The sequence below is a fragment of the Vipera ursinii genome (assembly GCF_947247035.1).
Source record: "Vipera ursinii genome assembly, chromosome: Z".
Classification (NCBI taxonomy): Eukaryota; Metazoa; Chordata; class Lepidosauria; order Squamata; family Viperidae; genus Vipera; species Vipera ursinii.
The window spans coordinates 21,671,045-21,743,133 of record NC_139517.1 but is presented as its reverse complement, the minus strand read 5'-3'; the positions used below and the strand labels follow the sequence as shown (position 1 = coordinate 21,743,133).

The following is a 72,089-nucleotide window of genomic DNA, read 5'->3' as shown; positions in this document are numbered from 1 at the left end:
GTGTCCAGTCATTTTCATTTCAAAGAAAGTCCCGGGAAGACTCTCTAACTTTTCTTCTCCTGTGCAAATTTTCTTGGGCTCTTCCTCTGAAATTACACTGTAATTTTTCATTGAACAACTAAAAACATTTTCCCAAAAGTCCTGAATAAAACCATCTTCCGTTTCCCATGCAGGATTTACATTTTCAAGGAATACTTTAAATCCCAATATTTCATTTGAATGAACTGAGAATGATAAAGCACCCTGGAAGAATTGAATATCCCAGTTCTTTTGATAGACACTTAATCGGAAATCCCACTGTTCTGTCACAATCCACACTTTGCCTAGGTTTGAATCAAAGACTGCCATGTGAAGATACCAGCTCAAATTTAGCATGGAAGGAGGTGCACCATGGACAATAAAAACATTTGCTTTGCTTCGCATGAGAGAAGGAAATTTGTCCAAGTCATCTAAAAACAAATCTAATATATCAGCAACATATGTCCATTTGGGTGTTCTTTTGATAAAGGCAGAACAGATGCTATTTGAAGAAAGTATTGGAACCAATGTTTGGAAAAATCTTTCCCCATTGTCATCATCCACTGCAAAAAGTCCAACCCAAGTCCATCGGAAATGTGTCAGCAATTGGACAATCCCAGAGTACTGTTGAATTTCATTTGGAACCATTTGGTACAAGGAAGCAAACAGTGTTTTGTCATTCATTCCTGAGACAAAAGATCCATAAGTAATCTAAAAACAATTATTCAGTATTTTGTTTAATGTAATAGTTATTGTACAACCGTTGCATTTTAAAAGCACTTCTGGACGTGCATTGTTTTTGCTAGACATTTCTAAGAGTGAAGTTATATTTTAACTTTAAATCCTGAAAAAACTTCAAAATGGTATAAAACTTGAATTTTAAGATGATTTTTTTTAGCTTGAAGTCATTTGGTCCCAGGAGTCATTTGGTCCCAGGAGTTCTCTGCTCCTATTTAGGTATATCACCCCTTCCTCAATTAAGGATCTACAATCCTGGGCTGAATTACAGCAACTTTAGTAATCCATTGTCTGCCTAAATATTCAATGGAAGAAGATGCCTTAACTTTCTGAGGAAGTCTGCTTTAGTGTCAGATGTCATTGGGGACAAGCTAACAAAAACCACTTTCTTGTTATTTCTACTCATTCTTTGGAATTGCAGGGAACAAATCTCCACTACATGTACTTGAAAACATCAACAAGAATGGCTTTTTTCCCTTTAATCTCTCTCACACAAAGAGAGACATGCTTTCATACATATTACAAACAGCCACATAAAGATGCATTTTCTGTGCCTTTTTCAACTGCACTATTCAGAGACAGATTTACCACTTCATATGCTGTTTCTGAGAACTAACCTTAAAATATGTATAGTTTGGGGGTAACCTCTTTAAATGCCATGCTATTTTCCTCCTTAATTGTATTTCTGTATATTTTGTTAATATTATTTTTTCATCCATCATTATTTGTCATCTATGCCCATGACATTTTTAATAAGAAGCTTTTATTGTAGAGGTTGCACATTCCCTCTGTTCCCATCCAACTCTACCTGTGGAATTTTGTAAATAGATAAAACTGTAGCCAGATAGGAAGAGGTTTCAGAATCAAGTCCACCGATGACAGCTACCAACTGGTCTTCAACATCACACGTGTAGTTAGGGACAAATCTCTTTTTTGCAGAAAGTAGGCGGAAGACAGTGTTATATGTGAGCTGTCCATTGTAGTAATTGTCAAAGATGTTAAAACCCAATGTGACATTAGGAAGAAGCATGGAATTCTCATTGATCTCTTTTATGGCAAATACAAGAGCCAGGATATGCTGGTAGTTTTTTGGCATCACACTGAAAAGTTACATTAGGTATTTTTTCCCCAAAAAAAGAAACATATTTTGATGTTTTACCCAAATTCGAATAAAGCATCTTATGTCAGCGCAATGACTAACAATTTTAGAAAATCTTGATTAAATTTTAGTGCATGAAAGAAAACATACTCTGAAGAAAGTAAAGCCTATTTTGTGTTTATTTTACATAAACTTATTTTACATAAGTAAGGCCTAAGAGATTTCCTCATGTACAACATTTCATATAATCTGACATAACATTTCATATACTGGATTTCAAGTGGTGAAGCAGAGAACCTGCACTACATATTTTGATATAGTTCCAATTCAGGTAGAATATATTCACATAGGATATAAATTCTGCTTAATTGCTACATGCAAAGGATAGATTTCTCATTTGAAAAACCATGCTGAATGGATTGAGAATGTATGAAATGGAGGAAGCCAGAGAAGCAAGCTTATCTCTGATTCCTTTCCTGAAACTATCAGATACAGGAAAAGCAATTAAATCTAGAATAAACACACTGCTCTCTTTACCCTCTTTTCAGCATTAAATTTCCCATCTGTTCCTTGGATATTGTAATGAAATATATTCTATTTATGGAATGGTGGAAAAGAAGAGGGCAGAGTTTGACCAAATACAGTCCATGAGTTCTTTGCTAAGATGAAAACTAGAAAGTGACTTTTTCTAAATCAAACCCTAAATACAGCTGTTCAGTGATTCAGATATTAGTTCCATTAGGAAAACTGAACTGTGGAAATGAGAATGTTGTAACTTCAAAGTATAACCAATTGCTATCAGTTAAGAAATGGAACCCCTCATTTAATTGGTGACCCACTGATAGAATCTAACTCCTTGAATGTGTTCTGACGTTAAAAAAAATAAAATCAGGGATGCATAAATCTGATGAATCAGGCAACATACAAATAATTGTAATAAATAAGTAAAAAAATGATTATGAATCTGGTGGTGCTAGTAAAATTGTTTAAAGGACATGGTTTTAATGATGGAAGCACAACCACTTATTAATTACAGAAAAATTAAAGAAAGTAAGAAGCTATGGAAGTAATCAGCAGAATTTCAGATGAGACATCACAATAAAGCCGCTATGAGATACTGAAATTTAAACAGATAAAATTAAAATGCAGAGTTTCAAAATGAATGAATGAATGAAAAGCTTGAGAATCAAGAAAATGATGATGAAAAAAAATATATGATAAGCAAACATCAATGTATGAAAATTAACAAAAGTACTATGTGGAATGTTGGATATATTATAAATCATTATTAAGTGCAAATATTACAAATGGTGTCTTCACTAAATATTGAAAGTAAAACAGGTTCAATAATAAGGAAAAAATTAACTCAGAAGGCAGATATCTAGATTCTGTACAACTTCATCTACTTTTCTTCTGCTCAGGGTAGGATAGAAACGGCTTACATGGCTTCTTTCATACTAATCTCTGAGGGTTTTTCTCTGAAATCAATTGACAAGTGGAGGAAAAAGACCTGGGAAACAATCTCTCCAACAGCAAGGTTTCCTGGCCGGTAGAACTCATGTAAAATTATGACTGGATCACTTAAGGTGCATAGAATAGAAGGAGCTCTGCTGGAAAAGGAATTTATCTTGAGCACAACTGGACTTAGTGATAAGAATGAAAAAATGATGATGAGACACAAGGATCCTTTGCAGATGAGCATTTTGTTGATTACTTCATCTGTATGTAATATCTTATAATCAGACTAAGCTAGCAGATTAATAAGGGGGAAGCATACAGATAACGATAATGAAAGATAATAGGACCGCAGGTGCTGATGTTGTTGACATCTGGAGAAATATTGTCTTCTTTTAACATAGACTTTATGGGGAGCTCTCTAAAATATTATTTCTCAAAATTTGAAGCAGAAAATGGTAATTGTCACATACATTAGCTTCAATCAGAGTAATTAATTTATGATTGTATTAGGAGACAGTCACATGTGTCCTTGGTGCTTTCTGAGCTTGCTTGTTTTCTTGCAGACATTTCATTACCCTAACTAGGTATCATCATTAGCGCTAGTAAGGAGTGCTGTTTGCTGTCAGTTTATGTTCTGGTGCCTTGCCTGTCTGGGTGGGTGGGGACAGTCTTCAGGATTATTTGGTTGGGCTGTTTACTAATGGCTCTGTGGCCATTTCTTGATTGGGGTATTGCTTACTTGATTGTAGGTCTGAAGTTGACTTGGGAGTTAATCTCTGCTGATCTGAGTGCTGATTATTGGTGGAGAAGTGCTGGTGTCTTTTTCTCTTTTGGGCTGGTTGATTGTCTCTTTTGCATAGTCTATAGATGTTGTTAATGTCTATATGTCTATTTGACAAGGTTTGTGCAGAGTATCTCCTGAGCCACTTCTGTGCATTCTCCTTGTTGGATAGTATGCACTACCTTCACCAGAGGCTTTCATTCTCCAGCTATTTGCTAAAGACACATACTGTTTACTCTTAGCCATATGGGCAAATCTCTCTTTAGTCTTGGTTATACACTGAGAAGCCCCACTGTCAACCACCCACAAATCATGGTTTAAGGATGTTGGAGAACCAGAAACAGCTAAACCAACATCTTTTCTTATTCTCCTATTGCTATCTGCATTCTGTTTCTTGCCCTTCTTACAAAATCTAGCAATATGCCCTTTAGCCCCACAAGAATAACATTTCTTAACAGTATAAGCAGTAGTAGATTGTTGTTCCTCTTGTGGTTGTGTCTCTCTCAGCTGGTCTCTGTCTTGCCTTCTTCTGGACTCTTCCAGCAATCTCCCAGTTATGTTTGTTAATGTTAGTTCCTCTCTGGTCAGGACTTCTAAAGATGAGACATACGAATCATAGCTCTCATCCAAAGATGAAAGAATGATATATACCTGATGCAGCTCCGAGGAAATCAGCTCCTTTTCATGTAGCTCTTGCAAAATTTTCTTCATGAATGCCAGATGAGCTAACATGTCCCCATCCTTCTGAAGATGAGCCCTAATCAGTTTGCGTGTAAGGTGTATATGTGCTCCCACACTATCATGAACATAAATTATTCGCAAAATGTCCCAACGCCTAGCAGCAGACTCCTCACCACGGATATGGACAAGCTGCTGCTCATCCAGTGTTAGTCCAATTAGGCAAAGAGGTCTTTCGTTGTCTCGGTTAAATTTCTCTATTTTCTTTGCATTGTCCTCATCTTCTGGATCCCAAGTGGTCACATCTGGTGGGTCATGAACTACAGCCCATAGTCCTTCCTTGTGCAGAAGCAAGCAGCATTTCATGGATCAGGAAACATAGTTTGTCCCATCTAACCAGTTTATCCAGGAAATGCCTGTTGCTTGTTCTTGTGCCATTTCCAGTTGAAGAGGTAACACAAGACTCAGCTATATGATATGGTACTGTGTATGGTAGCTCTTAGTACGTCTCTGGGCCCATAACCAATGACAGGGTTTGTGCAGAATATCTCCTGAGCCAATAAGGAGAATGCACAGAAGAAGTGGTACTGAGAGTAGTCAGGTTTTGCACAGCAACCACACTGATACACTGATATGTGTAAAAAGGAAAAAACTTTACTTTTAGGAGTAGCACAAGTCAAGAATAAACAGTCCAGGTCATACACGGGTACAGAGAAGATATCAACAGTTCAAGAGTTATCAAATACAAAGTTGTCTTACCAGTCCAAAAGTCAAAAACACAGTTCTTCGGGTTTAGCAAACAGTAGCAAAACCACAATCAACAATAATCAGCAAGCAATATAACAGAGTAACTAACACACACAGAGAGAAGCTATGTCTCTAGCTCCCTCTTATGGCCGTTGAAAGAACACAGCATTGGCCAATCATTACACATTTAAAGGGATACAATACATTACAATCACGGCTTATATATTGCCAACCCAACCAGTTAGGCTATAATCATATGACTAACACTATTGATAGCTGATTTGTCAGAGTGCCAGTCTTCTAGAAATTCCATGGCATTTTTGGATTTGGTCAAACACAAACCAGGCCAAATCCAAAAATCCAAGGGAACATGTGCAAGAAAACAAGCAAGCTCAGACAGCACCAAGGAACCCTCATTTCAACCCTAAGCTACAATTATTCTCCTTCATTGGTACACATGTATACATCTATGTATGTCTCTTAATTCCTAGATAAATTGTTTATTAAATGACCCTGCATTATCTCCATATTAGTTGTTCTTTGTTGTTCAGTTCAGACCTGAATACAATTATGTAGCATTTAGGGAAAAAGATGCAACTCAGAAGCCCAGCACTCGATGTTAAGATAGAGAAGACTTCAACAGCCACCACAAACTTTCCTTTGGTACTCAAGTACATTGGACCAAAAGAAAACCAAACACTGCAAAAGACCAACATGCTGAAAGTGATAAATTTGGCTTCATTGAAACTGTCTGGTAATTTTCTGGCAAAGAAAGCCACACAGAAACTGACCATGGCCAGAAAACTCATATAGCTCAAGACAAGACAAAACATGGTAACTGAGCCCTCATTGCATTCCAGAATAATTTCCTCATGGAGAGAGTTTAAGTCCCAATCTGGGAATGGTGGAGAAGTATATAGCCAAAGAGAACAAATGCACACTTGGATAGCAGTACATGAAACGACGATGGTATTTCCCAACCTTCTCCCTACCCATTTCCTCATCTTGGACCCAGGCTTGGTAGCCACAAAGGCTAGAACAACAGTAATTGTTTTGGCCAAAACACTGGAAAGGGCCAAAGAGAAGACAATGCCAAAAGTTGTTTGTCGGAGAATACATGTGGTAGATGTTGGTTTTCCAATAAAGAGGAGAGAGCAAAGGAAGCAAAGAAAGAGAGAAAAGAGAAGAGTGTAGGTGAGGTTTCGATTGTTTGCTTTGACTATAGGAGTGTCCTGGTGTTTCCAAAAAGTTCTAAGCACCCAAATCGTTGTCACAGCAAATACAATTGAAAAACCCATTAAAGTGATCCCCAGTAGCTCTCTAAAGGACAGATAGTTTAAAAGCTTTGGGATGCATTGGTTCTGTTGAAAATTTGAATATTCATCTTCTTGACATTCAGTGCAGGAATCCATATCTGTAAATAGGAGGAAAAATTCAATTTTAAATGAGAAAAATATAATGTAGAACTGTCTAGGAAGGAAATGGAGATTTTAATAAGAACTGCCCATTCTCTCTTTTGTTGCATATTAACTTCAAATGATGCTTATATATTTTTTAAAAATCTTGTCTCATACCTTTCTGGTTAGAAATCTTTCTTTCTGGACATGGTACACAAATATAGCAGCAAAATGGTTCCCCTTCCTTTTTTTTCTTGTGGAGACCAGTATGACACTGGTCATTACATACAGAAATTGGCAATACCTAACATAAATATGTGGAGAGTATTTAGAACTGAGAAATATGACCAAATATTAGAAATATACAAGAATATGTATACGATCACCATAGAACTGAAGGAATTATATTTACCGTACTCTATATCAAGTGCAATTGATGGAGTTAATGTTTTCTAAAACTCAAAAATTCATTATCTATACAGAGTAAGATTTATTCAAATATTATTCTGTTCACACAAATGTAATTAATAGCAAAATGCTATCTTTTTTAAAAAAACAACAACAATCTGTAACTATAATTACGAAAGATTAAGAGTTGAAGAAATAAGCAGGTTATTCAGATCAGCATATTTAGAATTGAAAATATATCTTTTGATATTTGAAAACTGGATTGAAAGGAATATACTGGAATGTGTTTTCATTACTTTTTAGTGATATATCAAAAATTGGGTTCTGCATAGGCATTGTGTATCTGTTTATATTTGTGAGTGTGTGTGTGTGTGTGCTTGTGCACATCCATGTGAGTGTACATACTGTATGTGTTTTTGGTCTGCTGGTTAAATACTTTTATTTTCCTTTTCTTTAAATATTACTGGATTTATTACATAGGGAGATATAGCACTTTTATTCTGCCTTAGGAATCATTATTAATAAAAGATAATTTATAAACCACACACACATAAATGCAGAAAATAAATAGAGGGATTTGTTCATACTCATATTTCATATAGATACTCCTCAAATTATAACTGTAAATTGTGCCAGTTGTTAAGTGGGAGGGACTGACCCAATTATATGACATTTTTTCCAGTGGTTGTTAAACAAATCATCATGGTCATTAAGCAAATCAACCTTGTTAAGTGAACTCATTGTCCCCAATGAGCATCCTGGAAACCAGAAGTCAGTTTTATCCAAAACCAAAGGGAACATATTTTCTGTATCTTTCCATGTTCATCTTACAAGATAATTAAGCCTGTCTCATTTTCCAGACTTGACCTCTAGCTAAGTGACCACACATAATGATTATGATTCTTACTGTTCCTTAAGAGGACAGTCTGAATCATTCCTTTTTTGGAGTCAGGAATTTGAGATAAGACTACACTTTCTTAAACCAAGAACTGAGAGTTTTTTTTTCTTACCTGGTTAAACATTCTGTGCCACACAATGCTTTCATCATGAATGGATAATTCTTTGCCTTGAGGTGCCAGCGGATCCAGAGTTCCAAATTTGATTCTAACATATGATTGATTGGGGAAAGTTACCCAATTTATCACATCAAATCCAGTTACTAGTTTACCATTTTCATCAAAATGCACAATTTCTCCAGCACTGTTATTGAATGAGATACCTCTTAGAAAGGGATGAAACTAAACCAAAGCAAAAAGAACATCCATTGTTGAAATCCTAAAAAATAAACTAAGAACATTTACTGCAGTGGAATTAATACTTTGTAATCTGGTTAGAAGCAGCGGGAGGCCTGCAGGGTTAAGTAGGCATCTTCAGACCAATTGTAGAAGAGAAACTGTAAGATGGGGAAATAAATTGTGTTTTCTTATAAAATTGTACTGTATATATAGTTCTAGTCAGTTTATGATAATAAACATTTATTTGTATAAAAGAGTTTGATCCAGTGTTGATCTCCAGCCACTTAAGAGTCCAAAAAATTTGAAGACAATTTTTTTTGCTGATTTTTTTTTCTCTGCAGCCTCCTGCCCTGATGCAGTTCATTTTGGAATTCTATCTTTCTTTTGCAAGCTTCCTTCAGTGAGTGACCTACCCAATTGATAGAGAGTCCTTGTCCACTTTGCTTAATTTCCAATATATCATTGGATTGAAAAAAAATACAAGTGAAACTCAAAAAATTAGAATATCGTGCAAAAGTTCATTTATTTCAGTAATGCAACTTAAAAGGGGAAACTAATATATGAGATACTCATTACATGCAAAGCAAGATAGTTCAAGCCATGATTTGTCATAATTGTGATGATTATGGCTCATGAAAACCTCAAATCCACAATCTCAGAAAATTAGAATATTACATGCAATCAATAAAACAAGGAGTGTACATAGAACAATATCGGACCTCTGAAAAGTATAAGCATGCATATGTACTCAGTACTTGGTTTGGGCCCATTTTGCAGCAATTACTGCCTCACTGCAGCGTGGCATGGAAGCTATCAGCCTATGGCACTGCTGAGGTGTTATGGAAGACCAGGATGCTTCAATAGCGGCATTCAGCTCTTCTGCATTGTTTGGTCTCATGTCTCTCATCTTTCTCTTGGCAATGCCCCATAGATTCTCTATGGGGTTCAGGTCAGGCGAGTTTACTGGCCAATCAAGCACAGTAATCCCACGGTCATTGAACCAGGTTTTGGTGCTTTTGGCAGTGTGGGCAGGTGCCAAGTCCTGCTGGAAAATGAAGTCAGCATCCCCATAAAGCTCGTCTGCGGAAGGAAGCATGAAGTGCTCCAAAATCTCCTGGTAGACGACTGTGTTAACCCTGGACTTAATAAAGCACAGTGGACCAACACCAGCAGATGACATGGCTCCCCAAATCAACACAGACTGTGGAAACTTCACACTGGATTTCAAGCATCTTGCAGTGTGTGCCTCTCCATTCTTCCTCCAGAATCTGGGTCTTTGGTTTCCGAATGAGATGCAAAAGTTGCTCTCATCAGAAAAGAGGACTTTGGACCACTGAGCAACAGACCAGGTCTGTTTTTCTTCAGCCCAAGTAAGATGCTTCTGACGTTGTTTGTTGTTCAGGAGCAGCTTGACAAGAGGAATACGACATTTGAAGCCCATGTCCAGGATCCGTCTGTGTGTGGTGGCTCTTGATGCACTGACTCCAGCCTCCGTGCACTCCTTGTGAAAGTCCCCAACACTTTTGAATGGCCTTTTCCTGACAATCCTCTCCAGGCTGTGGTCATCCCTGCTGCTTGTGCACCTTTTTCTTCCACACTTTTCCCTTCCTCATAACTTTCTATTAATGTGCTTTGATACAGCACTTTGGGAACATCCAACGTCTTTTGCAATTACCTTTTGAGGCTTTCTCTCCTTATGGAGGGTGTGAATGATGGTTTTCTGCAAAACTGTCAGATCAGCAGTCTTCCCCATGATTGTGATTCCTACTGAACCAGACTGAGAGACCATTTAAAGGCTCAGGAACCCTTTGCAGGTGTTATGGCTTAATTAGCTGATTAGAGTGGGACACTTTGAGCCTAGAATTCTAATTTTCTGAGATTGTGGATTTGGGGTTTTCATGAGCTGTACGCCATAATCATCACAATTATGACAAATCATGGCTTGAACTATCTTGCTTTGCATGTAATGAGTCTATCTCATATATTAGTTTCCCCTTTTAAGTTGCATTACTGAAATAAATGAACTTTTGCACGATATTCTAATTTTTTGAGTTTCACCTGTACGTGAATACAGATGGCAATATTTCAAGTGTCACAACAGACTTTGTGGTGACAGACTAAGAAACTTTATATGATTACATTGTTCAATGTGATCATAGCAAATAGTTTTATATAGTTCAAAGTCTAAAAAAAAGGACATTAGAAGACCATATACTGCCATCCTAGATTTCTATTTCTAATAGACTCCAGAACAATGAAAATTCTTCCAGGATGATTCCAATTTTTTTTTCTTGTCTACTATGCAATTGATTCTTAAAATCTCCTTTAAATAACAGTTATTCACAATAAGGCCTCCATCTTTAATTTTAAAGCAAATGACTTGGCCAGTGCTAGATATGGTAATATTAAATCCTATAATTTAGGTAATATAAATGTTATGAATCTATAGCCCATATGCCCTTGTTATGTGAAATGAAAACAGAGGGAAAAATATTTCAAAACCTTTTCTTTCAGCTCTTCAATAATTTACTTTCAAAGATAATGAAAACCATGCAGAGTATATCAAAGACACTTCCAATATTAGAACACCAGGCATTTTATTAACATAACATTTTAATAATGCCTTCTTAAGACCACACTTAGAATACTGCATCCAGTTTTGGTTGCCATGATGTAAAAAATGATGTTGAGACTCTAGAAAGAGCACAGAGAAGAGCAACAAAGAAGATTAAGGGACTGGAGGCTAAGACATGTAAAGAACTATTGCTGGTATTGGATATGTCTAATTTAATGAAGAGAAAGACTAGGGGTGACACAATAGCAGTGTTCTAATATCTAAGGGGTTGCTACAAAGGAGAGGGAGTCAACCCATTCTCAAAGCACCTGAAGGCAGGGCAAGAAGCAATGGATGGAAACTAATCAAGGAGAGAAGCAATCTAGAACTAAAAAGAAATTTCCTGACAGTTAGAACACTTAACCAGTGGTACAATTTGCCTCCAAAAGTTGTGGATGCTCCAACACTGGAAAATTTTTAAGAAGATATTGGACAACCATTTGTCTGAAATGGAACAGGATTTCCTGCCTGAGCAGGAGGTTAGACTAGAAGACCTCCAAGATCCCTCCCAATTCTGTTATTCTATTCTATTCTATTCTATTCTATTCTATTCTATTCTATTCTATTCTATTCTATTCTATTCTATTCTATTCTATTCTATTCTATTCTATTCTATTCTATTCTATTCTATTCTAGTCTAGTCTAGTCTAGTCTAGTCTAGTCTAGTCTAGTCTAGTCTAGTCTAGTCTAGTCTAGTCTGTTCTGTTCGGTTTTATTCCATTCCATTCCATTCCATTCCATTCCATTCCATTCTCACTTGAGGTATAAATGACCAGGTTCAGGCTCAAATTATGCGGTTTCAGACATTTTATTCCAAGGCCTAGTTCACTAGAAAAGGTTCTAATGCTGGGAGAGAATGCTGGAAGAAAGGAGAGGAAGAGGATGACCAGCAATAAGGTGGATGAACTCAAGTACAATGGTGATGAGTGCACTGTTAGAACACCTGAAAGATCAGAGTAGGAATAGATTATCACAGAGAAAATTTATGTGGTCACTAGAATTAATGTTAATGGTTTGGTGACACATAATCAGTCAGTATGTATGTGTATATGTATGTGTGCTTGTGATATATATTCTATCATTCTGACACATTATTTGAATGATGTAATTTCTTTGCAGTGGAAATTAAATCAATCCCTTGATTTGAACTAGGATTATAGCCAGAGGATGAAAGTTTAAAATGGTTTACCATATTTTCCGACATATAAGACGACTGGGCGTATAAGACGACCCCCTACATTTCCTGTTAAATTATAGGGTTTGGGCTATACTCGCCGTATAAGACTACCCCTCTTCCAACGCACACCAAATAAAAATTAAAAAACATCAGATTTGATTTTAATATGGTAATTTTAATTCAAATGCTTATGACATGCAGGTGCTTAGTAGGAAAACTGTCACTTATAAACATAAGGCTGTTTGTCATCAAACATGTAAACATAAAACAGTGCAAGTGGATTAAACAACAACAACAACAACAACAACAACAACAACAACAACAACAACAATAATAATAATAATAATAATAATAATAATAATAATAATAATAATTTGGAGGGGACCTTGGAGGTCATCTAGTCTAACCCCCTGCTCAGGCAGGAAACCCTATACCATTTCAGACAAATGGCTGTCCAGTCTCTTCTTAAAAACTTCCAGTGTTGGAGCATTCACCACTTCTGGAGGCAGGTTGTTCCACTGGTTAATTGTTCTAACTGTCAGGAAGTTTCTCCTTAGTTCTAGGTTGCTTCTCTCTTTGATTAGTTTCCATCCATTACTTCTTGTCCTGCTTTCAGGTGCTTTGGAGAATAGCTTGACTCCCTCTTCTTTGTGGCAGCCCCTGATTCCAGCAACCATTCCCTATTTTCCTAATTCACTTTTTCACTTTTCCTAATTCACTCTAAAGCTTTCCCTGCGCAGAGCCTTAAGTAACACAAGCTGCCTGCAATTAATGCAGGTTCGCATCCCACCAGGCTCAAGGTTGACTCAGCTTTCCATCCTTCCAAGGTAGGCAAAATGAGGACCCAGATTGTTGGGGGCAATAAGCTGACTTTGTAATAATGCTGCTGGGGGGGTGGGGTGAAAGCCCTAATAAACAGGCATATACACAGAATGAAGGCTATTGCTAAGCACATTGATTTGTGCTTTAAATTGTAAGCCACCCTGAGTCTTCGGAGAAGGGCAGGATATAAATGGGATTTAAAAAAAAGACCAAATGGGAGATCCGCTCCAGGTTTTCCAGCCAGCCTGCCCAGTTCCTGAGTCAAATGTGTCCTTAGAGCTAAGCCGCTGCTCTGGCTGCTGCCTTCCCCACCTGTCTTTCAAGTTGGGATATATTACAGCTGCTCTTCAACTTTAGAAGAAAAGATTCCCAGACCTCAGCCTGTAAAAAATCACAGACTGCAGCTTCTTCTCCAATTGGTCCCGCTTTCCCTGCGCAGACTAAATGGGAGATCTTCTCCAGGTTTTCCAGCCAGCCCTGTCCTTAAATTTTCAGCACCCGGCTTATAAGACGACCCCTGACTTTTGAGAAGATTTTCATGGGTTAAAAAGTAGTCTTATACGCCGGAAACTACGGTACTTGCAACCATGCCAAAGTCCTACACTAGATGGGAATTTCCTGAAAAAAAATCCAATTCTCATATGACACATATAAATAATATCAAAGTTTCCATTTTAACAATGCAATCCCTACCTGTCTCCATATTTCTATACATGGGATAGAACATTTTTTTCAAAAGCCAAGTTTCATACAATTTTTTAGAACTCCATTTCAACACAAATGGAAGACACCAAGATTGGAAATTATATCCACCCTACCCCTCAATGCTAGCTTCTTATAATCTGCACTTGAAAACTAAGCCATGCATTTTGGAAATTAATTACCTGCCATGGGTGGAGATTCCAAAACTTTAGGATTCCTACAGGCATTCTTCTTCTGTATTTTGCTTTAGCTTCATAAATAGTGTGTAGAGTATGTGCAATGGCATGGGCAGCATTGTAGATATTGTAGCTTTGGCCAGTCATTCTCATTTCAAAGAAAATTCCTGGAAGGCTGTCCAGCTTCTCTTTTCCTGTGCATTTTTTCTCGTGCTCCTCATCTTCAGTTATCTTGTAATTTTTCAATGAACAGCTAAAAGCCTTTTCCCAAAAATCTTTAATAAAACCATCTTCTCTTCTCCAGAAAGGCTTTACATTCTCAAGAAATGCCGTAAATCCTGGTACTTCATTTGAATGAACTGAAAAAGATATAGCACCTTGGAAAGGAAGAATATCTATGTTCTTTTGATAGTTAGTTAATGTGAAATCCCACTGTTCTGTCACAAGCCATACTTTACCAATATGTGAATCCCAAGCAGCCATCTGAAGATACCAGATTAAATTAAGCATGGACTCCTGGGTCCCATGGGCAATAAACACATTGGCTTTGCTTTTCATGAGACTGGGAAATTTTTCCAGATCATCTAGAAATAAGTCTAAAAGTTGAGCCAAATCAGCCCATTTATGTGTTCTTTTGATAAAAGCAAAACAGATATGATTTTCAAAAAGCATAGGCACAATGACTTGGAAAAACCTTTCTCCATTGTCATCATTCACTGCAAACAGGCCGATCCATGTCCATCTAAAATATATCAGCAACTGAACAATCCCAGAGTACTGACTGTATTCATTTGGAACCATCCGATATAAGGAAGAAAGAAGAATTTCATCACTCAGTCCTAAAACAAGTGATCCATATGTGATCTAAAAGCATTTATTACAATAAAAGTGATGTAATTTCTGTAAGACTGATATGTGTATTAAATTAAATTGTTACATATAATTGTAACCAAATTATTTTGCAATATAGGTTCAAACAGAACTTCAATCACATCTAGCTTGAAAATTCCAATTCACTCGCTACCTTTATATTTCATTCTACAGCCTAAATAAAATAAATACTATTCATGCCTTTATGAATAGTAATGAAGAAAGTGGAATCAGAATACTTTCCCCTGGCAATTTTATTACTATCTGCAGAGAATGTTTTGGATAGGGAAACCTATAGAAACTATCCCACCTACATTCTTAATTGCTGGCACAAGGTTACAGTCTGATGTGCTGCTGCTGCTGCAAATTATTTTGAAATGTCTCTCACATGAAGGATATGCTTGTTATATATTAAATTTTACTTACAACATTGATTTATTTCTCTGTGTTTAATTAATATTAATTGTCCTTCAATGTTTTCTAAATATACCATAGCATTTTAGTTGTGTAATGTTTTGCAGATATGCTCAAAAATATCACCTGTGGAATCTTGTAAATGTTTAATATTGTGGCCATATAAAGAGAGGTTTCAGAATCAAGTCCTCCAATGACAGCCATCAAATGGTTCTCAGGGTCACATTTGTAGTTAGGGATAAACCTGTTCTTTGTGGAAAGCAGGCGCAGGGTGGCATCATATGTGATTTGTCTACTACAGTAGTTATCCAAGATGTGTAAGCCCAAAGTGCCATTGGGAAGAATCATGGAATCCTCATTGATCTCCTTTATTGCAAATACAAGAGCCAGAATGTACTGGTAGTTCTTGGGCATCACACTGCCAAATTACATAAAGTCAGAAACAAGTTTAGAATGAATACATAGAGTACTTTAGCAAACCAAACTCTTTTTCTTCTACTGTAAACACTAGCAAATGTAGAATGTCATAAATTGTGTAGAGAAAAGTCTAGCATGTCTGAAAGAAATAAAGTAAAAGAATAATAGAATAACGGAGTTGGAAGGGACCTTGGAGGTCTTACTTGACTTTTCTGAACTTTGAATTACATAAGGGCCATTGTTCAAATCTGTTGAGATCCTTCTAGATCTTGAGCCTATCTTCTGGGGTGTTGGCTATTCCTGCCAAGTCAGTGTCATTGGCAAATTTGATGAATTCCCCTTCTATTCCCTCATCTAAATCATTTATGAAGATATTGATGAATACTGAACCTAAAACAGAACCTTAGGGAATCTCGCTGCTTACTTCCCTCCATGTAGATGTAGTTCCATTATGGACTACTCATTAAGTGCATTTTGTCAGCTAGCTATGAATCCATCTGGTGGTGATGCTGTCTATCCCAATGTTTCTAACTTACTAAGAAGTAAGTTGCGGTTTACTTTGCCAAATGCCTTACTGAGATCCAGGTATTGTTGGCTTCTGGTTATAACTTAGCTTGCTTCTAGGTGTTCAACAAGTTTGTTGTTGAACAAGTGAGTTGAACAAGGGTGAATGTGTTCCCCAAATTGAGGAAATACACTCACTTGTTTATTGTGATAACATTCCCTTATATGTTTAATTCATTGTAGCTTTCAATACAGGATTCACAGTCCTTAAACAGTCCTGAAACAGAGAGAACACTCAAACATATATTAGTTTGGCAGGTTTTTTAAAAAAAATACTTGCCATTACTTTATTCTGAAAAGCTACTGATGTAGGGCAGAGTTCTTGTGTCAGAAGTCCTTTGCTATGGCTGCATCATGATAAATATGCTGAGAATTTTGAAAGTACGATTAAAGATATAAGCACATTCATAAACTAGGGAAGAATTTGGTAAAGAAACAAGGAATGGGAGAAATTATTGGCAATAGATTAAAAAAACTGACAATACAGCACAGCAAAGCATTAATGAAATGTGGAACTTTGAAGAAATAAAACTAAAAAACTTCAGATAGGCTTATTCAATAAGGAAGAGCTCAGGTTAGTAAAATGAGAAAAAATTAACAGACAAGCAGTTGGTAATAAAGAACTACTGTAATATATTCTGAGATTCTGAACAAAAATGGCATGTGAAATGATATATTTCACTTTTTAGATTACCAGTAAATACTGCCATCAGAAATAAATGAAATTATAACAAAATACTGAAAATAAAATAAACATGATTCTCTAGGAGTAAACAAAGACATAAAATACGAACAAGAACAATGTCATAAAATGAAAGTATGTAATATCTTCAATCCATTGAAGCTTCTCATGTTCCAGTTGTTTCATTCTTAATGAACAGATGCTCAGGGACAAGGGAGTTGGCAGAAAAACAGAATGAAATGCTTACATGGCTTCCTTCATACTAAACATGGATGGTTGCTCATTGAAATTAGTTGAAAAGTGAAGGAAAAAGATTTGAGAAGCAATCTGACCAATGGCAAAGTTTCCCAGCTGATAAAATTCATGTGAAATTTTGACTGGATCCTTTAGGCTGCATATAATGGAAGAGATCTTAGTACTGCTAGAAAAGGAATGGGTCTTGAGCATGACTTGATATAATAACGTGAATGATATTAACATTTTGAAACCAGGATCACTTTGCATATTAGTATTCTGTTTTTATCAGTGATGTCTAAATTGTTATTACCATTGAATGAAACATCTGCTCTTAAAGGTATTCAAACTTTGCTGATTCTAGATTGATTTTCCACACTATAATTGTATTATTCAAATAATTTTCTTTTTACTCATTGTGTAGATTATGCAGATCAAGCTAATAGTTTTTACCTCTTGGGGAAATAGGTTTTCCTACTGATGTAATGAATTTGATGGAAGCAAAAGGTATACTTTTGCTGACAAATCAAAAGGATAAACAGTCAATTCCTTAGATTACATATAATGTTTCCTTACCATAATTCACAAGACACAAAAGTAAATCCTTCAGATACATTCTGGTTTCTGGACATTTAGTCAATCCCCTACAACAAAAGAGAGTCCTTATGGCTCTTGTTTAGATAGTGTTACTTTTGTTTCCTACAGCTCTCAATTCCCCTTGATGCTAATCTAGTAGATAAAGTAATTAGAGAGGAGGATACAGTAATGAATTTTAACAGGCCCTCTGGTGCTGAAGATGCAACTGACATTAGGGAAAGATTTATTCTCAACCTAAATACCATGCAGTTTATGAATATTGCTTCTCAAAATATAAAAGCAGGAGGTGGCAATAATTTAATATGCTCAAATGCTCTTTGGGTGTAGCCAAAGTGAGAGAAGCCTGTTGTAATTTATAAGAGTTGTTGTTGCTGTTGTTGTTGTGTTTGTGTTTGTGTGTGTGTATGTGTATGTATAAATGAGGCTGTGCGCACAAACATATACATGCTGGTGTGTGAAGAAGGGGAAGCAAATGATGAATGGAGGAGTGTGCTGTCCTGAGGCAAGATCAATCATTTTTGTATTATATCTCATTCACCTATGAAAGCATGATGGTGTGACACTGCTTTCATCATTTTGAACAAAGCATCAGATCCTATGGATGCCTCCCTCCAAATCACTTAAGCCAGGGCTTTTCAACCAGTGGTATGGGTACCACCTGTGGTACATTGGCACCTAGCAGGTGACATGCAACCATTCTAGAAAAGTGGTAGTGGGGGAGGGGAATGAGCTGAACCGGTGGCAGCACTGCACAAGCCTGAGCGAGAGATGGCTGGAGCTGCAGGGCTGTCAGGGCTCAGTGGAAGCGCCAGGATCAGTGCCAGGCTCCAGCTGGAGCTTAGTGCTGATCCTGGCGCTTCTGCTGAGCCCAGAAGAATGTTGCAGCATCTCCAGGGTCTTATGATTTACATTCAGATGCTTGGCAACAGATTCATATTTATGATGGTCACAGTGTCCCAGGGTCATGTGAAGTGACCAAAACCTGCTGCAACCACCCAGCAGAGGGGGCAGAAATAAAAGCCAGACACCCCCCACCCCACCCCTGCTGCCAATCCTCAATAGAAATACTCACAACAATGAAAATATCAGACAAGAGGAAGAGCACCACAAGAGGAAGAGGCAGATGTCTTGCTTGGCTGTGGCTTGGGGGGCCACAGCCATTTCAGTGCCATTGTAACTTTGAACAGTCACTAAGCTAACTGTTGTAAATTGAGGACTACCTGTACTTCACCACTTTTTTCCTTTTTTTGGATCATCAAGTTTTTGACACCTTGCTAGGCAACTGGTGGTACTTGGATGTTGCCATATCCTAAAAGTGGTACAATGGGTGAAAAAGTTGAAAAGCCCAGATTTAAGCTATCATGAGATAAACAAATCTCATTAGAATTTTTGTACCTGTCCAAATCATAAATTGAATGACTTTTTATTCTTTGCTACCTCTCCCGTCAAATGTTGCTTCTAATATTTTGTCCTTTTCAAATCCAGAAACAATGTCATGAGATATCACAGGTTTATTAATATTCACCAGGATCTGCACCTGGTGAAAAATTTCTGCTGGATTTGGTGCCTGGTATGTGGAAACTCAATGACATGCACACCTGGGTGGAGATTGACATAACTTTTATTCTGAAGAGAAGAAAGGACACAAGGGGATGTCTCCTGAAGCTTGTATGCTCCTTACCTCCTTGGTTCTTACTTGAAAGGAACAAAGCGCTTTGAGTCATATCCCTGTGTCAGTATCTCATAAGGGTGATTTGTGCCCCTCTTAGCAGTTTTTTTGTTATTAATCAGCAACTTGACATTTGACTTATGGCATCCATTATTAAAAACAGCATTCAAACAACCATTTCTCTCTTTCCCATATCTAAATTTTGTTTTTTATGTCTGCATTCACCTTGTCCTATGATGTAGTGGGGTTACATGTCAGCAAGCACAATATAGTTAGAAATCCTGAATATAGCACTTAAATCATTCATCTTAAAATTTGAATAGAGTAGAATGAACAACTTGGTATGGGTCTTAAAGCCTTTGTCTATCACCTAAAGAAAATCATGCTGGCAGATCAACTATGGAGAAGATAGTTGGAATAGTCTTCCAACCCCAAAGTCCCAATGGCTATCTGTAATTGCAGCCTGCATGGTACATGCTTAATTGCACATACTGAATGTAATGTACTGGCCTTTATTTGACTGTGTTTGCTTGTATTGTATTACTTTCTAATTGCTTGAGTTCAAGTGTATGTTGTAACGGTTGCTGGGCTGGCCTAGACTAGTTGTCTCCAGCTGCTAAGTAGGTCTTTCAGCCGGAAACCACTGCTTTGAACCTATTGGTCACCGCCTATCGGCCAACCGTATAAATAGCTGCACAGCAGCTCCTATGTTGCTTCTGTTATGTTCTAACATTCAATAAAGCCTGTTGCTGTTTGAACCTCCTGTCTCGCTCAATGCCTGCAAACAACCAACTACACAACACTGAATATATGACTTTGAGCTTTTTTCCAGATCTATGAATCTATGATGTTTTATAGCATTATTACTTAAAATATAAGATTGAATCTAAATATATCTCCCATCTATCTCCCATCCATGTGCTATCTAAGGGCTACAAAATAAACAATAGGGAAACTTGATTCTATATTCTGCAGATGGCTGAGTATGCTTTTCAGAATCTTACCAGTAAATGCATTAAATTGAATGTCCTAGTATTTATAGTCTGTGAATTTGCCTGCCCAATTGAACAGCATTTCTCCAGAAGTCTCAGTGGGTCTGGCCCTGTTTTATTTTTTTTGCAAATATTTAAAGATCTGCTTTTCCAATAGCTCCTAGAACTGGGTGGGTAATTATGATCCATTCCATGATATTAGCCTGGAGTATATTCTCTTGCTTGCTCTTGCTTTTTGTACTTTATTCTTCCTTACTATGCTGTGGGTTACTAATATTTATTAGTATTATTATGATGTTATGGCATCTGTATTTTGTTTTTGGTGTTTCATTTTTTTTAGGCCTAATCAGTGGTGGGATTCAGCTAGTTTGCACAATGGACTTCAGGAAATGGCATCCTCACAGAGAACCGGTTGTTCACATATTTGAATCCCACCACTGGTCCTAATATGTAAGCCACCTGGATATTTCTTGTGGCAGGGGTGGCATATACTGTACGTTTGTTAAATCAATAAATAAAAACTGCCAATTTGGCATTTTGCCCCTTTTATTGTATTGATTACTATGCAACAAAGGATAAAATCAACACATCCAGGACTCCGTCTTTGTTTTACTCTGATTTTGCCAGTGATAGTTTTAGTTTTTACAATCCATCTGCTTGCTACAGCAAGAAAAAAAAGACATTTCTTTTTCAAAGGATAGCAATCTGGGGCCTTAGAGACACAGCCAAATATGTTCCAAGCACCACAAACAATGGACCCTACTGTTAATACAGGTGTTTCAGCTATTTTTGCGTATTTTATAGACTAAAAACCCCAAATAACTTTACATGTGGCTTCACCCAATTCCTCTTCTCTGTCATAAAGGAAAAAATAAGGGAAGAGATAAGTAAAAGCTGATTAGAAAATGCTGATATTTAATAGGAGAATTGAGAAAGAAATTATTCCTAAAAATAGTCTAATCAAAGTGGGCAATAGGAGGGGAAATCTCAATGCATATATTTTGTTCTCCTAACCAGTTGCTCTTTTTTGTTGAGATCTGGTCTGAACAAGATGATATAGCATTTAGGGGGAAAGATGCAAACTAGTAAGCCAGCACTAGAGCTTAAAATAGAAAAGACCTCTACAGCTACCATATGTTTCCCTTTTGTGCTAAGGTAAGTTGGCACAAAGGAGACCCAGACACTACAATAGACACACATGCTAAAGGTGATAAATTTGGCTTCATTGAAACTGTCAGGTAACTTCCTGGCAAGGAAACCAACTGCCAAGGTGACAAAAGCAAGGAAGACCTTATAGCTTAAGACACAAAAAAACAAGAAAGTTGACCCTTCATTACACTGCAGTAGGATTTTACCATTCACTGAGTGCATGTCCCTATCAGGAAATGGGGGAGATATACATAGCCAAAGAGTTGAAATTCCCACTTGAAGAAAAGAAGACAGAAGGAAGATAGTAATTGCTAATTTTTTCCCCACCCACCTCTTCAGTCTAGATTCTGGTCTTGTAGCCATAAAGGCCAGAACAACTAAAATGGTTTTGGTCAAAATACTGGAAAGGCACACAGAGAAGACTATAGCAAAAACAACCTGCCGGAGAAGGCAGGTCAACTTTTTTGGCTGTCCAATGAATAGAAAGGAGCAGAAAAAGCAAAAGATGAGGGAGATGAGAAGGATGTAGGTAAAGCTTCGGGCAAGGATGAGAGCTGAAAATACAAAAGTGATCCCAAGGGGTTCTTCATAAGAGAGGTAGCTGATAACCTTTGGAATGCATTGATTCTGACCCATGTTTGGATAGTAATCTTCTAAACAATCAGTACAGGCATCCATATCTAGAAAAAAATGTTGAATCAATGTAGACCATCAAGCTGTTAGCCTAGTATGTTTTTCATCTCAGCCATTGTTATTTGCAGACTGATATATGGATTATTGCAGGACAGTCCAGCATGTTCTGTGTGGTTCCCAAAACAACCCTACATCAATGGGAACACAGCTTGTTTTCACCAGCATGGCTATTCCCATTTTGGTGGTAAAGTAAAAAGCTAAGATGAATGCCTTCAAATTTCCCCAAATATGATATGTATTTCCCCTGTGGGGAAGGAGCAAGATAAGATCTTTAATTCTTACTTCAGACCTTTAATAAGCAATATTCTGCAGTTTATTCAATATCCCTGATTTTTCATTTGGTTGATTTTGGAAGATTGACAAAAATATTTGGCTGTGAAAACAGAAATACTCTGGAAAATTCAGGGAGTTTGGCTATACTTCCTAAAATGTCTATTATTATTTATCAATAATGGTCAAATCAATGTTTTACTTTACACTCTGCTTTTTGTTGTCTATAATTAAACATATATTCAGAATTGTAAATGAAAAGTCTACTATTATCTGAAAAGTATAATGTCTATTTCTTGCTTGCCTAACTCCTACCTTTCTGGCTTGAAATCTTTCCTGCTGGACATGGCATACAATCATAACAACAAAATGGAAACCCTTCCTTCTTTTTCTTGTGATAGCCAGGAAAGCAATTGTCATTACAAACAGAAATGGGCACAACCTGTAGAAACAGCAGGAATTTCAAGTGTTATTTTCTGAAATCAGCAGTCACATTTGCTTGCAAGAAATTTAACATTACTGGTTAGAGAGATTTGTTTCGTAGGTGTATTTGCATTTTTGATGAGTGTGTCAGTGTATGCGTGTGACAGCCTGATCCTAATAAAGACTCAAATATTTCATCTCTATTAATGAGACAATTACGTAAAAAATACTTTGGTATGGTAAGGAATGTGTGTTTTTCTAGATACACTCATGTACAAATACATACTCATTTGTATAGGAAGAACCAGCATCTCTATAAAGGTACAAGGGTGGTGGATCAAATTAAAATCTTTTATCCTAAAGTCAAATTTTGTTTAGGATCAGTTAGAAAACAAAATAAAACTATACAGTACATTTTACATAATTCTGATAGAAAATTCCCATCTTCTTACCATTATTCCTTCAATAACTTTTTTTCTTTCATTCAAGGAACAATTCTCATATTATCAATCCACTATTGATGAGCAGGACCCAGTAAAGCAACTTATGGTACGGTATATTAGTTCTCAGTAACACTATTAACTTTAGACTTATAAAAAGTCCTTAATAATTTCAATCCCTGTGATGAGTATATCGTTTCCTTCGATATTCCTTTTAGAGGAATTTCCTAAAAATCAGCAATCAATTTCAGAAATGATATTAAAAAAAGATATGGGATTCTACTGAAAACCATGCAAATGTATACAATCAATTCCATGTATATGAATTTAAAGATTTGCAATCAAACATCTGTTAATTCAGTGGGTTTTTGTGAGCTGCCTCAAATATAATGCATATCTGAATAATCACTGAGCATTTCCTCATTTTTTTAAAACCTCCATAGTTTTAACAAAAATCCTACATCAGTTTAGCAACTTCATGAACTTGATGAAAGCTGCAATTCAAGAAATCTTAAGTTGTTTATTGAACATTTTACCAGTCTCCATCTTCTGTCTGGCTTCTGTAGTTTAAAATGGCTCTTCTCTTACAATCCTACCTGGTTAAATTTTCTGTGCCATACAATGCTTTCATCCTGAATCATTATGCCTCCACCTAGTGAAGTCCAAGGATCCAACCTTCCAATTTTGACTCGATGAGAAGACTGATTTTGGAAAGTTATCCAGTTTGCAACTTCAAATCCTGCAATTAATTCTTGATTGTTGTCAAATGATATGACCTCTCCAACACTGTTGTTGTATGAGATTTTCCTGAGAAAGTGATGGAGCTAACCTCAAAAGAACATGGAATAAGATTCACATTGTTTTATTTGCCCTGAATCATGTGGATTTAATAATTTATAACCAAGGATTTAGTCAGAAATCATTCTAGTGAATGTATTGGAGAAGAACAGATGAAAGAATGGATGAGGAATATGAAGAGAAGGAAAAAAAAGGAAAATGTAATTTAAATAAAGTGAACAGAAATTTATAATTACATTTGGATATGAGGGGGAACTATCATTCAGCTGTTCTGGTCTTTTTTTCTTCATAGAAAGAAGCTGTTTGTCTGATTCTCAAGGAATAGCCCTGAAATGTTCATGCCTTGTATGCATTGCCCTCATGGATAGACAGTTCTGTGTGATATTGACCGCAACCAAATAATAATAGCTAGATTATCCAGCAAAAACATATTCTCATTCTTAAACAAGCAAGCAAAAAACTTCCAGAATAGCAGAATAACAGAGTTGGAAAGAACCTTTCAAGTTTTCTAGTCCAATCCCCTGCTCAGGCAGGAAATTCTATACCATTTCAGACAAATGGTTTTCCAGTCTCTTCTTAAAAACTTCCAGTGTTGGAGCATTCACAACTTTTGGAGACAAGTCATTCCACTGATTAATTGTTCTAACTGTCAGGAAATTTCTTCTTAGTTCTAGGTTGCTTTTCTCCTTAATTAGTTTCTATCCTTTGCTTCAGGTGCTTTGGAGAATGGGTTGACTTCCTCTTTTTTTGTGGCAACTTAGATATTAGAACACTGCTATCATGTCAGCCCTACTCTTTCTTATATTTAAACTAGACATACCCAATTCCAGCAACCATTCCTTATATGTTTTAGCCTCCAGCCTCCTAATCATCTTTGTTGCTCTTTTCTGCACTCTTTCTAGAGTCTCAACATCTTTTTTACATTGTGGCGAACAAAGTTGGATGCAGTATATCAAGTGTGGTCTTACCAAGGCATTATAAAATAGTATTAACAGTTCACGTGATTTTGATTCTTTTCCTCTGTTAATGCAGCCTAGGACCGCGTTGGCTTCCTGAATTGCTTAAAATTGGTATTTTTCAATTAGTAAGTCAGTTTGAATAATCAGTTTCTCACAGTTAGATTTCTGGCAGCAAGATCTGATGAGAGGTGACCGTGTGTTTGGGATAGAACTTGAAGCTCTACTAATTGCAACACAAACTTCCATTGCTATTTCATGAAAAGGACAAGATCTTATGACATGAACTTGCCTTTCAACTAGTAGGCAGAATAGTTTTTAATAAGATTAACTTTTATTGTTAACCTAAGATAGTCAGTAAACAGATTTCCTAGAGAAGGGTGCAATATCTTCCAGTCTTATAATGTGCTTTTAGTTGATTTATTTTGACAGTCTATGTCAGTATAGTAATTTAAGCATATTTTAAACTCTATAAATTGTAGTATTGTTTAAAAACAGAAAACTATATTTGGAATCTAATAATTACCTCCCATGGTTGGATGTTTTGAGGAAATAGCTTCTTTCCAATTCCCTGTAATCTCTTTTGGGATCCAGATTGAAAAAGATCATGTAGTGCATATGCCACAGCATGGACAGCATTATAGACAGCATAACTGTGGCCAGTGATGCTCATTTCAAAGAAAGTCTCAGGAAGACTCTCCAAATTCTGTTGTCCTGTACAAACTGGCCAGAGCTTGTCTTTTCCATTAAGATTTTTCAGAGAACACTTGAAGACCTTTTCCCAGAAATCGTGGAAAAAAGGATCTTCTTTTGCCCACAAAGAATTGACACTATGAAGAAATGTCCTGAATCCTGGAGGTTCTTTTGTGTGAACGGACAGGGATAGGGCACCTTGGAAGAGTTGTATATCCCAGTCCATCTGGCTAGTGGTTCTTTTGAAAGCCCAGTATGTGGTCACAATCCATACCTTACCTAGAGATGAATCCAGGAGATTTGGGTGAAGGTATGTATAGAACGTATACATTGGTAAAGTACCGAAACTGATTACAAACACGTTGGCTTTGCTTTTGGTGAGAATGGAAATTTTCTCCAATTTATTAGAAAACAATGCTGACATTTCATTAGCATAAGTACGTGTGGGTATTTTTAAAATAAAATCTGTACATATTCCTTGGCGGTAAAGCAGAGGTGGTATTATTTCTAAAAATCTTACTCTAAGGATATGTTCCCAGGAAATTAGCCCGATCCAAGTCCAACTGAAATGAAGAAGCAATTGGACAATCCCAGAATACTCCAGGATTTCATTGGGGACCATCTGATACAAGTTAGGATATAGCCTTTTGTCATTTAGGCTTGGGCCAACAGATCCATAAGGGAACTGTGTAAAGAAATGAGGATATTACAAATAAAGTATAAAAAACAGGTGTTCTGTATCTGTATTCAGTACTTGGCTACTATGCAATTCTTTGCCTTCTTTGAACTTATGAAAAATTCATAGTGTACTAAATATACCTTTCCTCTTATGCAGAAACATTTATATTCAGTTATATTTTGCAAGACAATACATTTAAATAACTTTCAAGTGACCTTAAACCTTAGCTATCCAACTACATACCTAACCAATCCACGTTTTCGTTTGAACAAATAAAACTGAAACTTGCTTTACTGTATGTCTCAAAATATTTACCTGAGGTATTTTATAGGTATTTATAAGAGTGGCTAAGTTGTGAGATGGCATAGAAGACATTCCACCAATGACAGCAATCAAATTGTTCTGAATGATGCATTTGTAATTAGGACCATGTCTGTTTTGTGAAGAAAGAAGATTCAGTGCAATCTGATAAGTTATCTGAGAATTGCAGAAAGTATTGTTGATATGGAACCCCAACGTAATATTAGGTAAGATTTTAGGATCTCTATTAATCTCCTTTATTGCAAAGATAATGGCCAGAATTTGCTGGTAATGTCTTGGTATTAGGCTGCAATAAAATACATATTCTGTGTAAAAGACTTCTTAATTTTTTTAGTTACTATTAAATATAACCCACAAACTTAATTTACTTAAATATTTATTTCAACCCTTTTTTACTCCGTCCTCATTTCCAATGATTACATATTTTGGATGAGAAAGCTAACTTCCGAAAATGCATAAGACACAGTTGGAGAAGTATCTTTCTGCCAAAATGGTTAATTTGATCATAAGATAATTTGGAAAAAATGCAACTGAGAAGATATGGGGTAGGTACAAATTGCAGTAGTGTTAATGTTAGGAAAGGGTGATTAGGACAACCCTAAGGGCAATCTTACAATTAAATTAATAACTGCAAGCAATATTCATGCTTATATAGAGCAGAATATCAAATGTTAGCTAAGAAAGAAAAGACCAGTTACTTTGTGTTTAGGATAACAGAAGGCAGAATTTTAATAGTTACCATGCAAACATGAAACAACACTAAGGAGTCATACTGTAAACTCCCTGAATGTTACTTAAATCTCATTGATTCAGCCTCTGGAATATCCTTAGTAGGGGGAAAGTATAAGGAATCTTGCTTCTTTTGCAGATGTATATCTTTATCTATCTGTCTATCTATCATCTACAGTATGCCTATCTATCTCTTGAGGTCTCTATCTATTTCCTGGAGCAATAGGGAGAAATTTTTTTTATTATTTTAATTCCATTTATATCCCGCCCTTCTCCGAAGACTCAGGGCGGCTTACAAGCTTAGCAGTAGCCTTCATTCTATGTATATGCCTGCTTATTAGGGCTTTCACACACCCCGAGCAGCATTATTACAAAGTCAGCTTAATTGCCCCCAACAATCTGGGTCCTCATTTTACCTACCTCGGAAGGATGGAAGGCTGAGTCAACCTTGAGCCTGGTGGGATGCGAACCTGCACTAATTGCAGGCAGCTGGTGTTACTTAAGGAGGCATTAGCCCACTGCTCCACCAAGGCTCACCATAAATGGTGGAACAATACTGTACTAGACAGAATTTATGTGTAATGTAGCAATGCAACTTAAATGATTTTAAGACCACATTCAACAGAAGATATGACTGTCATGAATTTTTTTCCTTGTTATTTTGTTCATTTCTAATTTATCAGTTAACCTATGGGTATCCATGTTATTTTGGTTCAAGTGCATTGTCTATTCTATTGAGGGTGGACAATGCCATATCATAATGGGACCAACATTACAAGTTTTCCTGATAGTGTGCAATTAATAATTTAAGAGATGAAATCTCAGCAATTGTTAACTCTAACTCTGGCCATTTATCCATTTATTTTGTTTCAAAAAGAAGAAAATGCCAAATTTTAGACGTTTACCTATCATGGAGAACTATGGGTTGACAACTTTTATAAGTTCTGTTTTTTCTGTCATTATTCTAAGCAGATAAATGTCATGTGGAAAAACAAAAACAAAGAAAATTCCTTACACATTGTTCCGGATCAAATGGGGAGAAGGTGGTGCACTGAAATTTGTTCTGTAGCGTTCAAGGAAGCTCAGAGGAAGTACTTCTCCAATGATAAATTCTCCCTGCTCAAAATTCTCCTGAGTTTTCAGGAAGAAGTTACTTACTCTGCATTTCTTTGAGGTACTCTGTGTATTAGGAGGAGCAGAAAGTTTCTTATTGACACTGTGAGGCAGAAGTGCAAGCAGCAGCATCAATAACAATACCATTTTGTGGCCAAATCCATCATTCCAAGCACATATTCCACTCTCCTTTTTAACTCCCTTCACTTTGTGTCTATCCATTTATTCCAACCTTCTCAAGTTTTGTAGGTTTACATCAAAATTGGAGATTAGCAGTTAGTCAAATTATGTAATTGTTAAAGCAAACCTCCCATAACCTTGGACCATGGTGGACTTTTTGCAACACATCTGAGCATTAAAGAAGAGTTTTATAATCAGTGTCTGAAATAGTTCTTCTTCCTTCTGGGCTTTAGAAATTCCTTTGGGTATTGTGGGCAGGAAAATTACATGCTGATACTTGAAGAGAAAAGTATTAACCACCATTACTGATACTGCTGGGGTGGGGTCAAACACAGGAAAACATTTGTGGATGAGACACATGTTGAAAGTCGTCTTATTGTAAACTTCTTCTCATCTTCAAATCAGGAAAAAAAGTCTAATTATTAGAGTTAGAGAATTCTTCATATGCATGCAGCAAGTCTACATAATGCTGAAGAAGTTACATGGGCTTGGAATGCCTAAACATGATAGGATAATTGCTCAAAAACTGCATAAGGGAGTTATTAGGAAGAAGAGTAAGAAGATAACAATAACACTGTCATAAGATATACTATAATGATATTATTAGTTGAATAATAGTATTATTAGATCAATAATGTTATTAAATGAATTTAGTAAAAATCAAATAGAAGAACTTTCTAATGATTTTATTACATTTTACAAAGAAGGAACAATGTAAACTAACAATTAACAATCAAGAGGAAAGAAAAAGAGTAAAAGGAGAATAAAGGTAGAAGTGCAAAAAGGTATTAAGAAAAGAAAGGAAAACGGAAATATATACAAAGAGTGACTTCTTTCAAGGATATAAGGATCACTTACATTTGACTCATAGTTTAAGATTGTAACCCTAACCCTAACCCCCCCCCAAAAAAAGGGTAGGGGAAAGAGATGCTTTTCTTTTTTCCTTTTAAATTTTTAATAGTCATTAAATCCAAAAGCCCATATGATTTTTCCCCATCTCCTGCAAAAAGTCCACAAAAGGCTTCCAATTATAGATGATTTTCTTCAGTGATTTTTCTCTCACAATGGCCATTAACTTAGCCAGTACTGTCAACTCTGTCACCTTAACCTATTGTAGGTATGATAAAATCTTTCCAATGCTGAGCATATAAAGTTGTTCTGCTGTTATATATAATATGTTATTTTTTCCCCACTGTCCATAAACCCTAACAAAAGGTTTCTGGTCTGAATTGTACATTAATTTTCAAAACTTGTTTGAATTACATTACTAATTTCCATCCAATATTGTTTACCATTTTTGCAAGTCCACCAAAAGTGATAAAAAGTTCCTATTTGAATTTTACATTTCCAGCAACTATTTGGAGATTCTTTATATATTTTAGCCAATTTACCACATTTTTGATAACCAATCTCCTCCTCCTCCTCCTCCTCCTCCTCCTCCTCCTCCTCCTCCGCTGCTTCTGCTTCTTGGAAAAAACAGTCCAATTGCCTTTTGAAAAAACACCTTTGAGATAATTATGACCTCGATGACTGAGAATCTCCATAGACATTCCCCTATTGAAAGGAACCACAAAACCAGCTAAGATCAGATCCAGCTCAGATCTGAGGCTGGGATGTTATATGTTTTAAAGCCAGTTTTAAGCCTTCCCATTTGTTTAGCAATATTATTTTCTGAATCATAGAAGAACAATTACAACAATGAAATTGCTTTATTTATTTCTTTAACTTGGATTATAATTCTTGTGACACAATGACATGAGTCACTTAAGAGAAAAATTGAGAAATTTTAATATCTTTTCTTTGTGGAACATTTTGAGGTTTTTTTTTAATTCCATTTATATCCCGCCCTTCTCCGAAGACTCAGGGCGGCTTACAAGCTTAGCAGTAGCCTTCATTCTATGTATATGCCTGCTTATTAGGGCTTTCATACACCCCCCAAGCGGCATTATTACAAAGTCAGCTTAATTGTCCCCAACAATCTGGGTCCTCATTTTACCTACCTCGGAAGGATGGAAGGTTGAGTCAACCTTGAGCCTGGTGGGATGCGAACCTGCACTAATTGCAGGCAGCTGGTGTTACTTAAGGAGGCATTAGCCCACTGCTCCACCAAGGCTTCCTTTCATGGAATACTGAATAAAGATATTATTTTGTTGTCTTTCACTTTTGAATGCATCTCAGTCTTTTCATTTGGCAAATTAATCTGACCCAACAAGCAAACAAACATCAAGCTGGATGAGAAATCTTGAATCTTCCCATTTCTTTTATTAAATGTTCTTATAATCAATTTCTACAGACCACATTTTTCCTTGTTAGATGGTCCTTCTTATTCATTTCAGGCCTCAGGACAATTATGTAACACTTGGGGAGGAAAATGCAACCAAGTAATCCAGCACTGGAACTCAATAAAGCAAAGATTTCCACAGCCACCATATATTTTCCTTTCGAGCTTAAATATGTTGGAACAAAAGATATCCAAACATTGCAAAATACTAACATGCTGAAAGTGATGAATTTGGCTTCATTGAAACTATTAGGCAACTTCCTGGCCAGGAAAGCCATAATAAAGCTGACAATAGCCAGAAACCCTAGATAGCTCAGAATACAATAAAACATAACAACTGAACCTTTGTTACACTCAAGTATAATTTCTTCAGTCAAGGAGATCATGTCTATATCTGGGTAAGGGCAAGCTACACAAAGCCAGGAAATACAAATTCCTACCTGAATTAGGGAGCTGAAAAGGACAATGTAATTTGACAATTTTTTCCCTACCCATTTCTTTATTGTTGATCCTGGCTTAGTGGCCATAAAAGCCAGAACTACAGTGATGGTTTTTGCCAATACACCAGAGACAGCTACTGAGAAAATGATAGCAAAAGCTATTTGTTGTAAAGGGCAGATCACTTTCCCAGGATGGCCAATAAATAGCAATGAGGAGAGGAAGCAAAGCAGAAGGGAAATTAGGAGAAGATAAGAGAGATCCCGATTGTTGGCTTTGACAATGGGAGTATTCCTGTGCTTAATAAAGATTCCAAGCACTGCAGTTGTGAGCAGAGCAAAAGAGCAAGCTAAAAGGGCTAAACTGATACCCAAAACTTCATTGTAAGACAGAAAGTTTAAACTCTTTGGCAGGCATTTATCTTGAGTTCTGTTAGGGTACTGATCTTCTGGACACTTGAAACAGTCATCCATATCTGAAGAATAAAACAGATTACATTCCAAAATCTGTTAGTTATTTCATTTACACAGATCTTCCTATAGTCAAGATTACAAGTCATTCAACTGAGCATAATATAATCCACACTTATCACACTAGGATATTCACCCTTTTCTCAGCGTGGTCTAATTTTTTTTTAATAAAACTGAGATGTTCAAAACTGTACAAAAACAGTTAGTTTTTGTATATCCCACCAATTTCTTCATTTCTTCCAGTATGGAATTTCCTAGAGATCTTCCCCCACCATGTTCCCCCTTAAATCCTTTGAATTACATGTCTTTCATGAATCAATAGGAAGTTTTTCTTCCCATAATCTTTTGAGTCAGATTTGACTCCTGGTGACCCCAGGAATAATTTCATGCAGTTTTCTTGGTAACATTTTCCTAGCACACAGAGAATGACTGATCCAACCACCAGAGTTTCATGACTATTATTACTCACCTTGGCGACGATGGTGGACCTATTCTCTTGCTTCAGGCCGCCTCTTATGGCGACGGCGTCTTCGGACCGCTTGGCTGGCGAAGAAGACGACCGGGAGTCATCTTACCGGAGCAAGGACGACATGGGGCTCCTGCATCGTGTATCATCTTTGGACTGCTTTTGCAGTGACGCCGGTGATTTAGACTACTTTTACTCTGGCCTGCCTATCCTCCTTGCCTTGGACACACTTTTTACCATCTGCCTACCTATCCTCTCCCCTCTCCCTTTGGACTTTCGACATACCTGGGTATCGGCCACGGTGGGAGAGTGGCTGGACTTTTCCATCTGCAACCACATAGAGGTGGGAGCTCTATGGGTTTGCCTACCCAGAGGATATCTGGTCCACCCCCAGGAACGGAGCCTCTACCCGTTGTGAGAGAACGGGCTGCGGCCTGTCTTGGGGGCCACCCAACTGAGTGGCAGTGAAGTTGGGTGGATCCAGGTTTCTGTCATGTTCAATCCTCCCATGGACAACTAGGGATGCCTATCCTGGACTGTTTGGACTTTTATACTTATGCGGCAATATACGAGTACGCGTTTGTACGCCCTCAGGGGTGCCCCCCTCTCCTGGGTGCGACCTGCCTCCTTAAATGTTGATGACCTTGATGACGGGCCCGAGTTTTGGGTCTCTGAGAGATGGCTGGGCAGGGGCAGGGGCTATCCATGTAATTCTAGGAAGCCTCTGATTATTTTTTTATCCAAATTTTTTATAAGGTTAGGGAGCGGGGTGGGAGATAGCGGTGGTTTGGCTATGGGGGGTGGCCGATCTACCATGGTTCAGACCAGCCTTGGGTCTGATGGCACGGGGGGAGAACGGGGTGGCGTTGTCGCCGGGGCTCATGAGCGGGTCGTGGGATTATCAATTCCCACGACGGGGAAAGGCAGCAGGCGGATAGACAGGGGGCCGTATCGTTACCGGGAGGGCCGTCCCCGCTATTTGCAAGCGGTGAGGCGCTCCGACCCTCTGCTTCTTCCCCGAGGTTCCGGGAGCGAGGATGTGCAGCCTCCTGAGCTCCGGCTGGTGTACCTGAATGCCAGGTCCGTGGTTAATAAAGCTCCCCTCGTTAGGGATTTAGTTGAGGGTGAGCAGGCGGACCTGGCTTGCATCACGGAGACTTGGTTGGGCCCAGAGGGTGGGGTCCCTTTGGTTGACCTCTGCCCACCAGGCTTCCGGGTGCTGCACCGGCCAAGAGCTCAAGGTAGGGGTGGGGGAGTGGCGGTTATTATTAGGGAGACCTTATGTCCGCGGGAGACCACCGTTTCTCAGATAGTCGGGTGTGAGTCTCTCTTTGTGAGATTTGGTTCGGGGGCGCAGTTGGGTTTGCTGCTGACGTACATTTCGCCTAGTCGTGCAGCGGCAGCCCTGCCCGAGCTGCTTGATATCCTCTCAGGGTTGGTGGTTGAGTTTCCCAAACTTATAGTTTTGGGAGACTTCAATCTACCATCCCTGGGAGGCTCATCTGAGCTAGCTCGGGAGTTCATGGCTTCCATGACGGCCATGGACCTGACGCAAGTAATTTCTGAACCAACTCATGAGGGAGGCCACACTCTTGACCTGATTTTTTTATCTAGACGGTGGTTGGATGATCTTGGTGGGGGCTCTCCATTTATTATGCCCCTGTCATGGACCGATCATCATCTCCTGCGGATGGTCTTCCGTTTTGCCACCCCCCGCCGTGGGGATACGGAACCAATTAGATGGTACCGCCCCAGACGCTTAATGGATCCTGATAGATTCCAAGCGGCGCTGGGGTCCCCACCTGCCTCCATTGCTCACAGCTCGGCGGATGCCTTAGTGGAAACCTGGGAAAGGGCAGCCACTGAGGCACTTGACCGGGTTGTACCCTTGCGGCCCCTGACCCGGCGCAGATCCCAGCGAGCTCCATGGTTCTCCATGGAGCTCCGGGAGATGAAGCGTCGGAAACGGGGCCTAGAGAGCTGCTGGAGGTCGAGCCGATCCGAACCCGACCGGTTGCGGTTAAGAACCTATATTAGGTCTTATCTCGCAGCGATGAGGGTGGCGAGGTGTAATTACTTCTCTACCCTCATTGCGTCCGCAGATAATCGCCCGGCCGCCCTGTTTAGGGTGACTCGCTCGCTCCTTAATCAGGAGGTGAGGGAGGATCCCTTGCAGGGTCGTGCTGAGGAATTTAGTCAACATCTGTCGGATAAAATCGCTCGGATTCGGACCGGTTTGGACTCCAGCTGGGCAGAGTCAGGCGATCAGGACACGGACGGTCTTGTCAATGTTATCTGGGAAGAGTTTGATTCTGTGACCCCTGATGAAGTGGACAGGATTATGGGGAGGCTGAGCTCCTCCACATGTTTGTTGGATCCGTGCCCTTCCTGGCTGGTTTATGCAGCTAGGGAGAGGACACGAGGCTGGCTCCAGGCGGTTATATCTGCTTCTTTGAGTGAGGGTTATTTCCCCACCGTCTTGAAGGAGGCGGTGGTGAGACCTCTCCTCAAGAAGCCTGCCTTGGACCCAGCTGTATTGAACAACTTTCGTCCAGTCTCCAACCTTCGCTTTCTTGCGAAGGTTGTTGAGAGTGTGGTGGCGCATCAGCTCCCTCTGGTCCTGGATGAAGCGGATTATCTGGACCCCTACCAATCGGGTTTCAGGCCCGGGTACAGCACGGAGACGGCATTGGTCGCTCTGGTGAATGATCTCTGGAGGGCTCGGGACAGGGGATATTCCTCTGTCCTAGTCCTATTAGACCTCTCGGCGGCTTTCGATACCATCGACCATGGTATCTTGCTGCGGCGTCTCAGGGGATTGGGAGTGGGAGGCACGGTTCTTCGGTGGTTCTCCTCCTATCTCCTGGGACGTTCGCAGTCGGTGTTGGCAGGGGGGCAGAGATCGGCCCCTAGGTCTCTCGTTTGTGGAGTTCCTCAGGGGTCGGTTCTCTCGCCTCTCCTGTTCAACATCTACATGAAACCGCTGGGTGAGATCATTCGTGGTTTTGGAGTTGGGTATCATCAATATGCCGATGATACCCAACTTTTCTTTTCGACCCCAAACCACCCCAGTGATGCCCTCGCTGTGATGTCCCGTTGCCTGGAGGCGGTTCGGGTCTGGATGGGGAGGAACAGACTTCAGCTCAACCCTGACAAGACTGAGTGGCTGTGCATTCCGGCATCCCAGGACATTCAAAATGTTCCATCTCTTTCTATGGGGGGTGAGCTCTTACCCCCCGTGGATAGGGCTCGCAACTTGGGAGTCCTCCTAGATTCACGGCTTACCCTAGAAGATCATGTAGTGGCCGTGACTAGGGGGGCTTTTGCCCAGGTTCGCCTGGTGCGCCAGTTGCGGCCCTATCTGGACCGGGATGCCCTGTGCACGGTCACTCATGCGCTCGTGACCTCTCGCCTTGACTACTGTAATGCTCTCTACATGGGGCTTCCCTTGAAGACCACTCGGAGGCTCCAACTGGTACAGAATGCGGCCGCGAGAGTTGTCTTGGGAGTTTCCCGGTACTCCCATGTTACACCTTTGCTCCGCGAGCTGCATTGGTTACCAGTTGTCTTCCGGGTGAGGTTCAAGGTCTTGGTTATGATCTTTAAGTCCCTACATGGCATGGGTCCGGGGTACCTCGGGGACCACCTGCTGCCGGCTTCAACTCCCCTCCGCCCTGTGCATTCCCACAGAGAGGGCCTCCTCAGGGTGCCTCCGGTCAGGGAATGCCGACTGGCGGCCCCCAGGGGGAGAGCCTTCTCTGTGGGTGCCCCGGCTTTGTGGAACCAACTGCCGGTGGAGCTCCGGACGGCATCGGACCTCCGAACTTTCCGTCGTGGTCTGAAGACCCATTTGTTTGAATTGGCCGGTCTGGCCTGATGGGGGAGCTGGGTTTTAAATTGTTATTTTAGATTGTATTATTGTTTTTTAATTGGGCATTGATTTAATCTCTGTTTTAACTTTTGTATAGTATTGTATTTTTATTTATATGCCCTGTGAACCGCCCTGAGTCCCCAGGGAGAAGGGCGGTATATAAATTAAATAAAACGTAAACGTAAACGTAAAGTGGGAACGGAGCTCACAGTCTTTCAGGTTCTTTCGGATTCTAATCCAGCACCCTAAACCATTATGGTGTTATGTACTGGAATGCAGTGAGGCAAGCCATGGACCCTCGCCTATTGTGGAGAATCTAAGTAGGCATTTCCTGCCAAGCCGAGGCTAGCCCTCAGGGGCTAGCTTAACGGTCAGTCCCAACAGTTTTGGTGGGAACATTTGTATTTGGGGTGGGAGAATTCAGGCAGGTTATTTATTTATTTATTTATTTATTTATTTATTAAACTTATATACCGCCCTTCTCCAGTAGGACCCAGGGCAGTTCACAAGGCAATTAAAACATTATAATACAAAAATTAATAACAATTAAAATAGATTAAATTTTCCTTAATTAAAATCTAAAAATTCCTTAATTAAAATCTAAAATTGAAGGAACACCAGAGGGCTTATATGTAAAAGTACTGGCTATTACCTGTAGCTGGCAGTTTTGTTTTCAGGAGACAAAGGGATGTTTTGATGCTGTGTCACTCCTTGCCTATTGACTTAACCCATTACATAAGATATACCAAACTGTCTCTTAATAAAAGGGAAAGGAAGAATTCTTACCGTTCTGATTTGAGATCTTTCCAGCTGGACATGGAATACAGTCATAGCAACAAAATGGCTTCCCTTCTTGCTTTTTCCTGCTATAACCTGGATGACACTTTTCATTGCACACAGCAGATGGAGGCACCTATGTATACATAGAAAACTGTAGAAGTTTACTAATTCTTGAAACAGTATTTGGTCCTTATGTCATGTGGGAATGCTCTTATTTTAGCATGCTCTGGCATGCTATGTGCTTTATTTGTTTGACCCTTCCTTCTTTCTCTCACCTACCTTAAGCTCTTCTAAATATATTTCTGGTTCACTGGTATCCAAAGTGTCAATTCAATCTTTCAGATACAGTATTCCTTCCACTTCATTCTTGAACCTGCCCCTGCAAATCTCTCTTTCCATAACCAGGATTTCCTATTCCCAGTGCTTTTTTTGTAAAAGAAAAAGGTGCCGGAACTCACACATGTCATACAACCCTCCTTGCCTACCCCACAAGGTTCTGTCCAAAAAAGGTGCCGGAACTCCGTTCTGAGCGTTCTATGAGAAAAAAAGCCCTGCCTATTCCTAATAGCTGCTGTGACAGCTGATAGAAAAGCAGGTATAGTGAATGATTATAAAATTTGGAGTCGTGTTTTATGATTTCGTGGAAAAAATACAACCACACCATGGTTCCTGAAATGCTTTCCCAGGTCACTTAATATTTTTGTCTTAATAGAATCATATTCTCATTCTCTTGCCTGAACAATTTATAATTTTGTGTAAAAATAAATTCAGTAGGTGAATATGAAGTATAAGGACTGAATGAATTTGAGTGGTACTGTTCTTGAATGCAAACTTTTATTGATGGATGTTGAAATTCACTCTGATGCTAATAACTACAAAGTTTCCCCCCACTATATTAAAAATAACCTCCAAATCTATATGTGATTGTATTTCTCCCTCTCTCACACTTCTCTTCTCCTCTCCTCTCCTCTCCTCTCCTCTCCTCTCCTCTCCTCTCCTCTCCTCTCCTCTCCTCTCCTCTCCTCTCCTCTCCTCTCCTTCTCTATCTAGAGAGCCATGATGGCACAGTATTTAGAATGCAGAATGTCCTGCAGGCTAATTTTGTTGACTGCCAGCAATTCGATTCTCACTATCTCAGGGTTGACTCGGCCTTCCATCCATCTGAGGTTGGTAAAATGAGGACCCAGATTGTTGGGGGCAATATGCTAATTCTGTAAACTGCTTAGAGAGGGCTGTAAAACATTGTGAAGTGGTATATCTGTCTGTCTGTCTGTCTGTCTGTCTGTCTCTCTCTCTCTCTCTCTCTCTCATACACACATATCTATCTATCTATCTATCTATCTGTCTATCTATCTATCTATCTATCTATCTATCTATCTATCTATCTATCTATCTATCTATCTACCTACCTACCTACCTACCTACCTACCTACCTATCTATCTATCTATCTATCTATCTATCTATCTATCTATCTATCTATCATCTAACTATCTATCTATCCTCTATTTAATTTCTATGCTGCCCATCTCTAAATGACACTGGGTAGCATAGAAATTTATTTATTTTATAGAGCACAGTTGCTGCTGCATATTCCTCTTGTTTCTTGGAACCCACTTCCCCATCAGTGTACACCATACCTGCATATACTTGCTTCCTGATCTGAAAAAGAAGCAAAGGGTTCTCTTATAACCAGAATAAGCAATTGTTAAGGTCTGCATAACCCTCTAGCACTCAGAGTCTCAGATGCTGAAATTTGCTGCAAAACCCCCAAGTTTGATAGTATCCCCCTCCCACTCGGAGGCTTCAGCTGGTGCAGAATGCAGCCGCGCGAGTTGTGATGGGAGTCTCCCGATACTCCCATGTAACACCTCTTCTCTGCGAGCTGCATTGGCTTCCAGTTGCCCTCCGGGTGAGATTCAAGTTGCTGGTGATGACCTATAAAGCCCTAAATGGCATGAGCCCGGATTATCTGAGGGAGCACCTTCTGCCAGCGTCAATTTCCCATCGTCCTGTGCGCTCCCACAGGGAGGGCCTCCTCAGGGTACCACCAGTCAAGTATTGCCGACGGGCAATCCCCAGGGGGAGGGCGTTCTCTGTGGGCGCACCTGCCCTATGGAATCAACTGCCAACGGAACTCCGGACTGCCCCTGACCTTTGTTCATTTCACTGGGACCTAAAAACCTGGCTCTTTGAGCTATCTGGTCTGGACTGAGGGGTTTTAATGTTTTTAAATTGTGATTTTAATTTTTGGGGGCTAGACTTAATTTAATTTAATTTTTATTTTATATTGTATTGTTTTTAAATTTTTCCTTGTAAACCGCCCTGAGTCCTTTGGGAGTAGGGCGGTATATAAACCGAATTAATAAATAAATAATAAATTAATTAATAGTGAGAACGAGAGAATGAAGTCTTTCAGAACCCTGTGGAAACCTGCAGAGCCGAGGAGAGTTCTGTTATAATAAAATATGGGACACACATGTATCCTGAGTATGTGAAACCCTGTGAGAACTTCACTGAAGTTTTATTTGCCTTTGAAAAATACTTTGAAAGCTGTTTATTGTCAATCAAACTTTAGAATAGCATCATTTATAAAACCATCACTTCATTAACTATTATTAGTAGCATTCACCCACTCTACTGTGTGTGATAAAGGATAAATGCCAAGCATCAATTTTGCAATATCTTCCCCATTTGAATTTATATCTTAGAACATAATTTGGTCTAACCTTGTTAAACTCTTTGTGCCATACGATAAGATCTTCATTAATGATGAACGGTTTGCTGGATGAAGCCTCTGGATCAATCCTTCCAACCTTGATATTTAAAAAGGATTTGTTTGGAAAACCAATCAAATTTGTTATGTCATAACCGGATCTTAATTCACCATTTTCATTGAAAGACACATGGTCCCCAACACTGTTATTAAATGAAACTCTGCTCAGGAAATGATGTAGCTGATTTGGAAAAAAATAAAATATTCAGAATTTGGTAGACAATTATTTCCTTGGTTGCTGTTATGCTTGTCTTATGGAGCTGTCTCTGACTCTGTCTACATCTATATCTCTATGTGTCACAACATGTGCCTCACTAAAAATTGCTTGCTGATCATATGCTCCTGTAGAAATGAAGAATCTAAAGCTCTCTAATGGAAGTTGATGGAATTCAGTTTGTAATAATATCAGAAAGCATAACTCATGGTGAGGTCTGATGGGAGTTTTAGTCCTTCTACATAAGAAAGGGAACAGAAGTTCCCCATTTGTATTCTGTATTTTGTATCACATCCTGCAGCATCCATTATTTCATCTATCATTCATGCAGGAGAGTTAACTACAGAACAGCATACAAATTGGAAAATAAAGAAACACTCCTTAATAAACAGGGCACTTTGAATGTTTTCTTACCTTCCAAGGTTCTAGATTCAGAAACTCCGCTCTTGCTCTATCAATAGTTGGTTTCAGCCTAAGTCTGGATGACTTCAAGTTATGTAAAACATGAGCAATGGCATAGACAGAATTGTAGATGCTGTAACTTTGACCAGTCATACTTATTTGAAAAGAAGACTTTGGTAGGTTTTCTAGACTTCTGTCCCAAACACAGTTTTTTTTGTTTTCCTGGTGCATATTAAAACAGGGTATCAAACACTCCTTCCGCCAAATGAACTTGGAAATACCATCTTTTTTTGGCCAATGTACATTAAGGAGCTCAAGGAAAGGCTGAAACCCTGGTACTTCATTAATTTGAATGGCAAAGGATAAAGCACCGTGGAAAATTTCTATCCCCATCTTTTTGAGAAATGTTGGTGATCCAAAGTCCCAATGAGCTGTGATAATCCATACTTTGCCTAAACTTACTTCTCCCAACTGCAACATATTTTTGAAGCTCCACATTGTCTGAGTATCTGAATACATGACAATTACATTGGTTGTAATATTTTCGAGAAAATGGGTCATACTTTGAATGTGCTGTGTCAAATGAACAACATGAACTAAATCAATTAAAGGTTGTATTCTTCCTGTGAAAGCTGCACAGATTCCATTCTGGGAAAACATTGGTAGCATAGTTGCCATAACCTTCTCTCCTTTATCTGACTTTGTTACAATAATTCCAACCCAAGTCCATTGGAAATGGAGGAGCAACTGAACAATTCCATGAAACTGTTGTGCTTCACCAGGAACCATACGATAGAAGTAAGGTATCCTGTTTTCAGCATCCTTCTCTATAGCAAAAAAGCAATAAGCAACCTAAGTTAAAAAGAAGCATTTTTTTAAAAAAATGGGTAAACAATTTATCTTATAAATTCTCCTATAGAAATCTACAAATTAAAGTTCATGCAAATTAAACATATCATTTAATTAAGTTATATTTTCTGTTTATATTTCTATTTTCTTAGTAAATTAGTAACAATGCAGGTATTCTGTTATGTTTCTGATATTAAAAAAATTAGAGTTAAAAGGTGATTTGAACTGGAGTGCTTCTCCTTTATAATTTGTGATGGTTTACTATGTCTTATCTTGACTATTAAATCAAAAACACTGATGGCAAAGCATTTTTATATTGCTTGGTTTGACTTTTTGCTTCCCATGAAAGTGGAGAACATGTGAGTTTGTGTGTGTGTGTGTTTGCGTGTGGCTGGGTGCACATGTATGTCTGTGCATTATTTTATAATTATGCTTACAATTCTAGTTCTCCACCTTCTGGGGAAGTAAAAAGTGCAACTCTCTCCATTTTCTTTCATTTGTAATTATAAACCATTTTTATAACTAATATTCGGTTTCCTGAGGGCACACAACTGAATGAATATTCATTTGGAAAAAAATATCTGACTTGAATCTTTTGAAGGGTCACTGTTACATGTTTCATGCATTTGAAAAGTACAGAATAAATGTAATATGAGAAACCAAAACAAACCTTGACTGAGTATACAGAAGTGTGTATTTATTTAACTGTTGTGTGTATATATGTATATGTATATTTGTATTTTGTAATATTTGCCATTCATGTATATGAACCTGAAATCTCTTTAGAATTTTCCATTTTTGTACATAAGCCATTAAGAGAGTTTGAATAGGTATAAAGGGAATCTCAGGTAGATAATCAGGTCCTAGCAACTGATTGTAAATCACATTTTCCCACATTCTTTTTTTTCCTTGCTTTTCCTTGGTTTTGTGAGGACTTAGAAAGGGCTAAGAAAGAGTGTACAGTAAACTAGGATATCAACCTTTCTTGTATACATATCCTACCTGTGGAATTTTGTAGATGATTAAGATGTTGGCCATCAGATGTGAGTTTTCAGAGTCAGATTCTCCAATGACAACTGGTAATATATTCTGTTTCTCACAACTATAATTAGGGATAGTCCTTTCTTGGCTGGATAGAAGCTTCAAGGTGTTCAGATATATCATCCTTGCATCAATATAACTATTAGAGATGTGGAATCCAAGGCTGATGTTTGGTAAGATTTTTGGATTCCTATTGATCTCCTTTACTGCATATACTAAGGACAGTATATGTTGATTGTTTATTGGCATTTCACTGGAATGAGAAGTTGTATTCTTTATCAAATGGTCATACTACAAAGAGATAAAAAGGAAGATAAAGAAAACAAGGAGGAGAAATAAAGAGATAAAAATTGCAGGCAAAAATGGGGTGATACATAAATTAGAAAAATGCAGAGAGGAGTAAATGAGAGGGCAAAGACAATTGCAATATCAAGAATATTATCTTAAAGTATATTGACACTATGTAACTCAGCCTACATATGTTTCAGTTTGGCACAATTAAGTTACTGTTGTTCTCTCTTCATTGGTAAAGCAAACCTAATGATTAAAGACTACTATAAGAATTATTTTATATCCTAAGAATGCACTGAAATGAACAATGTATGTATTTTAGACAGGACAATTACTATATAATAAAATGGGGGAAATGCTGGCTACCTGAAAATTAAGTTTTCTTTTATATATTATAGGCTATTTTGGAATATTTTATTGCAATTAGATAAAACTCAAAAACAGCACATGGATACGTATAAATGAAAATATTTTGAAAATTGTTCTAATTCACTGTGTTACAATTAGAAATGTATTAATTTGATTAATTTGACTATGTTTCTATAATCAAGGGAATCGGAGAGGAAATTTTTATTGATGTAACTTGAGCTATCTACAAATGATTTTGTTATTTGCTATTGTTTACTTTTTACTACCCAATCACCATATTGCTTCATAAATACCTGGATGTAAAATTAAAAAATTAATAAAACTTGTATTAATTTTTTTTTGATAGTCCACAAATTAAATCTTGGAGGTGACAATACTCCTACCAATATGTTCTTTGGTATCCATTAAACTCTCCACCCTATCTAATTTTATTTTAAAATTCTTAATAAAGGAAAAACAAAAAACAAAAAAAAACCCAGCTTCAAGATATCTCAAAGGTACTTTTTCAAAAGGCAACTGGATTTTGAGGAAGAAGATAATTTTTACTAACAATGATTCAATTTCACACTTGAACCCAGAGATATTCTTAGAACACAAAATGGGAGTGATTGTAGTTCAGTTCTGTGTTTGCCTTCAAGTGGTTTGATATTTTATAATTATTTCCAGTCAATGATTTTGTGAGAATGCCCATAAAATGGCTTCTAAGTAATAAATGTGTGTCCTGGTTTTCAATACTGGAGACTTCAGCCTTACAAACTATGGGCATATTTCTCACCCTTAGAACTTATCACTCAACAGACAGACAGACAGACAGACAGATAGATACTTACACTGGTGGTTCAAAAAGCCATGGATTTGGATACTGCCTGAAATCTATTGTTTCTGAGAATGGATAGAACTGAGTAGCAACCCCACCAATGATAAAGTCACCAATCTGATAATATTCTTGTGGTTTCTTAAAGGGGTTGCTCAGTTTGCATATAATGCCATATACCTTACCTAGAGATACAAACAACAACCACACTGAAAGCATAAAGAATGTCATGTTCATTCCTATGGCTGATATTGGTCTTTTTCACAAAAATTCTCTTTTTTATTTTAAATGAGATGATAATGTCCATCAAGCTGCCTTTTTCCTTGTTCATTGCCCTCGAGACCATTTATATCTGTTTATAAATATGCTTCATTAGCTTTTAAAATTTTAACTTTTAAAATGTACGTGAGTTTGGGTGAGACTGAGGTTAAATCATAGTGATCTGAGATAATGATATGTTTTATCAGATCTCCAAAGAACATTAATTGGAAAGCATAATGTCATGTAAAATGTTTAAATGTTCAAGATAGTATGCTATTCTGTTACTCTTATACAATAGTAATGTTTATATGTTATAAGAATTGCAACAAGATCACCATGTACAGGGAAATGAACTGTATTTGGTGATCTTGTCAATTATGACCTCAAAAAAGTTCATCTTATTCAGGGTCACATTTAGGAGTAAGTAGGACAGAACAAAGAAATGAATGAAGGTAGAAAAAAATAAACTATTTTTAATATTAATTAAATTTAATTTGGTTAAGTACAGTTAATATATTTCTTACCTATTATATCTTAATTTTCCTAATTCCTTCATAATAAAATTTAAAATTTTTGGAGTTGTTTGGACCACATTCAAGCTATATGGCATATGCATACACAGAAATGATATGTGAGAATGACCTTGGGAGACAAGGGGAAGAGACACTGACTTGACAAACATCATGTAAAAGATATCTCAATTCACAGAAGGAGAAGGGGCATGAGAAGTGTTTCAGAAGGTACCCTCTCTAGTTTTATGGACAGTGAAAGGAAAGGAGGGGAGAAATACTTTCAGTCTTTTGTTAATGTAACCTTACAAAAAAGATAGAGTTAGTACTTATAGATTTGCTTCATGTCTCAAAGGGCTGATACATATAATAATATGTGTATGGTATTTAGGAACTACTAGACAACCAATGCCCCTTCATGGATTACTGCCTTGTCATGGCGAAAGGGCTTGCATAATTCAGTGAAGCTATGAGCTATGCTGTGCAGGGCCACCAAAGACAGACAGTCATAGCAGAGAGTTCTGACAAAATGTGATCCACTGGAGAAGGAAAAGGCAACCCACTCAATATCTTTGACATGAAAACCCCATGGACAGTACCCAAATGCAAAAAGATATGACACTGGAAGATGAGCCCCTCAGGTCGGAAGGCATCCAATATGCTACTGGGGAAGAGCAGAGGGCTAGTACTAGTAGCACAAGAAAGAATGAAGCTACTGGGCCAAAGCCGAAAGGACACTCAGCTGTGGATGTATCTGGTGGTGAAAGGAAAGTCTGATGCTGTAAAGATTTTTTCTCCACAGGAACCTGGAATGAATCAAGGAAAGCTGGACATGGTCAAACAAGAGATGACAAGACTGAACATGGTCTTCCCAGTTGCAATGTATGGCAGTGAAAGTTGGACCATAAAAAAGGCTGAGCGCCAAAGAATTGAGGCCTTTGAACTGTGGTGCTGGAGAAGACTCCTCCGAGTCCCTTGGACTGCAAGAAGATCAAACCGGTCAGTCGTAAAGGAGATCAACCCTGACTGCTCTTTAGAAGGCCAGGTCCTGATGTTGAAACTCAAATACTTTGGCCACCTAATAAGAAGGAAGGACTCACTGGAGAAGAGCCTAATGCTGGGAAAGATTGAGGGCAATAGAAGAAGGGGACGACAGAGAATGAGGTGGCTGGATGGAGTCACTGAAGCAGTAGGCGTGAGCTTAAATGGACTCCAGAAGATGGTAGAGGACAGGAAGGCCTGGAGGAACATTGTCCATGGGGTTGCGATGGGTCAGACATGACTTCGCAGCTAACAACAAGAGACAACCAATGATCCTTTGGGTCATTGTTTCAGAGATATTTCCTTAGCAAAACAGAGAGGAATCTTGAAGGTTGCAGTTCCCAGTAGGAGTGGCCAGAAACTCGGGTCATTCATCTTTTTCTCTAGGCTGATCATTTTTTTTAAGCGTGCCTGGGTTTTAACTACAATTTTTGAAGTTTCTATTTTAGTTTCCTTTTTTCTCTGTAAAAGTTAACTGACTGGTTGAATGCTGCTTTATTTTGATGCCCTGCTGAACTTTATCTGTTTTCTTTGTTTCCTTTTTTTGATCTACTTTGCTGCCTTGAATAACTCTTGATTTTACCTAAGGAGTTTACGGCACATTCTTGGGTACTGAAAGTGTTTTGACTTGATTTTACATTTATATTAGACTTTCGCTACAGGAATGTTGCATTTTATTAACTTGCAAAATATTTATTTTTAATTTAAAGATGAAATATACTTAATATTCTGTCTTAATTTTTCTGATTATGTGCTGTACATTTTCTTTCAGTTTGCTTATTGAACATTTACACTAATACAGTGATGGTGAACCTTTTAGACACTGAGTGCCCAAACTGCAACCCAAACCCACTTATTAATTGTCAAGTGGGCATGGCCCACTGGGTGGGTGTGGCCTACTGGGTGGGCATGGCTGGCATGGGCATGGCCAACTGGGTGGGCATGGGCAGCTCGATGTCACTTGTGTCAGAGGCACTTGTGCAGGACTGGGCAGGACTGAGGCAGATCTCAGAATCTCTGGCAGAGGGGGAATGGGGGAAGAAATGATATTAAAGGGGGTGGGAGAAAAGATATTAAAGGGGGTGGGGGAAGAGATGATATTAAAGGGGGTGGGGGAAGATGATATTAAAGGGGGTGGGGGAGAGATATTAAAGGTGGTAAGGGAAGAGATCATATTAAAGGGGTTGAGGGAAGAGATGATATTAAAGGAGTTGGGGAAGATATATTAAAGGTGGTAGGGGAAGAGATGATATTAAAGGGGTTGGGGAAGAAATGATATTAAAGAGGGTGAGGGAAGAGATATTAAAGTGGGTGGGGAACAGATGATATTAAAGGGGGTGGGGGAAGAGATGATATTAAAGGGGGTGGGGAAGAGATATTAAAGGGGTGGAGGAAGAGATGATATTAAAGGGGAGTGAGGACTACCTGTACTTTACCTTTAAAACTACCTTTTAATTTCAACTCATGCCAGTTCCGCTTAACTTCCCATTCAATCCAAAGAGTACTATGATTTTAGGGATGGGAGGTGGCAAGAATAGACCACAAAGCCAATCTGTGGGTTTGCTGTCTCACCTGCAGGGACATCACCTCCCCTATGCCAGGGCTTTTCAACCTTTTCACCCATTGTATCACTTTTAGGATAAGGCAATGTCTGAGTACCACCAGTCACCCAACAAGGTGTCAAAAACTTGACCCCCCCAAAAAGAGAGGAAAAAATGACAAAGTACAGGTAGTCCTCGACTTACAACAATTTACTTAGTCACCAAAGTTACGACGGCACTGAAAAAAGTGACTTATGACCCTTTTTCACACTTATGACTGTTGCAGCATCCCCAGGGTCATGTGATTTACATTCAGAGGCAACTGATTCATACTTATGACTGACACAGGGTTATGTGATCACTTTTTGCAACTTTTGACAAGCGAAGTCAATGGGTGACGGGGAGCTCATCACTCAAGGTTGCAGGGTGCCTGTGTGTATGTGGGAATCCATGGGTCTCTGTGGAGGGGGGTGGGACTGGGGTGGGTGCCCTTCTTCCTCCCTCTCTCCCATTGTCCCTTCCTTCCTTCCTTCCTTCCTTCCTTCCTTCCTTCCTTCCTTCCTTCCTTCCTTCCTTCCTTCCTTCCTTCCTTCCTTTCCTCCTTCTTTGTCTCTTCCTCCTTCCCTCCCTTTCTTCCATTGTCCAGAGCTATGCCGCCCAGACCCCAGCCTGTAAAAAAATCACGGACTCTGCCTCCAGCTGCAGCTTCTCCTCCAATTGGTCCCACTTTCCCTGCACTGACCAAATGGGACATCCAAATGGGACATCCGCAGCCCGCCCACCCGGTTCCCAAGTCAGATGCATCCTTAGAGCTAAGGGGCTGCTCTGGCTGCTGCGTTTCCCACCTGCCTTTCAAGTCGGAATAGACTGCAGCTGCTATTCAAATTTGGAAGGAAAGAAGCTGGAGATGCTTCTGGGAGATGCTGGAGAGGTGGCCAAGCCAACTCAAGGTCCCTCTTGCTGGGCACAGTGCCGGCTGTCTCCCCTGCCTGCTCTCTCTGGCCAGGAATCCTCCTGACTGGCCACCGGGAATATGCATGGCAAAGGCGCTGCTTGTGGCCAGAGGGCGATCGCACATGCAAGCAGGACAGCCACATACAGCAGAGGCATGTGCAATCACCCTCTGGCCCCAAGCAGCGCCTCTGCCATGCGCATCTGTCCCACTCGAGTGTGCCTTTTCCCTCTGCGTCGGTGCCACTGCCAGTGCCCGCAATCTGCCCAGCCTCCCTTCCCTTCCCTTTCTTCCTTCCCTCTTTGTCCCTTCCTTCCTTCCTTCCTTCCTTCCTTCCTTCCTTCCTTCCTTCCTTCCTTCCTTCCTTCCTTCCTTCCTTCCTTTCTTCCCATTGTCCCTACTTTTCTTCTTTCCTTCCTTTCTTTCTTCCTTCCCTCCCTCTTTTGCAAGAGGCCAAGCAGGAACGAAGCAGCCCTTGGGTCTGCGCTGCCGCAAGTGCTGGTGTCACCTGGGCTCCTGCCCATCTCACTTGCTTGCGGGGAAGGCCTCTGTTACTGGAAAGAAGCTCAAGAGGAAAAGGGGCAGCTGGGGATGCCCTGAACTATCTCGTGCTCATCTGCCTGCTTACCGGAGCTGCATGCCAGGATTGAAAGAACCACAACCCATAACGGGAGGCGGCAGCCATGATGAGGTCACTCGGAAGCATTTTCATCTCTCCCGCCATAACCGCCCCTCCTGACTCTCTCTCTCTCACCAGCCCCTATCGCAAAATAACTGTCCCTTCTGCAGTGGCCCCCGCAGCCTACTGGAGAGCAAGAGCCATGGCAGCATGCCCTCCTGCTCAGCGGAAGAGTTTAACAGCATCACCCAATTACAAGCTGCTTCTGGACTTCAACTCCCAGAATTCCTCAGTCAGACATGCTGGCCTGGGGATCGGTTTGGAGGCACAGAGGGGAGGGGAGCAGCCAAGGGCAAGCACTGGGAGCTGAAGTTGAAGGCTGAAACGCCTTCAGCTATAACTACTCACACGTGTTTGTGTGTGTGAGAGCAGGGATCATTTCTGCTTTCATGTGATAAGTGCCTCTTTGGGGCTCAGCAGACGGGCCAGGATCAGTGCTGCTTTCCAGGTGATTGGTGCTTATTTGGGGCTCAGCAGAAGCACCAGGATCAGTGCTGAGCTCCAGCCCTGGCAGCCCCGATGAAGCGCTGATCAGCTGCAAAGCAGCGTTGATCCCAGCACTTGAGCCCTGGCAGCCCCAGCGCCAGGTTGCCACTTCCCTTCCAGCCTCCTCACTGGCCAGGGCTGCTTCCAGGAAGCCGTCAACCCGCTGGGAGCTCTCTGTATACTGGAGTCCGTTGGCAGAGGTCAGGGCTGGCCGTACGTGCCAGTCATCTGGCAACTTTGTACGATTGGCCCTGAGGAGGGTGGGGCCTTGTTCTGCACCTGCGCTCTTTGCGCGGCCTAGGTTTCCTGCAGGCCGTAGCCAAGCAACATTTTTTCTGCAACCAAGTGAGCTGGGAAGGAGCGGAGCAGGGGGGAGGAGTGGAGGGGGGAGGAAGGCAACACCGTGTATCACCAGCCCGGTGCTCGCGTACCACCAGTGGTACGCATAGCACCGGTTGAAAAACCCTGCCCTATGCAGCATTTGTATGTGCTGGCTCAATCTCTCTCTCTCTCTCTCTCTCTCTCTCTCTCTCTCTCTCTCTCTCTCCCTCTCACACAAAAACTCCCCTGCTTTCTCCCCCTTCTTGCCCCTTTCCTCCATGGAGTGGGAGAAGGTTAAAAAAAGAGAAGGGGGGAAGAAAGGGGGAGGCTCTCCTTTTTCGTAACACCTCGGCTTCCTCCTCCTCCCCTTCCTCTCCTGTCTCTCTCTCTCTCTCTCTCTCTCTCATTCTCTCTCTCTTTCACACACACACACACACACACACACACACACACACACACACAGAGAGAGAGAGAGAGAGAGAGAGAGAGAGAGAGGGAGAGAAACCCTTCCTGCTTTCTCCTCCTTCCTCTCCAGCCCCCACACATTGCTGGCCACCAGCAGTTCCAGCCTGCAGTTCTGCATGACTGCTGCATTCCCCTCTCCAACCCTACAATGTGGCAGAGAGGGCGAATGAGAGCCACCCAATATTCAACTTGTGCCACTGCATGCTCCCATCTCTGAGCCTTTCATCCCACAGGCCAGGCGTGCTTCGAGGCTCTAGGCCTACAGAACACCAAGGCCCAAGGGAGGAAAGGCGCGGTGCAGCAGAACTAGATTAGGAGAGGCCTGGCGAAGCAGGGAATGGCTGGGCATGATAGGCGAGGCTGGGAGGGGTGGGGCAAGGCAAATGAGCTGCAGCTGCTGCAAATCAACAGCCCCTGAGTGCTTGCTGTTTCCTGTGTGTGCACTGAGAGGGTGCCCAGCTGGGTTGGGGTGGGCCAGAGCTGGGGCAGTGGGGGCCAGTCCCTTGCCATTTCTGGGACAGCCCCAGAGGCCAAATTTGGGCCCTCCCCGGCCCGGCCCCAGAACCTGCTGCTTTGGTGGCTCTGTAGGCAGAGCTGTCAGAGAACTTTGCAGCTTTGCCTACAGAGCCACCAAAGCTGTAGCTGAACCCAGTCATTTGCCATGATGTGTGTGGTAGCTGTTTACCCCAGGCCAGAGGACAGCAGCCATGCCACACAGAAACCGGCCATTTGCCATGATGTGTGAGGCAGCTGTTTGCCTCATGCCAGAGGCAAAGAGCCGTGCCATGCCAAAACTGGCCACTGCTGTTTCCCTACCCACTGCATGGACTGCACTGCCACCACCATTCCCCCCACTGCATGGGTTGCACTGCTGCCACCGTTTCCCACCTGCCACATGGAACATGCTGCTGCTGCTGCTTGGAAAAGGCCTTTTTCAAGCTCTGGAGCTCACATCCATGGCTGTGGGGCAATTTTGTGATGCACCAGTGGCCCAATCTGGGCTCCAGAGGCCTGGAAAATGCTTCTGCTGCCTGGATCTAGGGTTGCAGAGCGATTTCGTGCCCCCCATGGCCAATACGGGCAGTAAAAGTGTTTTCTAAGCCTCTGGAGCTTGTATCCATGGCCATGGGGTGATTTTATGGCACACCAGAGGCCCAATATGAGCTCCGGAGGCCTGGAAAATGCTTTTGCCACTCAGATCTAGGGCTGCAGAGCAATTTTGTGCCCCCCCCCACGGTCGATCCGGGTGGCAGAAACATTTTCCAGGACTTTGGAGCCCGGATCAGGCCACTCACGTGCCTCAAAATCACCCCGTGGCCATGAATGCGATCTTCAGAGGCCTGAAAAAGGCCTCTGCCACTTGGATCAGCCATGGGGGGGGGCGCAAATTGCTCTGCAGCCCTAAATCCAGGCGGCAGGTGGCACCTTTCCCAAGCTGCAGCGATGTAAGTGTGATCTGCGCGGCAGGTGGGGGGGAATGGCGGCGATCCGCGCAGTGGGTAGGGGGAATGGCAGTGGCAGTGGCATGATTCACGTAGTGGTTGGGGGATTTCATGCCCCCCACATGGCCAATCCAGGTGGCAGAGGCCTTTTCCAGGCCTCTGGAGCCTGGATTGGGCCATTGAGGTGCCGCAAAAATAGCTCCGTAGGCTTACTTGGACTCATGCTGGCAGCTGCCTCCACCATCTGGCCTGGATCTTCCCAGCTCTTGGAGTTGTTCCCTCAGTGCAGAGAGAAAGAGAGCGAGAGCGCAGGCACACGTGGAGAGGTTGAGGGGAGCAGCCTGGCCCTCCCTCCGTCTGGGGTGATGGTGCGCGTGCCCACAGGGACGGCTCTATGTGCCACCTGTGGCACCCATGCCATAAGTTCACCACCACGGCACTAGTATATGGTAACAAAAATATTTTACCATTGTTGTACCAGATGGTCCCAAATGTCAATCAATACACTGAGGTTATTCAAGTACTTTAGAATTTTGGATAGATATGGATTGGGGTATTGGCCATGGATGATGATTTTGGGCACATGCATTTGCTGAAAATTGTACCATTGCTCTCCCCAAACAAAATTTGTTATGCTTTCATACTTAGAACACCCCAGTAGACATATGTGGATGAATACACACACTTGACTTCAATAGAGCTAAGATATGATTTTTTTTGTGGATCAAAAAGTTCGTGTATGCTTTGTATATAGAGTTTATCCATTCATGCAAAAACTGAGAGTGATCATCTTTCTAGCATCTTTGATTTGGAGAAGAGAACTCCTTAAAAGGGGACATATTTCAACATCAAAGTATGGAAGTGTCCTATTCAGTTTAATGTGAATGATGATCACCTGGATGTAATTTTTTTAAAAAAATCATTTATTCAGTTTTAAATATAAAAGGTTATAATATAAAATTACAACAAAAAGGGAAAAGTAGGGTGAAGGGGAAAGAAATTCAGATGTAGGGACAGAAATTCAGACGAAGGAAAAAGAATTCAGACCTGAGTCGATAGAGAGCTTTGAACCAGCCAGGCAGCCTTGTCTCCACAGAAAAAAGCCCTTTGAGCACTGCCTGCTGAACTTTTATTCACCTCCAGTATTACAAAAAACTCCATCCCTCTCATACAACATAGCATACATAGATAATTGGATACACGGTGAAAACTACTCAGGTACCTATGAGATCATACCAAAACAAGGTACTATATGAGAAAGCTTTATCATAGCGTTTCCCAAACCTCCCACATGCCACCCTTCCCATGAGCCAGGAGAGTGTGCTCTCACTGTAACCCAAGTGAAGGCCAGCTAAGGGGGGCCGGAAAAGCAGAAGGGTGAGAAACCAAATTCTTGGGAAGCCAAATTCTGGCCGTTCCCACAGTAGGGAGGGGGTAACAATGAGAAAAGCTTAAAATGGAGACAACTTACCCAAGCCAACATAAAAAAGTTACCTCCAACTCTTCAACATGGATACAATTATATAATAGAATAATTCCTTGTTTTAGTTTAACTAAAAGTAGATGCAAACCTAAAATATAAAAAGTATACATACCTAAGAATCAAATGATACCAATAAATAGTATCATGGTCTCTGATACTAAATAAATAGATATCACGCAATAACAATTCCATAACGGCACATAATAGTACTAGGTACTAATCAAATATCTATAAGAAAGCATCATGTACTTTAAATTTAAGCAAATGCTATAAAATAAATGTTGATCCAATTTGATCTAGTGGTTCAGGCACCAGGCTAGAAATATCTCTGTAGTCACTTTGAGCACTCTGATGCAAGTAAAACAATAGATGGCCAGCTCTTGAAAGTGGGTTAGGGTTAGGGTTATAAGCCAACATACTGAGTTTTTAACCCTACATGTTGCAGAAGAACTGCATTACAAAAACTCTCACACTTGACTCCTGCAGTTGTACATTCCATCACATTTTAGAAAAAAGACACAAAATATTTGATTTATAAAATTTTGGGTGAAGAATGTATTTCAGCAAGAGCAAAAGAAAGAAAAAGAAAGAAAGAAAGAAAGAAAGAAAGAAAGAAAGAAAGAAAGAAAGAAAGAAAGAAAGAAAGAAAGAAGGAAGGAACAAAGAAACGAAGGAAGGAAAGAAGGAAGGGAATTGTTTTGTATATAAATTTCCAAATGAATGTAGAAATTGTATTGACTGATGAACATGGTAGATGAATATTAAAATCACTCAGGGCAAATTACCAAAATATTTATTTGATTTTGATGGGCAACTTAGGGCAATTAATGTAGGCATAAAAATGAATCTAGTATACTAGTTTTACCTAGTATACTTTTCAGTTTTAATCAGTGCTTTTTTGGTAAAAGAAAAAGGTGCCGGAACTCACACATGTCATACAACCCGCCTTGCCTACCCTATAAGGTTCCGTCCAAAAAAGGTGCCGGAGCGTACAATGACAAAAAAGCCCTGGTTTTAATCACTGCTATCAATTTATTGTATAGGAGTGTTGACTTGTAAATTTTTCAGGAAATTTGATTAAAGGCCCATAGGACTTACATGGTATATATATATAAAAAGCAAAGCAAACTACACTGTATTTACAATAATTAAATACATACTTCTAGCCCTTTTCTCAAGAGAGATAAGCAAAATATTGAGAAATGGAGAGAACTTAATTGTTTCCCCAACTGTTATCAAAATTACAGGTTCCTTCTTTAGCATTACTGATGATATTAAACTCAATTTTCATAAAGTCAGCCTACCAGAGTGCTTTTGCCTATCTTCAAAATATAATTTGTTGAACAGTGTATAGAGAGCTAGCATTTGAAGCATTTCTATTCTAATCTTAATTTCATATTTCAATTTTTCTCCCATTATACCGATTGCTCAGATCACTTTTATATAAAGGAATTTATCTTTGCCACATGCAGAGATCATGGAAGAGAAATTAACAAATGGAAACTTTATTGACTTGAAGAAGCGGTTGTCCATGCAGAATTTTATTAATTTAATTTAAAGGAAATGAGGAAATCATCCTACTCTTCCAAGCAAAAAATGAAGATGGCAAAGTAGCTTCTCGGATATAAAACATTAAAAAAAAACACAACTGGCATTAGTTCAAAACACATTAAAAAACTGAAAGCAGCACAGAGAAACCAAAATTGAAATCTCTTTGGAGAAAATATTCCAATATTGTGGCAACTGTCTTAGAGGCCATATGTGTAAGATAATACAAATGATGCCATGGAGTTTAATGCATGTTTTTCTGTACATTAACAGCCATCTTTCTCTGGATGGAAATTGTCAACAATAGGATGGAGTTGACAGCGATGATGCTTCTTTTGTTCCTGTTCTGTACTTACAAAACATATGCTACCAATTGTAGCATTCTTCATGACCCACTTCCTATACCCCATCAATTTGTTCAGCCAGGAAATGTTATTTTGGGGGCAATTGTCCCTCAAGCCTTCTTCATTCATAACAGCCCTTCCTTCACAGAAGATCCCTCTCAGTCGTTGATCGATGAAGTGATGTAAGGAATTCTATATTTTTTCTCTTCAGACTAGTAAGTGCAAAATAATTCAGGGAAAAAGCAACAGGATTATAAAGTGATAAATTTTTGAAATTTTTTATACCCATAATGTCATTGAGAGTTTTCTATTAATTAGTTTTCTCTTTCTTTGAAATGTAAGAAGTTGCTTACTTGTTAGAAAACTCCATGTAACTTCACACATTGCATTAAATCTATGTACGATTCTACTGATGTTCACTTTATGTATCATAAATGATTTGTAATAGTTAATGATAATTTGTCAGATGGTCAGGCTAATAATAAAGCACTGCTTCTATCTATCTTCAAAATATCATTTCTTGAATAGTGTATAGAGAAGTGTCATTTGAAGTTTTTCTATTCTGATCCTCAAATAATATTCTGGTATTATTCTGACAGGAATAAGATACAAATAGGCATACTCTCCATATATGCTGATTAGATCTCTTTAGTGAAGGAATTTTATCTTTACCATGTGGAGAGATCATGGAAGGGAAAGTAAAGAGATGGAAGCTTTATTAATTGTAAGAGATGATAACCAACTTTGAATTTTATCTAGTTTAAAGTCAATGAGGAAAATCATCCCACTTTTCTCTTCCAAAAATATCCTTTGTTGAATAGTGTATAGAGTGAATAGTGTATTTCTATTCTAATACTCATATAATATTCTGGTTTTAGTCTGCTAGGAGTAAAATACAAAAAGGCATACTCTGTGTATTTGCTGATTGGCTCTACTTTTAGGTAAGGCAATTTATATTTACCATGTGGAAAGATCACGGAAGGGAAAATAAACACACAGAAGCTCTATTAACTGTTAGATATGGTAACCCATGCAGAATCTTATTTAGTTTAAAGTCAATGAAGAAAATCACCCCACTTTTTAATTCCAAAAGAAAAGAAAGAACAAAAGAAAAAAGAACTGAAGATTACAAAGTAGCTTCTGAAATGCAAAATCATTTCCCCCCAATAGCATTAATTTAAAGGGCATTAAAGAATTGAAAGAAGGTGTAAGTACAAACAGACCACACAGGCATGCACAGAGATTGCATGCACACAGTGGAAAAAAATGGAATCTGTTTGGAGAAAATTGTGGAAACTGTTTTAGTGGCCATATATGTAAAGATAATCAAAAATGATGCCATGCAATTTAATTTTGTAGAGATAGGAAAATTTTATGTATAGGAAAATTTATATTTCACTGGATAAGAGTTACCAACAATAGAATGGGGATGTTTGCATGATGCTCCTTGAGTTCCTATTCTGTATTACAAAATACAGGGCATTGATTGTACTATACCTGATTGAAGTAAGTTGATCCTCTTTTCTTTTTGACAGCCCTTTGAATAGATAATATAATGATGTTATCCATTCAATTGTGTTCACTCTTGCTGATTCTATGGGCCAAGTTTCTCCACATACCTAATAGAAAAGGAGATTCCTTTGGAAACAGATTCAAAGAACATTTTCTGTCTATGAGCTATGAACTGTTTCTTTCCAAAGAGAAATTACGGCAGGAGATAAAATAAAAGACAACTTTCTTTCTCTTTGGGGAGGTACAAATTATTTTGTCACTTCAAGGCAGGAACAAGCGTTGCTTTCTCCCAGTCCCTTCAGACACTCATTTGAAGTGACATTGAGTTTTTTTTAAACACTTCTAATATGGCAAATAGATGGGGAAGAAATGGAGGTAGTGACAGATTTTGTTTTCCTGGGCTCCAAGATCACTGCAGATGGGGACTGTAGCCAAGAAATTAAAAGACGCTTGCTCCTGGGAAGGAAAGCCATGGCAAATCTAGACAGCACACTAAAAAGCAGAGACATCACCCTGTCAACAAAAGTGCGTATAGTCAAGGCTATGGTCTTCCCAGTTGCAATGTATGGCAGTGAAAGTTGGACCATAAGAAAGGCTGAGCACCAAAGAATTGAGGCCTTTGAACTATGGTGCTGGAGAAGACTCCTGCGAGTCCCTTGGACTGCAAGGCGATCAAACCTGTCAGTCCTAGAGGAGATCAATCCTGACTGCTCTTTAGAAGGCCAGATCCTGAAGCTAAAACTCAAATACTTTGGCCACCTAATGAGAAGGAAGGACTCACTGGAGAAGAGCCTAATGCTGGGAAAGATCGAGGACAATAGAAGAAGGGGACGACAGAGAATGAGGTGGCTGGATGGAGTCACTGAAGCAGTAGGCGTGAGCTTAAATGGACTCCAGAAGATGGTAGAAGACAGGAAGGCCTGGAGGAATGTTGTCCATAGGGTCGCGATGAGTCGGACACGACTTCGCAGCTAACAACAACAACAATATGGCATGGCCACCTCACCACGGCCAACTAACTCACTGCGGCCAACTTACCAGTGCGAACTCACTGCACAACAACTCACCATGGCCAACCTGTGGGATAATTCGCTGCAGGACAATTCAACAATTCAATTTAATTATTTAGAATAATTAAAAAATATTTTAAATTTGCTATTCACATTTCATTTTGTCTCTCCTTTTGCATCCTTTCTTTAATGATTCTATTCCACCATTTCTTTGATATTATTTGAAGTCTTGTCCCACAGTGAATTGTAATGTGGCAAGTTGACATGGTGAGTCCCCTTGTAATGAGACAAAGCATAGCAACCATTTTGAAGAGATTAGGTTATTTAAGGATTTCAGGATCAATTCTACCTGTTGCTGTTTACTTTCAACACCTGTAGTTTGAAATGGCTGCTTATCAGTTAACTGTAGGGCTGGTTCTATGAACTATTTTGAACTTTGAGGCATACAGTCTTTTTCATGTATATACTTTTTATTTGTTTCCAAAGTTCGAATATAAAAAAAGAATACAAAACAAAGCCAGAAACAAAGTAAATGAAGTGTATAGGACAAAATATTAAACATACACATAAAATGCCCCCGCCCCCCATTGAGTACTGATAAATATATTTTGGCAAAAATAATTGTTTTCCACTTGGAAAACAAGTCTACAATCTATATTTGCAAATCTATTATCTATAGGTCAAACTATTTGACCTGTCATTAATTTACTATATAAAAAATAGTTAAAAGATGATCCCAACAACAAAGCTAAATTTTAAAGTCCTTTGTTAACAATCTATTATTGTATTTGATTCACGGAAAATTCACAAGCAGCTTCTAATCTTTCAAAAACCCACTATGATCATAATGTCTAATGATTCACTCCAGGATTAAATAACATCTATGGATTCATAATAATAAAAATAACTCTTTTCAATTTATCGTCTTTACTTTTCTTTAAAATTAGAAGTGGAATCTTTTCAAACAACTGCTCCTTGTTCCCAAAGGATGTGAGTCTCCATTGAAGATATTTCCACAGTACTTGTTGTTCAGTAAATTTTCCTGAAAATTGGGACACAATGTCTCTTGACAGCTGTTTTCTGGCTGCATGTAATGGCTCTATTCTGCAGACTCCATCAGCTTTCCTGAGATGGTCCAGTTCATTAATGCCTCTTTCAACCTGCTGTAGCAAGGGTCCACTTTTCAAAGAAAGCTCCTTTTCTTTCAAATCTGTTAACTTCAAATTAATTTCCAGCCCATCCAATTGTATGACTGATTTAACTATTGTTGCCTATATCTAGATTTCTTCTTTGGGATGATGTGAAATCATTAGGAATTCATCAAACATTTTATCTAATTTTGTATTTAAAGCTTGTAAGTAAAAAAGCATTGTTATTTAAAATATATAAAGAATGGTTGCTGGAATTGGATATGTCTAGTATAATGAAGAGAAGGACTAGGGGTGACATGATAGCAGTGTTCCAATATCTCAGGGATTGCCACATAGAAGAGGGAGTTAAACTATTCTTCAAAACACCTGAGGGCAGGACATGAAGCAACCGATGGAAACTAACCAAAGAGAGAAGCAACCTAGAACTAAGGAGAAATTTCCTGACAGTCAGAACAATTAATCAGTGGAACAACCTGCCTCCAGAAGTTGTGAATGCTCCAACACTGGAAGTCTTTAAGAAGAGATTGGACAGCCATTTGTCTGAAATGGTATAGGGTTTCCTGCCTAAGCAGGGGGTTGAACTAGATGACCTCCAAGGTCCTTTCCATCATCATCATCATCATCATCATCATCAACAACAACAACATTATTATTATTATACTTTTATTTATAAAACATGAAACTCAGTCAACTGAACACTCAAATTGACTGGCACTAATGGTTGACACGGGTTGCTGCCAGCATCCTAGGTATCAACCAGCTATCTCCTTAAAATGTAAGGTGTTCTGAGTAGCGCAGTGTTTTGTAACTTTGCTGGAGTTATTGCAGGAAGCTGCAATTTCTTGATGTATTTTGCAAAGTTTTTGGACATATTTCCCAGTGCCCCGATGAACAATGGGTATCATTGTTACACATTTCATCCATAATCACGCAGTTTCAATGGCCAGGTCGCAGTATTTCATAATTTTTTCCAGTTCTTTTTCTTCGACTCTGGCATCTCCTGGTACAACAATATCAATCAGCTGTACGCTTTGGTTCTCTATGACTGTAATATCTGGCATATTGTGTTCCAAATGGCGAATAGTCTGTATTCGGAAGTCCCACAAGATCTTCATCCTCTCATTCTTGACAACTTTTTCCACCCTATGTTCCCAGACTTTTCGGACATAGGCAAGTCATATTTTTTACACAATGCCCAGTGGATTAGTTTAGCAACTCGGTCATGTCTAGCTTTGTAATCAGTTTGCATGATTTTGCTGCACTCACATATTAAATGTGAAACAGTTTCAACTTTGTCATTGCAAAGTCAACAATTTGGATTGTCAGTAGATTTTTGTATCTTTGCTTTCATGGCATTAGTTTGTAGTGCTTGTTCTTGAGCAGCCAGTATTAAGCCTTTCATTTCTTTCTTGATGGTTCCCATCTTAAGCGATGCCCATGTCAAGTTGTTATCACATTTTCCTTCAATGTTTTTCAAATGCTGTCCATGCAAAGCTTTGGTTTTTCCATCTATTTAATCTGTCATCCAGCTGTTTTTCCTTACATTCTGCCTTTGTTTCTGTTATTTTGATAATGCTCTCTGTTTTCATAGCCTGCAGCAATTTTTCTGTACTTTGATTCACATAGTCATTCAAACTTCATTTTTCTTCTTCTACAGTTTGGTGGATTTGCATTAGCCCTCTGCCCCCTATTCTTCTTGGCAGGTACAACTGTCGATGTCACTTTGTGGATGTAGAGCATGGTGCATGTTCAAAAGTTTACGTGTTTTCCGGTCTAAGTGTTCCAATTCGGCCAATGTCCAGTTGATAATTCCAGCTGGGTAGCGTATCACTGGGACTGCCCATGTATTAATGGCTTTAATTATATTTCCAGCATTCAGCTTTGATTTTAGTATTTTGTGGACTCTTCTGATGTATTCCTTTTGTGTTGACTCTTTGACTTTTCCATTCAAGATGTTATCTGCTTCCAATATGCCTAGGTATTTGTAACCATCATCCTTTGCTAGTGCTTTCAAAATACTTCTGTTTCCCAGTTCTATTCCTTCTATTTTTTTCATTTTTTTCTCATTGCATGGATAATATAGCACATTTTCCAAGTCCAAAGTCCATTCTGATGTCTCTGCTAAACAGTTGAACTGCATCATCCATGTATAGTAGATGGTTTATCTTGCCATGCTGGCTTGATATGTGGTATCCCAGTTTTGTGTTTTGTAATATTATTGTCAATGGAATTAATGCGATGTTGAACAGTAGTGAAAGTGAGTCCCCTTGGAAGATTCCTCGTCTGATGTTGATGATATTATTATTATTATTATTATTATTATTATTATTATTATTATTATTATTATTATTATTATTATTATTATTATTATTATTCTATTGCTGTCTGCATCTGGATGTCTTCTTTTGGATACTATGAAATAATTAGGAATTTATCAAACATTTTATCTAAATTTTTATTTAAAAATTGTAAGTTGGCAAACATTGTTTTTTCAAAAGTTTCCAAGAAGGCTTTAACATTTTAAACATCTGCGTCCTATTTCTTGTTTATATCTCTTTTTGTTGAGAATTGTATAGAATATATAATATCAAATATTCAAAATCCTTCATTTATCATTGCTTTGATTTTACCGTAGTCCAAGTCTCTCTTATATCTAAGCATCAAGGACAGAGAGGATAGATATTCAATAATAATTTTCACAACAGGGATAGGGAAAAAAGGGAAAGTTCCCACCTTTTTTAAAATAAAAAAGCAAGAATATATACAAAAGCAAAATCAACCAATGGAATTCTTTTAGAAAGGCTAACAAAATGGAAACTCCATAGAGTAAAAATCTAGTATAAAGCAGATCAAGTCACTGTCACTGCAAAAAAAAAAAAAATCCCTCATGCCCCTGATTTCTTTCCAGTAAATATAAAGTGTTTTAAAAATCTGGAATGAAACAATAAAAGTTTACATTTGCAATCAAGCAAAGGAGTACAGAGCAAATCAGCATTCAGCCAGGGTATTAACCATTAAACTTCAAAAGGTGATGTTAAAACAAAGCCACACCTAAAAATACAAACAGCGAATAGAAAAGCTGGAGACCTGACTGGCTGCTTTTAATGAGACTCACAATCCTCTAGATTTCTCTTCTCAGGCAAGTACAGTCATCAAAGGGTTATCACTGGTCATTCCTAGGAGTTCCTGTTCAAATCTGGGGAACTGGGTTTGGCAGCAAAGTCAGCTGTTTGTCGGCAGAGAGGGGAAAAAAATGCCCCGCTGCTCAGAGAGCCACTTTCTGGTGATCTCCATGGCATACAATATCATAGCTTTGAGTACACAAGTAGAAGAGAAGGCTAGCAATAGCAATAGCACTTAGACACATATAGTGCTTCACAGTCCTTTACAGTCCTAAGTGGTTTACAGAGTCAGCGTATTGCCCCCAACAATCTGGGTCCTCATTTTACCCACCTCAGAAGTTGTTGTGATTCAGGGTCAGCCTGTGGGTTCGGCAGTTGGGTCGGACGACTCAGAGGAGGAGGAGGGGGGTGTTGAAGACCTTGCTGAGGGGGTTGAAGATCTTGCTGATGAGAGCCCTCAGCCAGGCCCCTCCCACTTGGTCACCACGGAGACCCAGCTGTGTGAGCCTGACAGTGTGGATGAAGATGACCCACAGCTGGCCCTGTTCAAGGACGCCCGACGCAGGAGGCAGTCAATTAGGAGTAAACAGAGGAAGGCAATGGGGCTCCTCGGAAGGAGGCAGAGAGAAGCCACACCCTGAACTCTATATAAGGGGAATGTGTGGGAGGGCTGGTTTGCTGAAGGCAACCGCTTGGATAGTTCCTGTTTCTTAAAGCTCCTGTTTCTTGGTTTGTGTCTTGTTTGTTTTTGTAGCTATAAATTTGGCAGGCGTAATTCCAGCCTCTTGCCTTCTTGTAAAATGGGTTGTCCCTGCCTTTTCTGCAGGGCCGGTAGCAGGCTGGTACAGAACAGAAGGATGGAAGGCTGAGTCAAGCTTGCACCTGTGAAAATCAAACTGCTGGCAGTCAGCAGAATTAGCTTGTAATGCTGAATTCTAACCACTGTGCTACTATGGTTCTTAGGAGATACTTATTATGTTGTTTAATTAAATTGATAGTTTTTATTGCAGTTCTCTGCCAAAGATGTATCAGCACATCCTTGCTTTGGTGTTTGCTGTAAAGGAGATCAATAGCAATCCTGAGCTCCTACCGAACATCACACTGGGTTTCCACATTGTGAACCACTACTTCCCTGCGAGGATAACCTATAAGGCAACCTTGAGTTTACTTTCTACACAGCAGAAGTTTGTTCCCAACTTTACTTGTGATTTAAAGAAAACACTTATTGCTGCCATTGGAGGACGTATGACAGAGACCTCATTCACTATGGCCACAGTCCTTGCTAACTACAAGATTCCACAGGTAGATCTTTGAGATGGCTCCCTGGAAATGCCAAGTTTCTTTAATTTCTTCCATTCTTAAAGCACCTTTAGAAATCTTTTCAAAGTTCACATTCATAGGGGAAAATCTAGGAGAACTCTGTATTGAGTTAATATAAATATGAATAAACTATATGAATGCTTAAATATTTAGAAACTAAGAACTCTTTGAAGTTTCCTCCAAATATTGAATATTAGCAAACTCCTGTTGAAATTCAGTTTTAATGTGGTTGGTCCACTACATGCTACTTCAGGAAATCAAACTAGAACGCTTTTGCTGATCATAAATACCTGGCTTTTGATCTTGTACTACATTTTAAGTGTTTCTACAATCAGTTAAAATGGGCTCAGAAACATACAGGCAACTCTTTTAAATGACATAATATTGCATGTGTATGAACTGAAATGTATAATTTCACCAACACTTCAGTGCTGACTTTCTTCCTTAGCTACAATGAAAATGAATCCCATTTCATATTCTTATGTAATTATTCTGATTATTTGGTATATATTACCTTTCAGCTTGCCTATGGAGAATTTTCTCCAGTACATGGTGAGAAAAATATATTTTCATCGTTGTACCAGATGGTCCCAAATGAAATGCATCAATTCACCGGGATTATTCGATTACTTCAGCATTTTGGATGGAATTGGATTGGGGTATTGGCCGTGGATGATGACTATGGGGACATGTTTTTGCAGAAAATTGAACCATTGCTTTCTCAAAACAGCATTTGTTATGCTTTTATACTTAGAACACCACCGAAGGCATTTATAGATGAATATATTCATTTGATATCAATGGAGTTAAGATATGATCAACTCTATATGGAGCAGAAAGTCAAAGTGTGTTTAATCTATGCCCTAACTCCAGCCATGGAAAATCTGAGATTGATCATCCTTCTAGCATCTTTTACTTCACTGCCAACTTTGGGTAAAGTGTGGATTGTTACATCCCATTGGAATTTTGAAACACTGTCTCTTCACAGACTTTGGGATAGACAGAGTTTCCATGGTGCCCTTTCGTTCACAGTTCGCTCAAAAGAGCCACCTGGATTCCAACAATTTCTTCAGACTGTAAGGCCATCTTGGGTGAAAGAAGACAATTTCATTCAGAATTTTTGGGAGCAGGCATTTGAGTGCCCATTACACATTTCTAGGATAAATGAAAATAGCAACCTATTATGCACTGGGGATGAGAAGTTAGAGAATGTGCCAAGTATATTATTTGAAATGAGCATGACTAGTCACAGTTACAACATTTATAATGCAGTATATGTTATGGTACATTCTTTTCATGCCTTACTCAAGTCCAGATCCAGATGGAGAAATGCAACAGGAACAGAACGATTAATAATTCAGAATTTAAAACCTTGGCAGGTACTTTATTTTATTTTTTCTAACACAAAAAATTGTTTGTTTAATTGCATCATGTAGTGGTGCTACTACACAACACTGTTATACCAATGAATCCTGTTAAATAAAAAACACTTCATTTTGCAGAAAATAAAAGCTTTTACATCAGTAGTTGTATTGCAGGGATATTTGTTTCCAAATTGGGGAACAATGTAACTACTAATTTAAAAGGTTATAATTGCTTTAGGTAGGGAAGTGTTCTTCTATTCTACAGAATGTATAGACTTTTTTCCAGAGATGGTCATTGTTTTTTCCCCCCAATAGATGTAGTTTTACACATTAATTTGTTTTGAATTTCATAGAAAACATACCAAACTGTGAAGTAATGTTGGGAAAGTGGGAAGTGGGAAAGAATAATATATTAAGCTTTATTTTCTTATTTGGAGGTTCAGAATGTAGTAAAGGTAAAACCATGCTTTCTAAAGTTCAGATTCTAAAGTTCTAAAGTTTGGTTTAGGTTATTATATGTAGATGATGGATATCTATGTCAATGAGGACTGGCAACTTTGTAATGGTATTTGAGAAGCACTATTTGATTATTCATTATGGAGTGCATTCAGATGCTATGCAACCAAAAAACTGCAGGTTTTCTAATTTGGCCAATCTAAGGTCAACTGGTGACCTTAGACCAGTCATTCTCTCTTAGAAGAGAAAGGATGCAAGGGCAAACCAATTCTGGACATCTTGCAAAAAAAAAAAAACCTGCAGAGAGCTGTCCAAACAGTCAAAGACACCCATAATCCTCATTTGCATTTTTCATAGCAGGATAGTTCACTTTCATATAATTTTATGTGATTGTGATTTCAAAGTCTTGCTGTTACTTTCTTTTATTTTTTAAAAAATATAGTTTCATTCTTTCTTGAAAAGCATCATATTCAACAACAGTATGGGAGACACTATTACATTTGATGAAAAGAAAGAACTGATTATAGGTTTTGATGTTGTAAACTGGATTACTTTTCCCAATAATTCCTTTTCTCGAGTCAAAGTTGGAACCTTGGAACCTCGGGCTCCACCAGGCAGAGAATTAACTCTTAATGACAATCAAATTGTCTGGCACAGAAGCTTTAACCAGGTGAGAAGAAGCTGCAGATTCTCAACTAATAACAAAAGTACTCTTTCAAATACATGGCAGTAATGGAAGAAAATGACTTTTCTGTCTTTTGGAGCTTTTCTTTTTTAAATCTTTTTCAAAATTTTATTCAAAAAAAGTTAAAATACAAGTTTCCAAAAATGTTTTTAAGGAAACAAAAAGTACAAAATGAACAAGACATTTTAAAAAGTGCATATAAAACTATCACATATACACATATTATCCCCTCTAGTTGAACACTAATATATTAAAACAATGTTAGTTTCCCATCCCTTGCGAAACAGGCCCCTCCAAATTTTAAACTACTAATTCTATTTCCAAAGTATTAATCTGTCATCTATATGCTATATTAATGACAAAATAGCTAACAGGAACAACAACAATAATGATAATAATAAAGATTAAACTTTCAAAATCTTCTGTTAACAAACTGTTATTGTAATCAACCTATAGCATTTACCATGGCTTCTTATCTATCCCAGATTATCTCAAGAGATAACACTGATTCATCCTGGATCAAATATTCACATTTGTTTCTTAATTCCATCTCTTATCAATTGTTTCCTGATTAAATGTGATAAATCCAATCTACAAAGTCAGTCTGTATTCCTAAAAACGTCCAGATGAGATGGTTTTCCAGTTAACTGTGATAAATCAGTTTCCCAATCTTTTTCAAACCTCTTAAGGAAAACCAATTTATCACATCTATTCAGTTTTCTACTGTTGTAAAAGACTGCAGGCTTGAATTTTAGAGAGGCATGTGCAATTGAGTCTGTTCTAAATCTTTAAGGTCCATGTTTCTTTCTGCTACTTTCAGATCACAGTCCTTTTGTGAATCTGATTTATCTACAGTTACTTGTATCTGAATATTTTCTGCAGCCATTATCACTTCATCAAAGTCTTTCAACTAGGGATCATATATTACCAAATGGTCTTTTTTCAGATACCAGCCACATTACCTTGTCTATAATCTGATAATTGTTGCTCAGTGTAACTTAGTAATGGTAAGTAATAGAATTTTTCAAAGACAGGAATCAAAAAATGTTGAAGTAACATCCCACAGAATGAGAAAGTAGACAGAAAATCAGGGAAGATATTTTCTGGATATTTTAATCCACAGTTAAAACCAAGATTAAAAAAAAAGCTACAAGTTTTTGCAAATGAATAAAATACAAAATCCCTTTAGTCCACTAAAAATACAAATCAAGGGAAAGCACTTTCACTACTCAGGAATACACCATGATTTCCTTATGGAAAAACAAAAGTTATTCAAAACAAGAAAATAGATCAAAGGAGAGAGACAAAAAACCAAAAACCAGGGGGTCCAAACAGGGGTTTAAAATAAATTAGCATTCAACCAGCCAGTCAAATTTTAGAAATGAGAAGCAAAGAAAAACAGAAATTTAAAAAAGTGAAGTTCAAACCCACACAAGCTTAAGAAAGTGAACTACCGAGAGGAAAGATGGATGACCAGTGATTTTTCAACCATGTCCACAGGGGAATGCAATCTTCAAGATTCCTCTTCCCAGCTGGGTGCATGGTTGTCTGAAAGATGCCATAGGTCATTCCTATGTGCTCCCATTCATGTCCAGAGTACAACACTGCCAAAGAATCAGCTTTGACAGCAAAATCAGCAGATTGTCAATAAGAGAAAAATATTACTTACCATTCAGTAGCCATTATGGGGAAGAGTTGATGTTGGACGTTTTCAAGGTGATGAGCCAGAACACTTTTTATATAGTATTGAACATTAATGACTCCATGGCAGGTTTATGGCAAATGCTTCCAATAGTGCTTGGAATACACGGATTGCCAATGAAACTACACATAGTACTAGACTTACAATGGGTCATTTAACACTCTTCAAAATTTGTTATTGACTGGAAAAAAATCTATTTATGACCTGTCTTCATAGTTGAGACTGTTGCCTCCATTGTTGTCACATGATCACATTTGAGGCACATGGCCACTGGCTCAGATTTATAAACAGCTGCAGTGTCCCTTGGTCATATGATCATGATTTGCAGACTTAGTTTCTAGCAAACACTGCCCATTTGGCAGAATTATTTTTTTAATCAACACGTGCTTGAATTAACAATAGTGATTTAGGTTACATCCATTTTAAAAATGATTGCAAAATTGAAATTTTCCCATAGTGGCTTAACTTCCAGCTGCAACATCTTATGACTAAAATTCTGCATCCCATTGTGGTTGTATGTCGGGACCTACCTGTAATATCACATTCTATTTTTAAACATTCCGGATGCAAAAGAACCTGGATTGCATTTGCTCATGTTCAGAAAAAATATTAACTAATGAATCTATTAGGACTAATCCAAACACCTGCCAGATCCTATGAAAATATAAATTTCAGCCATTCAGGTCCTCTTTTAGAACATCCAAATAAGTCAAAGCAAATCCTTCTCATTTACTCAAGTTTCCTCATTTTTATTTTCTTCTGCTTCTTCATCCTGGTTGTGGGTTTCATTTTTGAGAAAGCTGTATTAATGCAGGTATTTTATCTTTTGATTTTCTCACACCTTTTACTGTTCAGGGGCTTCCTATTTCTGTGTGCAATGACCATTGCTATCCAGGCTCCAGGAGAATGAAGAAGGAAGGAGAGAAATTTTGTTGCTATGATTGTGTGCCATGTTCAGAAGGGCAGATCTCTGATGATATAGGTAGGCAAGAGATGTGAGGACTTTGGCTAAGTGGCCAGCAAAAATCCAGTCCAGATTTATTTAAGGAGAATTACAGGTGAAACTCAAAAAATTAGAATATTGTGCAAAAGTTCATTCATTTCAGTAATGCAACTTAAAAGGGGAAACTAATATATGAGATAGACTCATTACATGCAAAGCAAGATAGTTCAAGCCGTGATTTGCCATAATTGTGATGATTATGTTTTACAGCTCATGAAAAACCCAAATCCACAATCTCAATAAATTAGAATATTGTGAAAAGGTGCAATATTCTAGGCTCAAAGTGTCCCACTCTAATCAGCTAATTAAGCCATAACACCTGCAAAGGGTTCCTGAGCCTTTAAATGGTCTCTCAGTCTGGTTCAGTAGGAATCACAATCATGGGGAAGACTGCTGACCTGACAGTTGTGCAGAAAACCATCATTGACACCCTCCATAAGGAGGGAAAGCCTCAAAAGGTAATTGCAAAAGACGTTGGATGTTCCCCAAGTGCTGTATCAAAGCACATGAATAGAAAGTTATGTGGAAAGGAAAAGCGTGGAAGAAAAAGGTGCACAAGCAGCAGGGATGACCGCAGCCTGGAGAGGATTGTCAGGAAAAGGCCATTCAAAAGTGTTGGGGACTATCACAAGGAGTGGACTGAGGCTGGAGTCAGTGCATCAAGAGCTACCGCACAGAGACGGATCTGGACATGGGCTTCAAATGTCGTATTCCTCTTGTCAAGCCGCTCCTAAGCAACAAACAATGTCAGAAGCGTCTTACCTGGGTTAAAGAAAAACAGACCGGGTCTGCTGCTCAGTGGTCCAAAGTCCTCTTTTCTGATGAGAGCGTTGCCAAGAGAAAGATGAGAGACATGAGACCGAACAATGCAGAAGAGCTGAAGGCCGCTATTGAAGCATCCTGGTCTTCTATAACACCTCAGCAGTGCCACAGACTGATAGCTTCCATGCCACGCCGCATTGAGGCAGTAATTGCTGCAAAATGGGCCCAAACCAAGTACTGAGTACATATGCATGCTTATACTTTTCAGAGGTCCGATATTGTTCTATGTACACTCCTTGTTTTATTGATTGCCTGTAATAAGAGCCTTGGTGGAGCAGTGGGCTAATGCCTCCTTAAGTAACACCAGCTGCCTGCAATTAGTGCAGGTTCGCATCCCACCAGGCTCAAGGTTGACTCAGCCTTCCATCCTTCCGAGGTAGGTAAAATGAGGACCCAGATTTTTGGGGGCAATTAAGCTGACTTTGTAATAATGCCACTTGGGGTGTGTGTGAAAGCCCTAATAAGCAGGCATATACATGGAATGAAGGCTACTGCTAAGCTTGTAAGCCGCCCTGAGTCTTCAGAGAAGGGCGGGATATAAATGGAATTAAAATAAAAAAAATAAAAAAATATTCTAATTTTCTGAGATTGTGGATTTGGGGTTTTCATGAGCTGTATGCCATAATCATCACAATTATGACAAATTACGGCTTGAACTATCTTGCTTTGCATGTAATGAGTATATCTCATATATTAGCTTCCCCTTTTAAGTTGCATTACTGAAATAAATGAACTTTTGCACGATATTCTAATTTTTTGAGTTACTCCTATATATGAACAACAGAAAAAACAATCCAAGACAAGAAAAAAGATTTCCCCTCATAATATTCTCTCTTCTCTTGCTTTTTCTCCCTCTATCTTTTTCTCTCATTTATCTACTTCTCAGGCATTAATGTATGAAATTAAAATTTTAAACAAATTTTTTTTATGACATATTGTAGTGTAATCAGCAGTGCATACATGAATTTTAGTGGAATTCGTTCATAGGCTACAACTGAAAATATTAAACTTTATCTCATAGTCAACTTAACATAAACCACAAATTAACACATAAGATATGAAAAAATATAATCCAGTGAAGCACTATTCTCTTTACATCTGCAGTAATATGAGAATTTACTCTTTTCCAGAAAAAAAACCAGTTTTATCAAATGAAAATAGTCTATGATCTCTTAAAATTTTTAATTTGGGTATTCCGATTGATTTCCATAGTTTAGATAAAATCAGGTTCTCCAATTTTTTATTCCATCTATTACTTAAAATACCATATCAAATTTATCTATTAGTACAAAGTATTTCATCAAATTTAGTTGGCTCTGAAGCTGTAAATACTGCTAATCCAAACTGGAATGGCACTTAAGAGTTAATAGTAATCTCCTCATTTTACAAATGAACAGAGGGAACAGGAAACGGTTTTATTTGATTTCCAAAAAACATCCTTAAATATATGTTATGAGACTGATGTATGTGTTTGCATTAAAAAAATAATTGCTATCCTTTCTTTACAAAATAGGTAACTGGTATCAATATCAATTGTACTCTGTATATTTAGTACTGATAGAAAGTTTGGTATATTGGAAAATTATATTCTTTTTTCTTTTTTCCAGATATGGATGTCTGCATGAAATGTCCAGAAAATGAATATCCCAACAATATCCAAAATCAATGTATCCCCAAAGTGTCTACCTATTTCTCTTATAATGAACCTTTAGGAATCCTCTTTATTACAATGGCTCTTGTTTTCTCTTTGATTACAATCTTTGTGCTTGGAATCTTTTGGATGCATCGAGAGACTCCAATTGTTAAAGCCAACAACTGGAGCCTCACTTGTATCCTCCTCCTCTCCCTTCTCCTCTGCTTCCTCTGCTCCTTCCTCTTCATGGGAAGACCTGAAAAGATGACCTGCCTTCTCCGGCAAATGACCTTTGGCATTATCTTCTCAGTGGCCCTTTCGTCTGTATTGGCAAAAACCATGACTGTGATTATGGCATTTGTGGCAACCAAACCAGGATCCAAAATGAGGAAGTGGGTAGGGAAAGGACTGGCTAATTTTATTGTCCTTTTGGGTTCCTTCATCCAGGTGGGAATTTGCACTGTTTGGCTGAATACCTCTCCCCCTTTCCCAGATACAGACCTGCACTCACTGAAGGGAGAAATCATAATGGAATGCAATGAGGGCTCAATGATCATGTTTTACTGTGTCCTGGGTTATATGGGATTCCTGGCTATTGTCAGCTTTAATATTGCTTTCCAAGCCAGGAAGCTGCCCAGCAGTTTTAATGAAGCTAAGTTTATAACTTTCAGCATGTTGGTTTTTTGCAGCGTTTGGTTATCATTTGTTCCAACGTACCTGAGCACTAAAGGGAAATACATGGTAGCTGTGGAGATCTTTTCTGTCTTATCTTCCAGTGCTGGTTTACTGGGGTGTATATTTTCCCCCAAATGTTACATCATTTTACTGAGACCTGAGATGAACAAGAAGGAACATTTAATAAGGGAAAAAACATAAGTGGCTTTTTGTATTCAGATTTAATGAAACATGTTTACATTATTTGCAAAGTGTTCTTTTCTGGGGATTTTTTGTTTACCTTGCAGGAATTTGGAAGGATATCCCACACCTTGATTTAACTTCATTCATATGCAAAACTTGATATGGAGAAAAGAAGTTTCAAGATCAAAGAATGGATTTCTCCTATCCAATTTGATGTGAATGATGATTAAATTTTGATTAACATATGTTCATATATGCCCAATTCTGAAAGAGTTGTCATATAAAAATGCAGAATTTTACAAGGTTGTGAATGGTCCTATTGCAGGGGTCCCCAACCCACAGGCTGTGAACCAGTACCAGGTTGCGGCATGCCAGCAACAGGGCTG

General features: G+C 38.9%; 1 protein-coding gene across 1 annotated transcript; it reads left to right on the top strand.

Moving 5' to 3' along the window:
• Window positions 1–51,567: 51,567 nt before the first annotated feature.
• LOC310649168 (vomeronasal type-2 receptor 26-like) lies at window positions 51,568–71,721 on the top strand (the record flags this gene model as incomplete). The annotated part of the gene is made up of 8 exons (XM_083377476.1): window positions 51,568–51,693; window positions 55,144–55,247; window positions 55,944–56,006; window positions 62,871–63,162; window positions 63,702–64,559; window positions 65,443–65,670; window positions 68,243–68,369; window positions 70,820–71,721. 8 exons carry the CDS (start codon window positions 51,568–51,570, stop codon window positions 71,719–71,721), a joined length of 2,700 nt encoding a protein of 899 aa, XP_083233602.1.
• Between the last annotated feature and the right edge of the window lie 368 nt (window positions 71,722–72,089).